Here is a 56073-nt window from a genome sequence, read left to right on the forward strand (position 1 = left end):
ATTACCAATTTTCCTTTAGGCAGACTGGATATACAGTCTCTCTCACACACACACACACACATACAAACACACAATGCCACCCACATGCACATAGACATCCAACACTCACAGCACACCACCAGAAAGGTTGGCAGACTAAAGAAGAAAGAATTGCTAAAGTGTGTTAGGCACATTATTTTAAGTACACTCCACTTACAGGCACATACACACACACACACACACACACAATGCTATACACACACACAGCTGTCCATCACATGCAACACTCTCATAGAAAATCAAAGACTGGCAGCTCCTGAGGCAGTGTGCTTCTGAAGGAATCCCAACCTGGAAGACAGCAACCCCAAGAAACACATGGGAACTGTACCTAGAAATCAGGGTGGTGCAAGTTTCAAGGAGATTCAACCCTACAAACTTCTGGGTAGGCCTGAGAAATCCTGTATATCCTTCTGCATCCTAAGGGATTCTGCAGGTTATTCCTGGAGGTGTACTGGACTTTTTTTCAGGCTGGCTCATGCCTGCCCTTTTCTAGGATCATGGGACAATCCCATGAACACCGCAGAGAAGTCAGGTGAGAGTACACTGCTGATGCATCCCCAAGGAGATCTCCTCCAACAAGCCACAGGGACTTATCAGAAGGCAGCAGTGACATTCATTGTGATGCTGTCCAGCACTCACAGTCAGGCCTGGTGTTCTGAGACTAGCACATGTGCATTCCTGAGGCAGGCTAAGGCACCCTTCAGAGCTGTCAGTCTGCCTAAGCAGAGGAAAATGGTACAGGCAGAGCCTTCCTGGTATAGGGAAAAAAGCTGCCTGTAATAACCCACCACTGGACATAAAAATATAGATGATAGGGCCCTTTTGGGCAGTGACTAAGGTTGGGTTCCACAGAAGAAGTCATTTTGAGACTGTGAAGGGGTCACTGTAATCTGCACCTCTGCCTCTATTCCCAATAGAGGACGTGTGCAAGAGTTAATTCCCATGGGGATTGAAATACCGTTTGCTGAGTTTTTGAAGCGTCTCTGGGTGATGGAATCATCACTGAGACCCAAGAGAGTGGTGTCAGTGAAAGATGGCTGGGCCCTTGTCCTCACTGCCTCCCTTCATCCTGGGCCTCACAGGGGAAATACAGGGAAGCACAACAAAAGCAAGTATTTGTTCCTCTCTGGGAAATACGGGAACCACAACAAAAGCAAGTCCCAGATAAAGCATTGTTTTCACACCTCAAACTGGCCTTTCTCGGACACAGATGTGGTTGAGAGAGTATCTCTGAGGTGGTCCATGGCAATTCCAAGACAGAAAAGGGTGTCCAGTAGTGCTGATGAGGGGCAATGTGGACTCCCCATGAAAGCAAAGAAAAATGAAGGCTCGCCTGAACGAACAAGCTGAATTGTGCGGGAGTACAAGCAAAGTTCAAAGATTCCTGTCAGAGGACCCAAAAGCCTCCTGCAAAGTGCAAACAACATCAGCCCCCACAAGGACACCATGATCCACAACCTGGTGCATAGCCACCGTATGCAAAGTCCTTTTGGCTTCCTGAAATTCCTGGCACTGAAAAGATCTATAGCAAGAGGCAGTCCCATCTAGCAAGAACCAATGAAAGACCCACTCCACAGCAAGGAAGGACATGCAGATGAAGTGAAACAGAGCCAAGATTAGCAGGAAACTGCAGAACATGGCTGCCTGCTTCTCATCCTACAGGAATCATGCAACCCTTCAATAAATGAGGGAGAACAAAAGTTTCCATATTGGTGGTTGTAACGGGAATTTATGCCTTTAAAAGTCTCATATTGCCTAGTCATTAAAACGTGACAGAATTAAGAAAGAAACAATGATGCAATGGATTCACATAAGAGTGGTCCTCTGTGAACTGGGAAACTTCTAGTGCGGAAGATATGGAACCAGACCCAGAAAACCCTAGGCCAAAGAGGAACATGGAAGTCAGGAAAAGAAGACACAAGTGTGATGGCTACACTCACCCAGCATCAATCCATCACACTCTCATTTGTTTCTGGTTATGAAAGCCCTCACATTGAGAGTTCTCCAGGATGGCCCCAGTTTGTTCTCAAAATATTCTCTGCATGTCTACCTGAAAACCAGGCTATTTACTTGGAAGCAGCTTCTGTGTCATCTATCTTCATTTTTTTTTTGCAAGTGATGTTGCAAAACCTTATACACCCCTCACCAGATTTTGTCCTTAAAGCTATCTGACTCTATTCCTGCTCATACTCTATGTCCCAGGATGAAATCAAAAGATGATGGAGAGTGCCCCCCCACCACAAGATGTGAATCACCTGCTCAGCTAGGAACCAAATTCAAGGTTAATTCAAAGTGCCCAGTGGACAGGACTGCTAGTGTCTATGCCTGGGTTGGCCTCACGACAATGAAACACTAGGAGATGTCTCTTTTGGGCATGGTGTGCTCCTCTTCTTTTTAGAAGAGCGGCTTTTTTTGAACACACAATGCCACACACACATTCAGACATCCTACACTCACTATACTCCCATAGAAATACACAGCCCAGCAGCTACTGAGGCTGCATTGTTGTGCACGAAGCACTACCTGGAGAGAGTCCCACAGCCCAAGCAGAGAAACACAGGCCACCAAAATGTTGGAAGACTCAAAAACAGAAAGCACTGGAGTGCGTAAGTAATATTCCTATAAGCAGACTCCACTTACAGTCACACACACACACACACACACACACACACAATACCACACAAACATGCAGACATCCAACACTTGAAATGCTCCACCAGAAATGTTGGGAGACTAAAAAAAAAGAAGGAAAAAGGACTGAAGTGGGTTAGCCACGTAATTTCCAGCTCACTCTACTGTCAGGCGCACACGTGCACACCCAATGCCACACACACACACAGACATCCAACACTCACAACACTCCCACAGGAAAACAGAGCTCAGCACTCCTGAGGCTATGTGATGCTGCAAGAATCCCAACCTGGGAGACAGCAACCACAAGAAACGCCAGTTGGCTATACCTAGAAATCACAGTTGGACAAGTTTCAAAAGACTCATGCCTACAATGTCTAGGCTGGCCTGAGAAGTCCTGCAGATGTTTTTGCCTGTGTTTAGGCAAGCTGACATCCTAAGCAGAGAAAAATAATACAGGCAGAGTAGGCCTGTTGTTGATATAAAAGGCTGTTTGAAAACCCTCTGTGTGACCCTAAATGTCTCAACCTCAGGGCCCCTTCAGGGAGGAGGTATTTTTAGATAGTAACCTGTTCACTGGAAACTGCCCTTCTGACTCCATTTTTGAAACAGGCTGTGTGCAATAATCTGGTCCCATAAGAATTGGAATATGATCTGTTGTGTTGTTGAGGGTTCTTTGGGTGATAGAATCAGGCCTGAGTCCTTAGAGGTGGGTGTCAGTGAAAGAAGGTTGGGCTCTTGACCTCACTGCATCCCTTCATCCTGGGTCTCTCAGAAGCTCTCTGGGAAAGGTAGAAACCACGACAATGGCAAGTGTGAGGTGGAGGAGTGTTCTCATACCTCAGACTGGTCTTTCACTATGCAGTTGTGGTTATTCTCATACCTCAGACTGACCTCGGACTGTGCAGATAAGGTTGAGACAGTGAAACACTGCAAGATGTCTGTTTCTGGTGTGGTGTGCTCCTCTTCTTTCTAGAAGAGTGGCTCTTTTTTGTTTTATTTTTTTCAGGAGGAGTTGATTTTGACACCTGCATGTCTTGGCCCACCTCCTGATTCACTGCAGATTCATGATCCACAGAAAAATAAAGAACACGGAGCCCCACAGCACAAGCAAAGCAACAGAGAGGCCAACAAAGATTGAAACATTCAAAAAAAAAAAAAGAAGCACTGAAGTGCATTAGACACATTATTTAAGCAGACTCCACTTACAGCCACAAACACATTCTTAAACACACAATGACAAACACACACACACACACACACACACACACATCCAACAGTTGCAACACTCCCACAGAAAAACATAGCCCAGGAGTGCATGAGGATGCATGGCTCTGCAGGAATTCCCACCTGGGAGAGAGCAACCCCAAGGAACATAGGCAGGCTGTACCTAGAAACCACAGTAGGGCAAGTTTCAAAAAGATTCACCCGTACAATATCTAGGCAGGCCTACCAAATCTTGCAGATCTTTCTGGATGCTTAAGGATTTTGTGGTTTATTCCTGTAGCTATGCTTGTTTCTTCATGCTGGCCAACGTCTACCCTCTCCTAGGATCATGAGACTATCCGTGGATTTCACAGAGAAGACAGACGAGAAGACACCGCTGACGCTCCTCCACGGAGGTCCCCTTTTCCACCAAGATGCAGATACTTCTTGCTAGGCAACGGTGACGTTTATAGCGATGCTAGACAGAGCTCATAATCAGACCAGGTGCCCTGAGACTAGCGCATGCGCATTTGTGAGGCAGACTCAAGTCAGGTTGTCAGAGCTGTCAGCCTGCCTCAGCAGGGGATAATGGAACAGGCAGAGCCCGCCTGGTATCAGGAAAAGGCTGACTATAAAAACCCACTGCAGGACCCTGAAAATCTCGACCTCAGGGACCCTGCTGGCCATTTCCTTGTTCAGGTCCCGCTGGAGGAAGAGGTGTTTCGCGACTGCGATGTGGTCGCTGGAAACTGCTCTTCTAACTCCATTAGCAAAAGAGGGTGTGTGCAATAATTGGGTCCCAAGGGGATTGGAATATAATCTGGTGTGTTGTTGAGTGTTCTTTGGGCGACATAAACATACCTGAGACACCAGAGGTGGATGTCAGCAAAAGATGATTGGGCTTTTGAATTTAATGCCTCCCTTCATTCTGAGCCTTGCAGGGGATATCTACGAAAGGCAAGAACCACGACAAAGGCAAGTCTAACGTGGAGCAGTGTTCTCACATCTCGGACTGGCCTCTCACTTGTGCATATTTGGTTGAGACAGTGTCTCAGAGGCCATCTCTGGTGATGGCAACCTTGAAAATGGTGTGCAGTGCTGCTGTTGGGGGGCACTATGGATTCCCCAAGAAAACAAAGAAAAATCAAGGTTCACCTAAGAATGAGCTGCCTTTGCTAGAGTCCAGGCAATGTTCAAGATTCCTGTCAGAAACCAAAAGCCTCCAGCAAGGTGCAAAAAACTGCAGCTTCTTAGATGAGACAATGATCCGCAACATGGAGTGCAGCCAGTTTATCAAAGTCTCTTTTATTCTCTGAAATCCCTGGCAGCAAAATAATCTGTGGCAAATGGCAGTCCTAGCCAGCAACGGCCCAGTGAAAGGGCCCCACCACAATGAGAAGTCCATGCAGATAAAATGAAACAGAGGCTAGATTACCAGGCAAAAGCCAGACATGGCTGCCTCCTTCTCATCCTGCAGGAATCATGCAACCCTCTGATAGAAGTGGGAAAACAAGAGATTCCTTGTTGGTGGGTGTAACAAGAATTTACCGTTTTAAAACTATCAAAGCTTCCCAGTCTTTAAAAGGTGACAATGTTTAGAAGGAAACACTCATGCAATGGATTCCCAGGAGGGTCGTTCTCTGTGAACTAGGAAACATTTAGTGTGGAAGTCATTGAGCCAAAAACAGGAAACCCTAGGTTGATGAGAAACGTAGAAGTCAGGGGAAAAGAGGCAAGTACAGAGGCCACATCCAACCCAGAATCAATCAATTCTGCTCCCATTTGGCTCATGTATGAAGGCTCTTAAATGGAGAGTTTGCAAAAATTGCCCCAATTTGCCCTCCAAATATTCCTTGCAGGTTAAAGTACTCCCACCAGAACACTGGGCCATGGTGTGGACTGCTTGTGCAATTAAGGGGATGCAGAGATAAAGTTGGAAGCACCTTCTGTGTTATCTGTCTTTATGTTTTGCAGGTGAAGTTGGGGGATTACTTCCACCCCTCACCAGATGGTATCTTCACCCCATCTGACCTCATTTCTGCTCACAATCTATGTCCCAGAATGAAATCCAAGATGATGAAGGAGATCTTCCTCATGACATGAAACATCTGCTCAGCTGGAGACTGAATTCAAGGTAAATTCAAGGAGCCATGCACACAGGTCTGTGAGTGTCACTTTCTGGTTTGGACTCTGGTCAATGAAACACTGGGAGATGTCTTTTTTTTTTTTTTTTGGAATGGTGTGCTCATCTTTATAGAAGAATGGCTTTTGTTGCAGGGGAGGTGATTTCGATGCCTGCGTGTCTCAGCCCACCTCCCAATTCACTGCAGATTCATGATCCACAGACAAATAACAGGAAGCCCCACAACCCAAGCTGAGCCACACAGACAGGCCACCATAAGTATAAGAGACTCAAAAATAAAAGAAGTGCTGCAGTGCATTAGCCACATTCCTTTAAGCAGACTCCACCTACAGGCACACAAACACGCACACAAACACACAATGCCACACGTACCCACAAAGACATCCAACACTTGCAACATTCCCATGGAAACACACTGCCTGGCAGCTACTGAGGCTGCATGGTTCATCAGAAATCCCCACCTGGGAGAGAGCAACCCTGAGGAACACAGGCAGGTTTTACCTATAAATCACATTGGGACAGGGTTCTAAAAGACTCACACCTGCAACTTCTAGGCAGGCCTGAGGAATCCTGCAAATCCTTTTGGATCCTTAGGCAGTTCACCATTTATTCCTCTTCTTGATATTTCCTCAGTCTGGCTCATGTCTGCCCTTTTCTAAGACTATCCTGTGAATCCCACAGAGAAGACAGGTGTGGTTCCACTGCCCATGGACCTCCACGGAATTCTCCTTCTCTACCAAGCCCCAGGCCTTCTCCCAGGATCATGAGACTATTTGTGGATTTCACAGAGAAGATAGGTGAGAGTATACCACTGACACACCTCCCCAGTGGTCTCCTTGTCTGGCAAGAGGCAGGGACTTGTCACTAGGCAATGGTGACCCTTTCTGTAACTTTTGCCAAAGCTCACAATCAGGCCTGATACCTTGAGACTAGCACATGTGCATTCATGAGGGTGGCTCAGGCACCTGACTGTCACAGCTGTCAGCCTGCCTCAGCAGAGGAAAATAGTACAAGCAGAGATGGCCTGGTATCAGGACAAAGTCTGCCTGTGAAAACCAACTGCGGGACTTTAAAATTCACAAACTCAGGGCCCCTTCCATTCATCTCCGTGATAGGTTCCCACTGGAGGAGAAGGTGTTTCAAGATGGTGACTTGGTTTCTGGAAACTGCTCTTCAGACTCCATTTATGAAAAAGTCTATGTGCAAGTATCAAGTCCCATGAGGATTGGAGTATTGTCTGGTGAGTTGTTGAGGACTTTTTGGGTGATAGAATCATACCTGAGACCCCAAAGGTGGGTGTCAGAGAAAGATGGCTGGTCTCTTGTCCTCACTGCCTCCCTTTATTTTGGACCTCGCAGGGGCTGTCTGGGAAAGGCAGCAACCTCAAAAAGGCAAGTCCAAGATGGAGCAGTGTTCTCACACCGCGGACTCTCTTCTCACAGGTGCAGATGAGGTTGAGACAGTGTCTCCAAGGCTGTCTGTGGCCATGCAAACCTGAAAAGTGTGTCAAGTACTGCTGTTGATGGGCATTATGCATACCTTATGAAAGCAAAGAAAAATCAATGCTCACCTGAAAGAATGATCTGACTTGGGCTGCAGTCCAAGCAATGTTCAAAGATTCCTGTCAGAGGACCCAAAAGCCTCCTGTAAAGTGCAAACAACCTCAGCCCCCACGATGACACCATGGCTTACAACCTGGATTTCAGCCAGCATAACCAAAGTTTCTTTTGCTCCCTGAAATCCCTGGCAGCCAAAAGATCTGTGATGAGAGGTAGTACCATCCAACAACAGTCCAGTGAAAGATCCTTTCCACAATGAGAAAGGACGTGCAGATGAAATGGAATAGTGCCTAGAATGCCAGGCAAAAGCGAGATATGGCTGCCTGCTTCTCACCCTACAGAAATCTTGCATCCCCCGATAGAAGTGGTAGAACAAGAGTTTCCTTGATGGCAGCTGTAACAGGAAATCATGGTTTTAAAAGTATCACAGCTGCCAAGTAATTAAAATGTGACATTGTTAATATGAAATACGCACACAATGGATTCTCATAAGGGTCATAATCACTGTATGGGGAAATGTTTAATGTCGAAGACATTGAGCCAGACCCAGGAAACCCTAGGCTGGTGAGGATCATGGAAGTCAGGAAAAAAAGAGGCAAGTGTGGATGCCACATCCTACCCCGGATAAATTCATCATACTCCCGTTTGGCTCTAGTGTGAAAGCCCTCAAATTGACAGTTTGCAAGATGGCTTCAGTTTGCACTCCAAATGTTCCCTGCACCTTGTAGTACTCCCACCTCAACACCAGGCCATGGTGTGGACTACTGTGCAATTAAGGGAATGCAGGGATGCAGTGTGAAGCACCTTCTGTCTTCTGTCTTCATCTTTTTTACATGTGAAGGTGCAGGTTCTCATCCACCCCTCACCACATTGTATCTTAATCTCTCTGTGACCTTATTGCTGCTGACATTCTCTGTTCCAGAATGAAATCCCACGATGATGGAGGAATTCTCCTTCACGATGTGAAGCAGGTGCTTGGCTGGGAACTGAATTTGAGGTATATTTAAAAAGCCCTGCAGACAGGACTGCTGCTGTCTCTCCCTGGGTTGGCTGAAGGACAATAAAACACTGGGAGAAGTCTGTTCTTGGGAGTGGTGTGGTCTTCTTCTTTCTAGAAAAGTGGCTTTTTTTTTTGGCGGAAGGAGGTGGTTTGTTACTGGCAGGTCTCATCCTGCCTTAGACTTCATTGCAGATTCATAATCCACAGGAAAAGAAAGAATACAAAGCCCCGCAGCCTGAGACAATCCACTAAAAAGTTGCAAGACTTGAAAAAGGGGGGGCTGCAGTTCTTTAGCAAAATTGTTGTAAGCAGACTCCCCTTACACACACACACACACACACACAGCTACACATACATGCAAACGTCCAACACTCACAACACTCTCAACAGAAAAACAAAGCTCGGCAGCTTCTCAGGCTTTGTGATTCTTCAGGAAGCCCCACCTGGGAGACAGCCACCCCAGGAACAGAGGTAGGCTTTACCTACAAATCACAGTGGGGCAAGTTTCAAAATGACTCACCCCTGCAACATCTAGGCAGGCATTAGAAATACTGCATGTCTTTTAAATCATTAGGAATGATGCAGTTTATTCCTGAGGCTGCCCCTGAAGTTTCTTGAGGCTGGATTCTGTCTGCCCTCTTCTAGCCTCATAGGACTGTCCCATGCAATTTACATGGAAGACAGGTGAGAGTCCACTACCTATGCCCCTACATAGAGGTTTCCTCCCTCAATCCACCTTGACTTGTCACTAGGCAATGCCAACATTTATTGTGACACTAGCCAGAACTCCCAAACAGGTCTTTTGCACTGAGACTAGAGCATGAACATTTGCCAGGTAGATTCAGGTGCCTGGCTGTCAGAGCTGTCAGCCTGCCTAAGCAGAGGAAAATGATATAGACACAGATGACCTGCTATCATGAAAAAGTCTGTCTGTGATAATCAACTGTCGGACCCTAAAATTATTGACCTTAGAGCCCCTTCGGGATGACTCTGTGGCTGAGACCAACTGAAGGAGGAGGCTTTTCCAAACTGAGGTGGTCACTGAAAACTGCTCTTCTGGCTCCATTCATGAAAGAGGCTGTGCAAGAATCAGGTCCCACGGAGATTGGAATATAGTCTGGTGAGTTGTTGAGGGGATTTTATGTGATGGAATCATACCTGAGATCCCAGAGGCAGCTTTCAGTGAATGGGGCTGGGCCCTTGACTTCATTGCCTCCTATCATCCTTGTCCTGGCAGGAGATCTATGAGAAAAGCAGGAACCATGACAAAGGCAAGTCCAAAGTCAAGCAGTATTCTTACACATCAAACTGGCCTCTCACTGCTGCAGATGATGTTGAAAAATGTTCACAGAAGGTGTCTGTGGAAATTGCTAGTCTGACAAGGGTGTCCAGTAATGCTGTTGAGGGGCAATGTGGACCCAGCCTGGAAGGAAATAAAAATCAAGGCTTGCCAGAGAGAAGGAGCTGACCTGACCTGGAATATAAGAAACTTTCAAAGATTCCTCTCAGAGGAACCAGAAGCCTCCCAAGAACTGCAAACAACCTCAGCTCTCACAAACAGACCACGGACCTTTCTGAAATCAGTGGCAGGAAAATCTGTATATAGAGGCAGTCCTATCCAGCAACAGTCAATTCTATACACCCTCCACAATGAGAAAGGACTTGCAGATGAAATAAAACAGAGTGTAAATTACCAGAAAAAAAGTCAGACATGGCTGTCTGCTTCTCATCATACTGGAATTATGCAGCCTTTTGACAGAAGTGAGAGAACAAGTGTTTCCCAAGGGCCGGACACGGTGGCTTATGCCAGTCATCCTAGAATTTTGGGAGGCTAAGGTGGGAGGATCATGAGGTCAGGAGATTGAGACCATCCTGGCTAAAATGGTGAAACCCCATTTCTACTAAATGTACAAAAAATTAGCTAGGCATTGTGGCAGGTACCTGTAGTCCCAGCTACTCAGGAGGCTGAGGCAGGAGAATGGCATGAACCCAGGAGGTAGAGCTTGCAGTGACTGATCATGCCACTGCACTCCAGCCTAGGCAACAGAGTGCAACTCTGTCTAGAAAAAAAAAAGAAGGAATTTCTCTGTTGGTGCCTGTAATGGGAATTTATGGTTTTAAAAGTATCACAGCAGCTCTGTCATTAAAATGTGACAGTGTTTAGAAGGTAACACTGATGAAATACATTCCCATGAGGGTCATCGTCTGTGAACTGGGAAATGTTTATTGTGAAAGACGTTTAGCAAGACCCAGGAAATTCTAGGCCAATGAAGAATATGAAAGTGAGGAAAAGAAAAGGCAAGTGTGGAGGCCACATCCCACACAGCATCATTCCATTCCACTCCCCCTTGGCTCCATGTACTGAAGCCCTCCAATAGGGAACTTGCCAGCATTGCCAAAGTTCACAGTAACACTGTTTCCTGCAACTTGGAATACTCACACCAGAAAACTGGGCCATGGTGTGGAATCCTTTTGCAATTAAGGGAATGCTTAAATGCAGTTGGAAGCACCTTCTGTGTCATCTGTTTTTACCATTTCTACAGGGGAAGGCGTGGGACCACATCCACCCTTCACCAGATTGTATCCTCACCCATATCTGACCTTATTGCTGCTCACACTCTGTGTCCCAGAATGAAACTCTAGGATGATGGAGGAGGGCCCCTTCACAACATGAAGCACCTGCTCATCTGGAAACCTAATTCGAGGTTAATTCAAGGGGCCCTGAAACATGACTGGTAGTGCCATTTTTGGGTTGGCTGTAGGACAATAAAACATCCTCCAGCAATCATGCAGCTTTTCTGTAGAAGTGGGAGAACAAGAGTTTCCTTGTTTGTGGCTGTTGCAGGAATTTACAGTTTTAAAAGTATCGCTGCTGCCCAGTCATTAAAATACAACAGTGTTTAGGAGGAAATACTCACGCAAGGGAATCCCTTGAGGGTCATTTTCCATGAACTGGGAAAGGCTGAGTTTGGAAGACATTGAGCCAGACCAAGGAAACTCTAGGCTGACGAGGAACATAGAAGTCAGGAAAAGAATAGGCAAGTGTGGAAGCTACATCCCACCCAGTATCAATCCATCCCACTCGCATTTGGCTCCGTGTTTGAAAGCCCTCAAATTGAGAGTTTGCCAGGATGGCCCCAGTTTGCACTCCAAATACTCCTTGTGTGTTAGAGTACTCCCATCTGAAAATGGGGCCATGGTCTGGACTGCTTGTGATATTAAGGGAATAGAAGGCTGCAGTTGGAAAAAACTTCTTTGTCATTTGTGTTCACCTTTTTTCAGGTGAAGGCGTGGGACCCCATCAACTCCTCAACAGATTGTATCCTCAACCCTATCTGACCTCATTGCTGCTCACACTCTCTGACCCAAAGTGAAACCCCAAGATGATGGATTAGTGCCTCTGTACAAGGTGAAGCACCTGCTCAGAACCGAATTCGAAGTAAATTCAAGGGGCCCTGTGAACAGTACTAGTGTCTATCACTGTGTTGGCCGCAGGATTAAAAAGCACTGGGAGATGTCTGTTCTTGAATGTGGTGTGCTCCTCTTCTTTCTAGAAGAGAGACTGTTTTTCCAGGGAAAGGTGATTTGGACCTCTGCCAGCCTCCCAATTCACAATGGATTCATTATCCACAGAAAAACAGAGAACATAGAGCCCTGCAACCAAAGCATAACGACACCGACAGGCCACCAAAATGTTAGGAGACTTGAAAAATGAAGCGCTACAGTGCGTTAGCCTTATTTTTTTAAGCAGACTCCACTTACAGGCACACACACACACAAATACACAGACACAGGAAGCCACACACACACACACATGAACACACACAAACACACACAGATATCCAGCACTCCCAGTGCTCCCACAGCTACACCCAGCCCAGCAGTTTCTGGGTTGTGTGGGTCTGCAGGGAGCCCCACCTGGGAGAGAGCAACTATATGGAAAACAGGCTGTACCTAGGAATCGCAGTAGGACAATTTTCCAAAAGACTCACCCCTACAATATCTAGGCAGACCTAAGGCATTCTGCAGATCTTTTTAGATACTTATGGATTTCAGGGCTTATTCCTGGCTCTGCTTGTTGTTTTTTCAGCCTGGCTCACATCTTCCCTCTCCTGGGATCACGCGACTATCCCATGAATCCTACAGAGATGATAGGTGAGAGTCCAATGCCAACGCCCCTCCCTGAAATTCTCCTTTTCCGCCAAGCCATAGGGACTTGTCGCTAGTCAATGTCAGCATTGATTGTGATGCTAGCCATAGTTCACATCTCATGCCTGTTGCCCTGATACTAGCACATGTCCATTTGTGAGGCAGGTGGTTGTGCCCAGCTCTAGGAGATGTCAGCCTGCCTAAACAGGAAAATGGTACAGACAGAGCCGACCTGGTGTCGGAAATAATGTTGCCTGTGATAATTCACTGTAGAACTCTAAAATTTTGAGCTTAGGGCACCTTTGGGCCATCTCCGGGTAATTCCCTCTGGAGGAGGAGGCATTTTGATACTGTGAGGTGGTTGCTGGAAAGTGCTCTTCTGACTCCACTCCTAAAAGAGGCTGTGTGCAGGAATCAGGTCCCATGGGTATTGGAAAATAGTCTGGTGATGGTTGAGAGGTCTTTGCATGGTGGAATCATACCTGAGACCCCACAAGTGGATATCAGTGACAGATTACCAGGGCCTTGGCCCTGAAGATGAAAGTGTGGAGGCCACATGCCACCAGCATCAATCCCTCCCAATCCCAAGCTGGCCCTGTCTTTGAAAGAGCAACCCCGGGGAATACAGGCAGCCTGTACCTACAAATCACAGTAGGGTAAGTTTTAAAAAGACTCACCCTGACAAAGTCCGGGAGGCCTTAGGCATCCTCCAGGTCCTTTTGGATCTGTAGGGGTTTTGCGGCTTATTCCTGGGACTGTGCTTGACTTTTCTTCAGGCTGGCTCACCTCCTCCCTCTCCTAGCCTCATGGGACTATCACGGGAATCCCACAGAGAAATGAAGCGAGAGTCCACCACTGACTAACCTCCACAGAGTTCTTCTCCGCAAAGCCGCAGAGACTTATGCCTACGCAATGGTGGCCTTCATTGTGATGCTAACCCGAGCCCACAGCTCAGTCCTTGTGCCTAAGAGTATGCAGACTTGGGCGACGGGCTGTCAGAACTGTTGGCCAGCCTAAGCAAAAAAAAAAGAAAAAAAGATACATGAAGAGACGGCATGGTATTGAGAAAAATGCTGCCTGCAATAACCCAGAGCGGGACCATAAAAGTCTCGACCATAGTGTCCCTTCGGGTCATCCCTCTGGTCAGGTCCTGCTGGAGAAGGAGGTGATTTGAGACTACGAGGTGGTCTTTGGAAATGCTACTCTGACTCCATTCCCAAAAGAGGCTGTGTGCAAGAGTCGGGTCAGATGGAGATTAGAATATAGTCTGGTGAGCTGTTGACGGCTCTTTGGGTGGTGGAATCATACATGAGAGACCAGAGATGGGTGTCAGCAAAAGATGGCTGGGCTGTTGACCTCACTGCCTCCCTTCATGCTGGGCCTTGCAGGGGATCTCCAGGAAAGGAAGGGACCATGAAAAAAGCAAGTCCAACGCAGAGCAGTGTTCTCTCACCTCCAGCTGACCCCTAAAGGATTCAGATGAGGTTGAGACAGTGTTTCAGAGCCTGTCTGTGATGATTGCAAGCCTAAAAGGGGTTTCCAGTAGTGCCGTTGAGGAGCAATGTGGACCCATGATGAAAGCAAAGAAAAATCAAGGACCTCTTGAGAGAACCACATGACTTGTGCTGGAGTCCAAGCAACATTCAAAGATTTCTGTCACAGGACGGTAAAGCCTCCTGCAAATTGCAAACAGCATCAGCTGGAACAATGAGACCATGACCCACAAGCTGGAGCACAGCCAGCCTACCAAAATTCCCTTTTGCTTTCAGAAATCCCTGGCAGCCAAAAGATTTGTGGTGAGAGGCACTCCCATCCAGAAACAGCCCAATGAAAGATCCCCTCCACAATGAGAAAGGACATATAGATGAAATGAAATAGAGTCTAGATTTCCAGGCAAAAGACAGAAATGGCTGCCTGCTTCTCATCCTAGAGGAACTGTGCAGCCCTCTGATAGAAGTGGGAGAACAACAGTTTCCTTGCTGGTGTGGGCAATGGGAGTTTACAGTTCTAAAAGTATTACAACTCTCCAGTCATTAAAACTTGATATTTTTTAGAAGGAAATACTCACTCAATGGATTCCCGTGAGAGTCGTCCTCCATGAACTCGGAAATCTTTAGTTTGGAAGACATTGACCCAGACCAAGGAATCCCTATGCTGACCAGGAACATGGAAGTCAAGAAAACAAGAGGCAAGTGTGGAGGCCACATCCCACCCAGCATCTATCCATCGCCCTCCCATTATGCTTCAGATATAAAAGCCCTCAAATCAGGACTTTGTGAGAATGGCCCCAGTTTGCACTCCAAATATTCCCTGAACATTGGAGTACTCCCACCTGAACAACAGGGATGGTGTAGACTGCTTGTGCAATTAAGGGAATTTGGGGATGTAGTTGGAAGCACCTTCTGTGTCATCTGTCTTCAACTGTTTTGTAGGCTAAGGTGTGGGACCCCATCCACCCCTCAGCAGATTGTGTCCTCACCTGTATCTGTCCTTATTGCTGCTCACACTCTCTGTTCCAGAAAAAAAATCCTGAAATGATGGAGGAGTTGCCCTTCATGACATGTAGAACCTGCTCTCCTGGGAACCAAATTCGAGGTAAATCCAAAGGGCCTTGTGAACAGCACTGCAACTGTCTCTCCCTGAGATGGCCGCATAACAATGAAAAACTTTGTGATGTCTGTTCTTAGGTGTGGTTTCCTCCTATTCTGTCTTGAAAAGTGACATTTTTTCAGCGGGAGGGGACTTGGACCCTGGTGTGTCACAGCCAGCATCTCAATTAACTGCAGATTCATGACCCACAGAAAAATAAAGAACATGCATCCCAAGTAAAGCAGCAGAGACAGACCACCAAAAGTTCTGGAGACTCAAAAAAAATGCTACAGTGTGATAGCCACATTCCTTTAAGAAGACTCCACTTACAGACACACACACACACACACAAACACACAATGCTACACACATGCAGACTTCCAACATTTGCAACACTGCCACAGAAACATACATCCGGGCAACTCCTGAAGCTGCATGGTTCTGTAGGAAGCCCCACATGGTATAGAGCAACCATGGACAACACAGCTGGGCTCTAACTAGAAATCATAGTGGGGCAAGTTTCAAAAAGACACCCCTACAATTCTTAGGTAGGCCTGAGGAATCCAATTCTGCCCTATCCTAAGATCGTGGGACTATGTCCTGGATCCCACAAAGAAAAATAGCAGGAGTCCACTTTGGATGCATCCCCATGAAGGTCTCCTTTTTCTGCCAAGCCACAGGGCCTTGTCACTAGGCAATGATAACATTCATTGTGATGCTCAAAAAAGCTCACAATCAGGCCTGGTGCCCTGAAACTAGTGCATGCACATTCTGGAGGTAAGCTCAGGCACCTGGCTGTCAGATCAGTCAGCCTGCCTAACCAAGGAAAATGGTACAGGCAGAATCTGCCTGGTATCAGGAAAAAAGCAGCCTGTGAAAAACCATTGCTGGACCCCAAAAGCCTCCATCTCAGGGCCCCTTCGTCTGTCTCTGTGGTTGGGTCTCACTGGAGGAGAAGGCTTTTTGGGACTGTGAGGTGGTCTCTGGAAACTACTCTTCTTACTCCATTCCCAAGAGGATGTGTGCCAGAATTGGGTCCCATGGAAATTCTTTTATAGTCTGGTGTGCTGTTGAGGGGTTTTTGGGTAATAGAATCTGACTTTGTTGAGGGATTTTGGGGTAAAAGAATCATACTTGAGACCCCAGAGGGAGATGTCAGCAAAAGATGGCCAGGCACTTGACCTGTTCTTACACATCAGACAGGCCTCTCACTGCTGCAGATGACATTGAGACAGTGTCTCAAATGCCATCTGTAGTGATGACAAGGCCGAATAGTATGTGCAGTAGTGCTGTTGAGGGGCACTGTGGATTCCCCATGAAAGCAAAGAAAAATCTAGGCTCAAATGAGAGAACAAGCTGCCTTGTGCTGGAGTACAAGCAATGTTCAGTGATTCCTGTCTGAGGACCCAAATTCCTCCTGCAAATTGCAAACAACCTCAGCCTTGCCAATGAGACAACAACCACAATGTGGAACCCGTCCAGCCTACATGAATTCCCTTTCACTCTCTAAAATCCCTGCCAGCTAATAAACTGTAGCGAGAGGGATTCCCATCCAGGAAGAGCCCGCTGAAAGAGCCCCTCCACAGTGAGAAGGCCATGCAGATGAAATAAAGCACGCTACATTATCAGGCAAAAGCTAGACATGTTTGCCTGCTTCTCATCCTTCAGAAATCATGCAGCTTTCTGATACAAGTGGGAGAACAGGAGTTTCTGTTTTGGTGGCTATAACACAAATTTACAGTTTAAAAAATATTAAAGCTGTGCAATCATTAAAATGTGACAGTGTTTAGAAAGAACCACTCATGCAATGGATTCCAATGAGGGTCGTTCTTCATGATCTGGGAAATGTTTAGTGTGGAATTTGTTAAGCCAGACCCAGGAAACCCTAGGCTGACAAGGGACATGGAAGTCAGGAAAAGAAGAGGCAAATGTGGAGACCACATCCCACCCAACATCAGAACATTCCACTCCCTTTTGGCTCCGTGTAGAAAAGGCCTCAAATCAAGAGCTTGCCAGCATGGTCCCAAGTGGCACTCCCAATACTCCTTGCACATTGCAGAACTTCCACCTGAACATTGGGCCATGGTGTGGATTGCTTGTGCAGTTAATGAAACGTGAGCATGGGGTTAGAAGCACCTCCTGTGTCATTTGTCTTCATTTTTATTGCAGGTGAAGTTGTGGGATCCCTTCCACTTCTCATCATATCATATCCTCACTCCAATCTCACCTTATTCCTTCTTATACTCAGTGTCCCAGGGTGAAAACCCAAGACGATGGAGAAGTGCCCCTTCATAACACAAAACACCTGCATAGCTGGAAACTGAATTCATGGTCAACTCAAGGGGACCTGCAGACAGGACTGCTAGTGCCTCTCCCTGGGTTGGATGCAGGACAATGAAACGGTAGCAGGTGTCCATTTTTTTGGTGTGGTGTGCTCTTCTTCTTTCTAGCAGAGTGGATTTTTATTTTTATTTTATGTTTATTAATTAATTTATTTATTTATTTTTGCAGGGGGAGGGATTTGGACACCAGCAGGTCTCAGCCTGCCTCCCAATTCACTGTGGATTCATGATAACCAGAAAATTCAAAAACATGGAGCCCCACAGGCCAAGCAGAGCACACATAAAGGTCAAACACAAGGTTTGGAGGCACAAAAAAAGAAGCGTTGTATTGCAGGATCTGGCCAGAAGCTCACAATGCAATGGAATTCTCTCTTTGTTCCTAGGTGGATCAGCAGGTTGAGAAATAATAGACACACACAAGATAGTGAAAGCTGGGTCCAGGGGGGTCATCGTTTTCTGGTCCTGTGGTGCCAACAATGCACTGTATATACCAGCATTTATTGTTAAGTTTAGTGAGGGCAGGTGTAGGTTAGTGAGGGATTTAGGGTCATTTCATTATAAGGTGAGATGGTCACATGGGGATGAAGTAATTCTTTAACATAACATTTGTATGTAGAAGTACAGTACATTTTTATGTAGAAGTACAGTATACAGAGAGATAAGAATTTACAATATAGTGTGTGCATCAGTAATTTCTAACAGAGCCTTAGGACAGAAACACAGTCTTTCCATAACCTATGATTAGCAAGATATTAATCAGCAGTAACAATTGCAACAAAAGCTGGTTACAAACAATCCATGGAAACAAGACGTGAAGCTAGACAACCAGGTAGACCAGAAATTCTCAGAAAGGAGTACGCCTTAACCCTAAAGAGGCCTAGAAGAGCCATGGCAAGATGAGGGCATTTATAGCCTTATCTTATCCATATGGACAGGCACCCTCCATGCGTCCATTTATAGGCTCTCCACAAGGGTCGTATTCCATTCCCAGAGCTATGAACATCTGCTTTTCTGGGAAAGGAGTCTTGGTGATGTGAAACCTGACTGCATGTCCATTCATAGGCTCTCTGCAGGGGGAAGCACATCACGCGCTGTTGGCTCATTCTGGCAGTCCAATCTGGCATTGTCTGCACAATCCTGCATGCAACTTTGTATTTACAATAATCAGGTGCATTTTATCTTTTATTCTGTAGCAATAGTTTCATGGGGTCTCCCTATAGTGGTGAAGTGTGGTAGCCACATTTCTTTAAGCAGCCTGCACTTACAAGAGCACACACACACACAATCACATGATGCCACACACACATAGACTTCCAACACTCCCAACATTCCCACAGAAACATACAGTCTAGCAGCTCCTGAGCCTGTGTGGTTCTGCAGGAAGCCACATCTGGCATAGAGCAAGCCTGGGGAACACAGGCGGGCTGTAACTAGAAATCACAGTGGGGCAAGTTTCAAGAAGACTCACACCTACAAGGTCTAGGCAGGCCTAAGGTATCCTGCAGATCCCTTTGGATTCCTAAACATTTTGTGGTTTATTCCTGGGGCTGTGCTTATGTTTCCTCACTCTGGCTCTCATCTCCTAGGATCATGGGACTATCCTGCGGATTCCACAGAGAAGACAGGCAACAGTCCGCCATTGACGAACCTCTACAGAGGTCTCCTTCTCTGCCAAGAGGAAGGTACTTGTCTCTAGGCAATTGTGACATTCTTTGTGATGCTAGCTAGAGCTCACAATCTGGCCTGGAGACTAGTGTATGTGCATTTGTGAAGTAGGCTCGGGCACCCAGCTCTCAGAACTGTCAGCCTTCCTAAGCAGAGAAAAATGGTAGAGGCAGAGCTGGCCTACCATCAGGAAAAATGTTGCTTGTGAAAACCCACTTCAGGACTCCAAAACTCTCAGCCTCAGGGCCCCTTCAGGCATCTTCTGTGGTCAGGTCCTGCTGGAGGAGGAGGTGTTTCAAGACTGTGAGGTTGTCACTGGAAACTGCTCTTCCAGCTTCATTCCCATAGGAGGCTGTGTGCCAGAATCGAATACTATGGGGAATGCAATCTAGTCCAGTGTGTTGTTGAGGGTTGTTTGGGTGATAGACTCATACCTTAAACCCCAGAGGCAGCTATCAGTGAAAGATGGCCGGATTCTTGACCTCACTGTCTCCCTTCATCCTGGGTCTTGCAATAGTTCTTTGGGAAATGAAGGAACCATAACAAAGCCAAGTCCAATGTGGAGCAGTACTTTGGGCTGGCCTCTCATAGATGCAGATAAAATTGAGACCGTGTCTCAGAGGTTGCCTGTGGTGATGGCAAGCCTGACAAGACTGTCCAGTGGTGCTATTGAGGGAAACTATGGATTCAAAATGAAAGCAAATGAAAATCAATACTGGCCTGAGAGAATGGGCTGCCTTGTGCTGGAGCCCAGGAAATGTTCAATATTTCCTGTCAGAGGACCCAAAACCCTGCTGCAAAGCGCAAACAGCCTCAGTTACCACAGTGAGATAACGACCCAAACCTGCAGCGGAGCCAGCCTGCCCAAAGACCTTTTTGCTTTACGAAATCCCTGGCAGCTAAATAATTTTTGATGAGAGGCAGCCCAATCCAGCAGCGGCCCAATAAAAAAACACTTCCACAATGAGAAGGTGGTGCAGATGAGATGAAACAAAGGCTAGACTACCAGACAAAAGCCAGACATGGCTGCCTGATTTTCATTCTTCAGGAATCATGCAGCCCTCCAATAGAAGAGGGAGAACTAGAGTTTTCTTGTTGGTGGCTGTAATGAGAATTTATGGTTTTAAAAGTGTCTAAGATACCCAGTCACTAAAATGTGACTGTGAGAAGGAAACACTCCTGCAATGGATTCCCATGAGGGTCGCTCTCTTTGAACTGGGTAATGTTTAGTGTGGAAATTCTTGAGCCAGTCATAGAAAATGCTAGGCCGACAATGAACATGGAAGTGAGGAAAAGAAGAGGCAAATCTAGGGGCCACATCGCACAGAGCATCAATGCATTCCACTCCCATTTGGCTCTGGATATGAAAGCCCTCATATAAGGAGTTTGCCAGAATGGCCCTAATTTACATACCAAAAGTTCCTTGCAGGTTGGAGTACTTGCACCAGAAACCAGGTCATGGTGTGGACAGCTGGTGCAATTAAGGGAATGCGGGGATGGTGTTGGAAGCACCTTCTGTGTCATCTGTCTTCCTTTTTATTTTTGCAGGTTAAGTTGTGGGACTCCATCCACCCCTCAGCAGATTGTATACTCACCGCATCTGACCTTATTTCTGCTCACATTCTATGTCACAGGATAAAGTCCCAAGACAATGGAGGTGCACCCCTTCATGACATGAAGCACCTGATCGAATTCAAGGTAAATTCAAGGTGCCCTGCAGACAGGACTGCTAGTGTCTCTCCCTTGGTTGGCCACAGGATGATAAAACACTGGGATATGTTCTTTTTGTGTGTGTGTGGTGTGCTCCTCATCTTTCTAGAGAGGGCCTTTTTTTTTTCAAGGGGAGGTAATTTGGATGCTGGGGGTCTCAGGCCACCTCCCAATTCACTAAGGATTCATGATCAACAGAAAAATAGAGAATGTGGAGCCCTGCAGCTCCATCAGAGCCACACAGACAGGCTAAGAAAAGATAGGAATCTAAAAAAAAAAGAAAAAAGAAGCACTGAAGTGTGTTCGCCCCATTCCTTTAAGGCGGCTCCACTTATGGGCACACACACACACAAACACACACAGACACACACACCCACACATCCAACATTTGCAACACTCCCACAGAAACACACAGCCTGGCAGCTCTAGAGGCTGCATGGTTCTTCATGAAGCCCTACCTGGGAGACTGCAATCCTGGGGAAAAATTGGGGCTGTACTAGTTATCACAGTGGGGCAGTTTCTAGGAGACTCATTTCTACAACAATTTCATGGACCTGATAAATCCTGCAAATGCTTTTGGATCTTTGGGGATTTCACAGTTTATTCCTCAGGCAGTGCTTGAAGTTTTTCAGACTGGCTCATGCCTGTCCTCTCTTAGGATCATGGGACTATCCCATGGATCCCACAGCGAAGACAGGCAAGAGTACACCACTGATGCACCTTCACAGAGACCTCTTTCTCAGCCAAGCAGCAGGGACTTGTCACTAGGCAACGATGACATTTAATGTCATCGCTCACAATCAGGCCTGGTGCCCTGAGACAAGTGCATGCATGTTTGTGAGGTCAGTTTGGGAACTCGTCTGTCAGAGCTGTCAGCCTGCCTTAGCAGAAAAAGGGTACAGGCAGAGCCGATTTGGTATCATGAAAAAGGCTGCTTGAGAAAATCCACTCTGGGACATTAAGAGTCTCAACCTCAGGGCCCCTTTTGGCCATCCCCATGTTCAGGTTTCTCTGGAGGGGTAGGTGTTTCAAGACTGTGAGTTAGTTCTGTAAACTGCCCTTCTGAATCCATTTTCAAAAGAGGTTGTGTGCAAGAATCAGCTCACATGGGGATTGGAATATTGTCTGGCGTGTTGTTGAGAACTCAGATGCAGGTGTCAGTGAAAGATGGCTGTTTTCTTGACCTCACTACCTCCCTTCATCCTGGTCTTTGCAGGGGCTCTCTGTGAAAGGCAGGAACCACGACAAAGGCAAGTCCAAAGTAAAGCAGTGTTCTGACACCTGGGACTGGCCTCTCACGGGTGCAGATGACGTTGAGCCAGAGTCTCAGAGGCTGTTTCTGGTTATGGCAAACCTGAAAAGGGTGTCCAGTACTATTGTTGAGGAGCACTGTGGATTCCGCATGAAAGCAAAGAAAAATCTACTCTCACCTGAAAGAATGAGCTGCCTTGTGCTGGAGTCCAAGCAGTGTTCAATGACTCATTTCAGAGGACCCAAAAGCCTCCGACAAAGTGCAAACAACCTCAACCCCCACAGCAAGACAACGACACATAACCTGGATCTCAGCCAGCCCACCTGAAGTCCCTTTGGCTCTCAGAAATCTCTGACAGCTAAATAATCTGTGTTAAGAAGGCATTCCATCCAGCAACAGCCCAATGAATTAGCCCCTCCATAATGGGACAGCCATGCAGAAGAAATAAAACAGAAGCTAGATTACCAGGCAAAAGACAGAAATGGCTGCCTGCTTCTCATCCTACAGGAATCCTGCAGCCCTCAATAGAAGTGGGAGAACAAGAGTTTCCTTATTGTTGGCAGTAATGGGAATTTATGTTTTTAAAAGTATCAAATCTCCCCAGTATTTAAAACATGATAGTGTATAGAAGGAAACATTCATGCAATGGATTCTTATGGGGCTTGTTCTTAGTTAACTGGGAAATGTTTAGTATGGAAGTCATTGAGCCAGACCCAGGAAACCATATGCCAATGAGAAACATGAAAGTCATGAAAAGAAGAGGCAAGTCTGGAGGCCACATCCCACCCAGCATCAATCCATTCCATTCCCATTTCACTCCAGGTAAGAAAGCCCTCAAATCAGGAGTTTTCCAGGATGGCCCAAATTTGCACTCCAAATAGTTCTTTTGCTTTGGAATACTCCAACCTGAATACTGGGCCATGGTGAGGACTGCTTGTGCAATTAAAGTGACATGGAAATGGAATTGAAAGCTCCTTTTGTGTCACCTGTATTCATAGTTTTTTGCAGATGGAGTTGCAGAACCCCATCCAAACCTTACCAGATTGTGTCCTCACCCGTATCTGACTTTATTGCTGTCACACTCTCTGTCCCAGCATGAAATCTCAAGTTGATGGAGGAGTGCACCCACAGGACATGAAGCACCTTCTTGGCTGGAAACTGAATTCTGGGTAAATTCAAGAGGCTATGGGGGCCAGAGTGCTACTGTCTCTGGGTTGGCTGCATTATAATGAAACATTGGGAGCTGTCTGTTCTTGGGTGTGATGCTCTCCTCTTCTTTCTAGAGGAGTGCCTTTTTTTTTTCAGGGGCAGATAATGGGGAACCCAGCTTGTCACAGACTGTTTAACTAGTCATTGCTGATTGATGATCCACAGAAAAATAAAGAACGGGGAGCACCACAGTCCAAGCAGAGACACACAGACAGGCCACCAAAAGGTTGGGAGAATAAAAAATATAAAAGCACTGCAGTGTGTTAGTTACATTCCTTTAGGCCAAATTCACTTACATACACACACACAGACACACACACATAAACACATAAAGCCACACACACATGAAGACATCCAACACTTGCAACACTCCCACAGTAACACACAGCCCAGTAGCTTCTGAGGCTGCTTCATTCTGCAGGAAGCCCCTCCTGGGAGAGAGAAAGCTTGGAGAACAAAGGAAGGCTAAACTTAGAAATCACAGTGGGACACATTTCAATAAGACAAACTGCTACAATGTCTAGGCAGGCCTGAAGAATTCTGCAGATCCTTTTGGATCTGTACAGATTTTGTGCTTTATTCCTGGGGCTCTGCTTGACATTTCTTCAGGCTGGCTCACATCTGCCCTCTCCTAGGATCATGGGACTATCCCATGGATCCCACGGAGAAGACAGGTGAGAGTCCACTGCCAATGCACTTCCACAGAGATCTCCTTCTCCATCAAGACAAAGAGAATTGTCACTAGGCAAAGGTGGCATTCATTGTAATGCTAGCCAGAGCTCACAGCTCAGGCCCATTGCCCTAAGACTAGCACATCCACATTAGTGACTCAAATTAGAGCACCAGGGTGTCAGGGCTGTCAGCCTGCCTAAGCAGAGGAAAATGGTACACACAGAGTTGGCCTGGTATCAGGAAAAAGGCTGCCTGTGATAACCCATTGCAGGATCCTAAAAGTCTCAACCTTAGGGCCCTTATACGCTGTCTCCATGGTCAGGTCACACTGGAGGCAGAGCTGTTTCAAGACTGTGAGGTTGTCACTGGAAACTACTCTTCTGACTCCATTCCTGAAGGAGGCTTTGTGCAAGAATCCTGTCCCATGGGGATTGGAATATATTACGGTGAGATGTTGAGGGGTCCTTGGGTGATGGGCTCTTACTTGAAATACCAGAAAAAAAAGGTGTCAGTGAAAGATGGCCTGGCCCTTGACCTCACTGCATTCCTTCATTCTGGGTTGCTCAGATGCTATCTGGAAAAAGCAGGAACCATGACAAAGGCACGTCCAAATTGAAGCAATGTTCTCAGACCTCGAACTGGTCTCTCACAGGTGCAGATGAGTTTCAGACAGTGTCTCAGAGGCCGCCTGTGGAGATTGCAGTCCTGAAAAGTGTATCCAGTAGTGTGGTTGAGGGGCATTGTGAATCCCTCATGAAAGCCAAGAAACATCAAGCATCACCTGAAAGAAAGAGCTGACTTGTGCTGGGGTCCAAGCAATGTTCCCATATTCCTGTCACAGAAAGAAAAAGCCTCTTTCAAAATGCAAACAACCTCAGCTCCCACAAGATAATGGTTGAAAACCCAACGTGCAGCCAGTCTACTCTACAACGATTTTGCTTCCTGAAATCCCTGGCAACGAAAATATCTGTGGCAAGAGGCAGTCCCATCCAGCAACAGACCAATGAAAGAGCCCATCCACAATGAGAAGGGTGAGCAGATGAAATGAAGCAGAGGCTATATTACCAGGCTAAATCTAGACACGGCTGCCTGCTTCTCATCATACAGGAATCATTCAGCCATCTGATAACAGAGGGAAAAGAAGAGTTTCCTTGTTGGTGGCTGTAATGGGAATTTACCTTTTAAATGTATCAAAGCTGCCCAGTCATTAAAACGTGAAAGTGTTTAGAAGAAAACACTCACTCAATGGATTTCCATGAAGGTTGTTCTCCATGAACTAGGAAACATTTAGTGTAACAGTTGTTGAGCCAAACCCAGGAAACCACAGGTCAATGAGGAACATGCAAGTCAGGAAAAGAAGAGGCAAGTTTGGAAGCCACATCCCACCCAACATCAATTCATTCCAGTCTCATTTGGCTCTCGGATTGAAATCCTTCAAATCAGTTTACCAGGATGTCCCCAATTTGCACTCAAAATGATCCTTGCACACTGCAGTGCTCCAATCTGAAGCTGAGTTATGGTGTGGACTACTTCTGCAATTAATGGAATGAGGGGATGGAGTTGGAATCACCTTCTGTGTCATCTGTCTTCATTTTTTTTTTCAGATGAAGTTCTGGGGCTCCCTCCACCCATCAACAGACTGTATCCTGACTCCTATCTGACCTTATTCCTGCTCATACTGTATGTCCTGGGATGAATGCCCACATGATGGAGGAGTGCCCTCTCATGACCTGAAGAACCTGCTCAGCAGTGAACTGAATTCGTGGTATGCCCGTTTTTTGGTGTGGTGTGCTCCTCTTCATTCTAGAAGGGTGGTTTTTTTTTTTGTTTTTTTTGTTTTTTTTTGTTTTTTTTTTTGCAGTGGCAGGTGACTTGGACACTGGCAGGTCTCAGCCCACCTCTCAATTCACTGCGGATTCATGATCCACAGAAAAATAAATAACATGGAGCCCCACAGCCCAAGCAGAGGCACATAGACAGGCCACCAAAAGTTTGCAAGACTCCAAAAAAACCAAGCGCTGAAGTGTAGTAGCCACATTCTTTAAGCAAACTCCACTTACAAGCACACACACACACACACACAAAACAATGTCACACACCCATGCCAACATCCAACTCTCACAACACTCTTTCAGAAACACAGTTTGTCAGCTCCTGTGGCTTCGTGGTTCTGCAAAAAGCTAACCTGGGATAGGCAACCCCAGGGAATACAGGTGGGCTGTTCCTAGAAATCACAGTGCTGCAAGTTTCAAAAAGACTCACACCTACAAAGTCTAGGCAGGCCTAAGGTATCCTTCAGATTTTTTTGGATCCTTAGGGATTTTGAGGTTTATTCCTAGTGCTGTGGTTGACATTTCTTCAGGACAGCTCTCATTTGCCCTCTCATAGGCTCATGGGACTATCCTGTGGATTCCACAGAGAAGACAGGTGAGAGTTCACCAACCATGCAGCTCCATGTACGTCTTTTTCTCTGCCAAGATGAAGGGACTTGTCACTAGCCAGCAATGACAATCATTGGGATGCTCACTAAAGCTCAGTATCAGTCTTGGTGCCCTGAGACTTGTGCATGCACATTCACGAGGCAGGCAGGCTTGGGCACCTGGCTGTGAGACCTGTCAGCCTACCAAAGCAGAGGAAAATAATACAGGCAGAGCTGGCCTGGTACTGGGGAAAATGCTGCCTGTGAAAACCCACTGCAGGACCCTAAAACTCTCAACCTAAAGCTCCTTTCTGGCCATCTCTCTGGTCAGGTCCTACTGGAGGAGGAGGTGTTTCCAGACTGTGAGCTGGTCACTGGAAACCTTCTGAATCCATTCCCAAAAGAGGCTGTGTGCCAGAAATGGGTCCCATGGTGATTGGAATATTGTCTGGTGTGTTGTTGAGGGTTCTTTAAGTGATAGATTCATACCTGAGACCCCGGTGGTGGATGTGAGCAAAAGATAGCCTGGCTCTTGACCTCATTGCCTCCCTTTATTTTGGGCCTTTCAGGGGCCCTCTTTGAAAAGCAGGAACCACGGCAAGGCAAGTCCAAGGTAAAGCAGTGTTCTCACACCTCATCCTGGCCTCTCAGGGGTGCTGATGTGATTCAGACGGTGTCTCAGAGGATATATGTGGTGATGGCAACTCTGAAAAAGGGTGTCCAGTAGTGCTGTTGAGGGGCACTGTTGAATCCCCATGAAAGCAAAAAAAAAAAAAAAAAATTCACTGCTCACCTGAGAGAACAAGCTTCCCTGTGCTGGCGTCCAAGTAGTGTTCAATAATTCCTGTCAGAGGACCCAAAATCCTCCTGGAAAATGTAAACAACCTCAGCTCCCACAATGAGACAAGCACCACAACCTAGAGTGCAGCCAGCCTACCCAAAGTCCCTTTTGCTCTCTGAAATCCCTGGCAGCCAAAAGATCTGTGGCGAGGGGCAGTCCCATTCAGCAACAGCCCAGTGAAAGAGACCCTCCCCAATTAGAAGGCCATGCAGATGAGATGAAACAGAGGCTAGATTACAAGGTCAAAGCAGACATGGCTGTCTGCTTCTCACTTTTCAGGAATCATCCAGCCCTCTGATAGAAATGGGTGAACAAGAGTTTCCTTATGGTGGCTGTAATGAGAATTTATGGTTTTAAAAAATTCAAAGCTGCACAGCCATTAACACATGGCAGTGTTTAGAGAGAGGCAGTAACACAATGAATTTTCATAAGGCCCATTCTTTGTGAATTCTGAAACGTTTAGTGTGGAAGTCGTTGAGTCAGACCCTAGGCTCAGCCTAGGAAACCCTAGGCTGATGAGGAACATGGAAGTCAGAAAATAAGAGGCCAGTGTGGAGGCCACATCCCACACAGCATCAACCCATTCCACTCCCATTTGCCTCTGGGTGTAAAAGGCCTCAAATCCAGAGTTTGCCAAGATGGCTCCAATTTGCAGTCCAAATATTTTTTGCACATTAGAGTACTCCCACCTGAACACTGGGCCAAGGTATGGACAGCTTGTGTAATTAAGGAAATGCACTGATGGAGTTTAAAGAAGGATCTTTGTCATTTGTATTTATTTTTTTGGCAGATGAATTTGCAGAACCCCATCCACTCCTCACCAGATTGTATCCTCACCCATATCTGAATTTCTCCCTGCTCATATTCTATGTCCCAGGATGATATCCCAAGACAAAGGAGGAGTGCCCCATCATGACATGAAGAACCTGCTCAGCTGGGAGCCAAATTCGATGTAAATTCAGGGGTTTCTGCAGAGGACTGCTAGTGTTTCTTTCTGGGTGGGCCACAGGACAATGAAACACTGGGAGATGTCTGTTTTTTGGTGTGGTGTGCTTCTCTTCTTTACAGAAGTGTGTTTTTTTTTTTGCAGGGGCAGGTGATTTGGACATTGGCAGGTCTCTGCCCACCTCTCAATTTGCTGTGGATTCATGATCCACACAAAAATAAATAACACAAAGCCCCACAACTGAAGCAGAGCCACACAGACAGGCCAACAAATGATTGGGAGACTCAAAAAAAATGAAGCCCTGTAGTGTGTTTGCCACATTCCTTTAAGCAGAAGTGACTTACAGGCACACACACACACACACACACAATACCACACACACAGGCAGACATCCAACACTTGCAAGACTCCTGAAGAAACACACTGCTTGTTAGCTTCTGAGGCTGCATGGTTTTGCTAGATCCCCTTTTGGGAGAGAGCAACCCAGGGGAACATGCAGGCTGTAACTAGAAATCACAATGGAACAAGTCTGAAAAAGACTCACCCCTACAACATCTAGGCAGGCCTGAGGAATCCTGCAGACTTTTGGATCCTTAGGGATTTTGCAATTTATTCCTGGGCCTCTGTTTGATGTTTCTTTTTGCTGGTTCACATCTACTGTCTCGTAGGATCATGGGACTATCTCTTGGATCCCACAGAGAAGACAGGCAAGAGTCCACAGCCGACATACCTACAGGGAGGTCTCCTTCTTCCTCAAGAGGCAGGAACTTGTCTCTAGGCAATGATGACATTCATTATGATGCTAGCCAGAGCTCAGAATGAGGACTGGTGTCCTGAGACTAGTGCATATGCATTCCTGAGGTAGGTACAGGCACCTAGCTGTCAGAGCTATCAGTCTGCCTAAGAAGAGGAAAATGGTGCAGGTAAAGTCAGTCTGGTCTTGGGAAAAAGGTTTCGCATGAGAAACCACTGTCAGACCCCAAGGTCTCGACCTCAGGGCCCATTCAGGCCATCTCTATGGTCGAGTCTTGCTGGAGGAGGAGGCATTTTGAGACTCTGAGGTGGTGACTAGAAACTGCTCTTCCTACTCCATTCCCAAAGGATGCTTTTTGCAAGAATCCCATCCCATGAGAATCAGAATTTGGTCTGGTGTGTTGTTGAGGGTTCTTTGGGTGACAGAGTTATACCTGAGATCCCAGAGATGGGTGTCAGTGAAAGATGGCTGGGCTCTTTACCTCACTGTCTCTGTCCACCCTGGGCCTTGCTGGGGCCCTCCACAAAAGGCAGGAACCATGACAAAGGGAAGTCCAAAGAGGGCCAGTGTTCTCACCTCGATCTGGTCTCTCATGGGTGCAGATGAGGTTCAGACAATATCTCAGATGCCCGCTGTGGTGATGGCAAGTCTGAAACTGGTGAACAGTAGTGCAGTTGAGGGGCACTGTGGATTCCCTATGAAAGCAAAGAAACATCAAAGCTCACCTCAGAAAATGACTTGCCTTGAGCTTGCATCCAAGCAATGTTCAATGATTCCAGTCAGAGTACCCAAAAACCTTCTGCAGACTGCAAACAACTTTAGCACTCACAATGACACCACAAACCACAACCTGGATGAAGTCAGCCTACCCAAAGTCCCTTTTCATCCTTGAAATCCCTGACAGCCAGTTGGTCTGTGGTGAGAGGCAGCCCCATGCAGCAACAGCCCAATGAAAGACCTCATTCATATTGAGAAAGGACTGGCAGATGCAATGAAACAGGGGCTAGATTACCAGGCAAAAGCCCAACACAGCTGCCTGCTTTTCCTGCTAGAGGAATCATGCAGCCCTCTGATAAAAGTGGGAGAACAAGAGTTTCTTTATTGGTGGCTGTAATGAAAACTTACAGTGTTAAAATTATCACATCTTTCCAGTCTTTAAAACGTGACAGTGTTTAGAAGAAAACACTCATGCATTGGATTCCCATGAAGGTCGTCCCCCGTGAACTGTGAATTGCTTAGTGTGGAAGATGTGGAGCCAGACCCAGGAAGCCCTAGGCTGATGAGGAACATGGAAGTCAGGAAATGAAGAGACAAGTGTGCAGGGCATATCCCACCCAGCATCAACACATCCCACTCTCATTTGGCTCAGGGTATGAGAGCTCTCAAATTGGGAGCTTGTTAGAATGGCCCCAGCTTGCACTCCAAATGTTCCCTCAACATTGTATTATTCCCACCTCAACACCAGGACATAATATGAACTGCCTGTGTAATTAAGGGAATGTGGGGATGCAGTTGGAAGCACATTCTGTGTCATCTGTCTTCACCGTTTTTGCAGGAGAATGTGCTGAACTCTATTTACCCCTCACCAGATTGTATCCTCACCCTTATTTTACCTTGTTACTTCTCACACTCTCTGTCCCAGAATGAAATCACAAGATGATGGAGGAATGCCATATGAGGACATGAAGCACCTACTCAGCTGAGAACAGAATTCAAAGTAAATTCAAAGGTCCCTTCACATAGGACTGCTAGTTTCTCACACTGAGTTGGCTGCAGAACAATGAAACACATTGTTTTGGGGTATGACGTGCTCCTCTTCTTTCTAGAAGAGTGGCTTTTTTTGCAGGGGGAGGTAACTTGAACCTATACCTCTCTCAGACAGTCTCCTAATTCACAGCAAATTCATAGTCGGCAGAAAAATAAGGGACACAGAGCCCTGCAACTCAAGCAGAGCCACACCAACAGGCCACCAAAAGGTGTGGAGATTCAAAAAAAGGAAGCAATGCAGTGTGTTATCCACATTCCATTAAGCAGACTCCACTTAGCCACACACTAACACATAAACACACACACACAAAGCCACACAAACACGGAGACATCTAACACTTGCAACACTTCCACAGAAGAACACAGCATGGCAGCTTCTGAGTTTGCGTGGTCCTGCAGGAAGCCTTAATTGAAAGACAGGAACTTTGGGGAACACAGGTGGGCTGTAGTTAGAAATCAAAGTGGGGTAGGTTTCAAAAGACTCACTGCTACAACATCTAGGCATGCCTGAGACATCCCACAGATATTTTAGATCCTTATGAATTTTGTGGTTTATTCCTGAAGCTCTGCTTGATGTTTCTTCAGGCTTCTTCATATCTGCCTTCTTCTAGGATCATGGAACTATCTTGAGGATCCACACCTCCACAGAGGTCCCCTTCTCTGCCAAGATGTATAGACTTAGGCCACTGTGGCATTCATTGTGATGCTAGCCAGAGCTCAAAACTAAGGCCTTGTGCCCTGAGACTAGCAAACGTGCATTTTTGTGGATGGCTCATGTACTGGCTGTCTGCCTTCCTAGGCAGAGGAAAATGGTACAAGTAGAGCCGCCTTCATACTGAGAAAAACGTTGCCTGGGGTAATATCCTGTGGTACTCTAAATGTCTCGACCTTAGGGCTACTTCTTATCATCTCCGTGGTAGGGTTCCGCTGGAGTATGAGGCATTTCGAGACTGTGAAGTTGTGGTTGGAAACTGTTCTTCTGACTTCATTTCCGGAATAGGCTGTGTGCAAGAATCTGGTCCCAAGGGGATAGGAATGTAGTACTGTGACTTTCCTTGTTGGCAGCGGTAGTGGTAATTTATGATTTTAAAATTATCAAAGCTGCCCAGTCATTTAAACATAACAGTGCTTAGAAAGAAACACTCACGCAATGGATTCCCATGAGGGTCGTTCTCCGTGCAGGGGGAAACCTTTAGCGTGCAAGTGATTAAGCCAGACTCAGGAAACCATAGGCTGACAAGGAACATGGAAGTCAGGAAAAGAAGAGGCAAACATGAAGGTCACATCCCCATTCAGCATCAATCCTTTCCAGTCCCATTTGGCTCCAGGTATGAAAAACCCCAAATCCGGAGTTTGCCAGAATGGCCGCAATTTGCATTCCAACTTTTCCTGGCATGTTGCAGGACTCCACTTGAACACCAGGCCATTGCATGGACTGCTTGTGCAATTAAAAGAATGTGGGGATGGAGTGGGAAACCACTTCTGTGTCATCTGCCTTCTTTTTTTTTTTTTTTTTGGCAGTTGAAGTTGCAGGACACCATTTACTCTTCACCAAATTGTATCTTCACTCCTATCTGACTTGTTCACAATCTATTTCACAGAAGGAAATCCCAAAATGATGGATGAGTGTTTCCTCATGACGTGAAGCACCTGCTGGGCTGGGAACCGAATTCAAGGTACATTCAAGGGGACCTGCAGACAGGACTGCTATTGTCTCTCTGTGGGTTGGCCACAGGAAAATAAAACACTGAGAGATGCCTCTTTTTTGGTGTGGTGTGCTCCTTTTCTTTCTAAAGGAGTCAATTCTCTTGCAGGGTGAGGTGACTTGGATGCCCACATGTATCAGCCCACCTTCAAATTCACTGCGGATTAATAATCCACAGAAATACAAAGAATATGGACCTCTGGAGCCCAAGCAGAGCCACACAGAGAGGCCACCAAAAGGTTCTGAGACTCAAAAAAAAAAGTGCTGAAATTCGTTAGCCACATTCCTTTAAGCAGATTCCACTTACAGGCACACACATACAAACGCACACACACACACACACACACTCTAAGCCACAAACACATGAAGACATCCAACACTTGCAAAACCCTTCCACAGAAACACAGCCTGGCTGCTTCTGAGGCTGCCTGGTTCTGCAGGAAGCTCCACCTGGAGGAACAAACCTAGGGAAAACAGCTGGGCCGTACCTAGAAATCACAGTGGGGTAAGTTTCAAAAAGACTCATCCTACAACCTCTAGGCAAGCCTGCGGCATTGTGCAGATCTTTTTGTATGTGTAGGGATTTCTCAGTTTATTTCTAGGACTCTTCTTGACATCTCTTCAGGCTGGCTCACTGTACCCTCTCTTAGGATCATGGGACTGTTCCTTGGATCCCACAGAGAAAACAAGGGAAAGTCCAACACCAAAGCACCTCCAAGGAGGTCTCCTTTTCTGTGAAGCTGCAGGAGTTGTCACTAGGCAAAGGTGGCATTCATTGTGACTCTAGCCAGAGACCACAGCTCAGGCCTTGTGCCCTGAGACAAGCACATGGATATTCATGAAGCCGACTCTGGCATCTGGATGTCAGAGCTGTCAGACTGCCTAAGCAGAGGAAAATGGTACAGGCAGAGAACGTTTGGGAGCAGGAAAAAGGCAGCCTGCAATAAGCTAAGGCGGGACCCTAAAAGTCTCCACCTGAGAACATCTTCAGGACACCTCTGTGGCTGGGTCACACAGTAAGGTGAGGTGTTTCGAGACTCTGAGGTGGTTACTGAAAAATTCTCTTCTGACTCCATTTATGAAAGAGGTTGTGTGCAGAATCAAGTCCCCTGGGGATTGGAATATAGGTTAGTGTGTTGTTGAGGGGTCTTTAGTTAATGGAATCATAGCTGAGACACCAGAGGTGGTTGTCAGTGAAAGATGACTGGGTCCTTAACCTCACTGTCTCCCTCCACCCTGGGCCTCACTGCCACTCTCTGGGAAAGCCAGGAACACCAACAAAGGAAAGTCCAAAGTGGAGCAGCATTCTCACACCTCCAAAAGGCCTATCATGCGTGCAGATGATGTTGAGACAATGTCTCACATGCCCTCTGTGGTGATTGCCAGCCTGGAAAAAGTATCCAGTAGTGCTGTTGAGGGACACAGTGCACCACACACAAAAGGAGTGAAAAATCAAGGCTCTCCTGAGAGAATGAGCTGATTTGTGCTGAAGGCCTAGCAACGTTCCAAGATTTCCATCAGAGGACCCAAAATCCTCCTGCAAAATTCAAACAACCTCAGCCCCCAGATGGAGACCATGACCCACCACCTGGAGCACAGCAATCCTATTCAAAGTTTCTTTTGGTCCCTGAAATCCCTGGCAGCCAAAAGATCTGTGGCAAGAGGCAGTCCTGTCCAGCAACACCCTCCATGATGAGAAAGGACGTGCAACTGAAATGAAACAGAGTCTAGTTTACCAGTTAAAAGCCAGGCACGATGGCCTGCTTCTCATCCTACAGGAATCATGCAGCCCTCTGATATAAGTGGGAGAAAAACAGTTTCCTTGTCGGTGGCTGTAATGGGAATTTATGATGTTAAAAGTATCACAGCTGCCCACTCATTAAAATGTGACAGTGTTTAGAAGGAAACACTCAAGCAATGGATTCCCATGAGGGTCGTCCTCCGCAAAATGGGAAACATTTAGTGTGAAAGACTTAGAGCCAGACCCAGGAAACCCTAGGCCCACAAGAAATAAGGAGTCAGAAAAAGAATAGGCAAGCGTGAAGGCCACATCCTACCCATCATCAATCCATCTCACTCCCATTTGGCTGCGGGTATGAAAGCCCTCAAATCCGGAGTTTGCCAGGATATCCCCAGTTTGCAATTTAAATGTTCCCTGCCCATTGGAGTACTTCCAACTGAACACTACGCTATGAGGCTGAAAGCACCTTCTGTGTCATCTGTCTTCATTTTTCTTGCAGGTAAAGTTTTGTCACCCCATGCACCCCTCACCAGATTGTATCCTTACCTCTGTCTGAACTTAATGCTATCCACAGTCTATGTCCTAGGGTGAAATCCCAAAATGATTTTTAAAATGTGCCCCCCACCCCTGCAAGACGTGAATCACCTGTTCAGCTGGGAAGGGAATTCGAGATTAATTCAAGAGACCCTGTGGACAGGACTGCTAATGTCTCTCCTGGGTTGGCCAAAGGACAATAAAACACTGAAAGATATCTCTTTTTTGGTGTTGTGTGCTCCTCTTCTTTCTAGAATGGTGGTTTTTATGGCACACACAATGCCACACACACACAGACATCCAACATTTGCAACAATCCTACAGAAATACCCAACCCAGAAACTACTCAGGATGCATTGTTGTGCAGGAAACACCACCTGCGAGAGAGCCCCACAGCCCAAGCAGAGCCACACAGACAAGCCAACAGAAGTTGGGTAGATACAAAAAAAGGAAGCACTGAAGTGTGTTAGCAACATTCCTTTAAGCAGACTGCACATACAATCACACACACGCATATACACAAACACTCAATGGCACACACGCATTCAGACATCCAACACTTGCAACACTCCACCAGAAAAGTTTGGAGACAAAAAAAAATGAAGCACTGAAGTGCATTAGCCACATTATTTTAAGCAGTCTCCACTTACAGGCACACAAACACACACAAACAAATACACAATGCCACACACACAGGCAGACATCCAAGATTCACAACACTCCCACACACAAAAAAAAGTTGGACAGCTCCTGTGGCTGTGTGATTCTTCAGGAATCCCAACTTGGGAGAGAGCAACACCAAGAAACACAGGAGAACTGTACCTAGAAATTTCAGTGGGGCAAGTTTCAAAAAGACTCACTCCTACAATGCCTTGGCAGGCCTGAGGATTCCAGCATATCCTTTTGCATCCTTAGGGATTTTGCAGTGTATTCCTGGAGCTGTGGTTGATGTTTCTCCAGGCTAGGATCATGGGACAATCCCGTGGATAACACAGAGACAGGTGCCTGTGCATTCTTGAGGAAGGATCAGGCACCTGGCTCTCAGAGCTGTCAGCCTGCTTAAGCAGAGGAAATTGGTACAGGCAGAGCTGGCCTGGCATGGCCAAAAATACTGCCTGTGATAACCCACTGCCAGATCCAAAAAGTCTAGACCATAGGGCCATTTTGGCAGTCTCTGAGGTCAGGTTCCACTGAAGGAGGAGTCGTTTTGAGACTGAACTGGGCTTTGTAATCTGCATCTCTGCCTTCATTCCCCAGAGAGGCTGTGTGCAAGATTCCATTCCCATGGGGACTGGAATGCCCTTTGGTGAGTTTTTGATGGGTCCTTTGGTGATGGAATCATTGCTGAGACCCAAGAGGCAGGTGTGAGCGAAAGATGGCTGGCCCCTTGACCTCACTGTCTCCCATCATCCTGGACCTATCAGGGACTCTCCGGGAGAGGCAGGAACCATGACAAAAGCAAGTCCAAGATAAAGTATTGTTCCCACACCTCAAACTGGCCTCTCATGGGTGCAGATGAGGTTGTGACAGTGTATCAGAGGCATCCGTGGTGATGGCAAGCCAGAAAAGGCTATCCAGTAGTGCTGATCAGGTGCAAAGTGGACCCCCCCATAAAAGCAAAGAAAAATCTAGGTTCATCTGGGAGAACAAGCTGACTTGTGTAGGAGTTCAAACAATGTTCAAAGATTTTTGTCAGAGGACCCAAAAGCCTCCTGCAAAGTGTGAACAACATCAGCCTCCACAAGGAGACCATGACACAAAACCTGGGGCATAGCCAGTCTACACGAAGTTCTTTTTGCTTCCTGAAATTCCTGGTAGCCAAAAGATCTGTAGTGAGAGGCAGTCCAATCCAGCAAGATCCAATGAAAGATCCACTCCACAGCGAAGAAGGACGTGCAGATGAAGTGAAACAAAGCCAAGATTACCAGGCAAATGCAGAACGACTGCCTGCATATCCTCCTACAGGAATCATGCAGCCCTATGATAAAAGTGGGAGAACAAGAGTTTCCATGTTGGTGGCTGTAAGAGGAATTTAAGTTTTTACAAGTATCACAGCTGCCCAGTCATTAAAACTTGACAGTTTAGAAAGAAACACTCACGCAGTGGATTTCCATGAGGGTCTTCCTCTGTGAACTCAGAAAGTTTTAGTGTGGAAGACGTGGATTCAGACCCAGAAAACCCTAGGCTGAAGAGCAACATGAAAGGCAGAAAAAGAAGAGGTAAGTATATAGGCCACATCCTATCCAGCATCAATCCAATACACTCTCCTTTGGCTCCGGATATAAAAGCCCACATATCAGGAGTTTACAAGGATGGCCCCAGTTTGCTCTTGAAATGTTTGCTGTTCGTTGGAGTACTTCCAAATGACCAACTGGCTATGGAGTTGGAAGCACCTTCTGGGTCATCTGTCTTCATTTACTTATTTATTTATTTTTTTGCAGGAGATATTGTGGGACCCCATGAACCACTCACCGGATTGTGTCCTCAACCCTACCTGAACTTATTGCTGCTCACCCTCTATGTTCCAGGATGAAATCTCAAGGCGATGTTGGAGTGCCCACTCACGACATGAAACACATGCTCAGCTGTGACCCATGTACGAGGTAAAGTCAAGCGGCTTTGCAGACAGTACTGCTATTTTTTCTCTCTGGGTTCACCACAGGACAACAAAACACTGGAAGATGTCTTATTTTTGCTGTGGTGTGTTCCTCTTCTTTCTAGAAGAGTGACTTTTTTTTGCAGGGGGAGGTGACTTGAATGCCCATGTGTTTCAACTTGCCTCCCAATTCACTGCAGATTCATGATCCACAGAAAAATAAAGAACATGGAGCCCCACAGCCCAAGCAGAGCCACACTGACCACCCAACAGAATGTTGGGATACTCAAAAAAAGAAGTGCTGAAGTGCATTAGCCACATTATTTTAAGCATACTCCACTTATAGGCACATACATACACACACACAATGCCACACACACACACAAACAACACTCACAACACTCCCACAGATAAATACACACTGGCAGCTCCTGAGGCGCATGGTTCTGTGGGAATCCCCATCTTGGAGACAGCAACCCAAAAAAAACATTTGGGCTGTACCTAGAAATCACTATGAGGCAAGTTTCAAAAAGACTCACCCCTACAACATCTAGGCTGTCCTGAGGAATCCTGAAGATCTTTTGCATCCTTAGGGATATTATGGTTTATTCCTGGGGCTGTGCTTGATGTCTCTTCAAGCTGGCTCACGTCTGCCCCCTCCTAGGAACGTGGGTTATCTCATGGATTCCACAGAGAAGACAGGTGAGAGTTCAAAACCAACACACTTTCATGGAAATCTTCTTCTCCACCAAGTCGCAGGGACTTGTTGCTAGGCAACGGTGACATGCATTGTGATGTTAGCCAGAACTCAAAAATCAGGCCTGGTGCCCTAAGACTAGCACATGCACATTCGTGAGGGAGGCTCGGGTGCAGTGCTGTCAGAGCTGTCACCCTACCTAAGCAGAGGAAAATGGTAAAGGCAGAGCTGTCCTGGTATAAAAAAAAAAAAACGCTGCCTGCAAACACTCACTTCAGGACCCTAAAACTGTCAAACTGGTGAACTCTCCAGGCTGTCTCGGTGGTCGGGTCCTGCTGGAGGCAGAAGCATTTTGTTACTGTGAGGTGGTCACAGGAAACTGCTCTTCTGACTCCATTCAAGAAAGATCTATATGCAAGAATCCATTCCATCAGGGACTGGAATATAGTCTGGTGTGTTGTTGACAGCTCTTTCAGTGATAGAATAATACCTGAGACCCCAGAGGTGGGTGTCAGTGAAAGATGGCCAGGCTCTTGATCTCACTTCCTCCCTTCATCCTGAGCCTCGCAGGGCTCTCTGGGAAAAGCCAGAACGAAGACAAAGGCAAATCAAAGTTGGAGTAATGTTCTCACACTTTGGCCTGGCCTCTCACAAGTGCAAATGAGTTGAGACAGTGTCTCAGAGTCCAGCTGTGGTGATGGCAAGCCTTGAAAGGGTGTCCAGTATTGCTGTTGATGGGCACTGTGGATTCCCCATGAAAGCAAACAAAAATCAAGGCTCACTACAGAACAAACTGTCTTGTGCTGGAGCCCAAGCAATGTTCAATGATTCCTGTCACAGGACCCAAAACCATCCTGCAAAGTGCATACATCCTCAGCCCCCGCAAAGAGACAACAACCCAAAACCTGGAGAGCAGCCAGAATACCTGTCATTTTTTATGATCTCTGAAATCCCTGGCAACTAAATAATCTGTGGTGAAAGGCAGTCCAATCCAGCAACATCCCAATGAAAGAGCCCCTCCACAATGAGAAGGCCATGCAGATGACATAAAACAGAGGCTAGATTACCAGGAAAAGCAAGACACTGTCGCCTGTATCTCATCCTGCAGGAATCATGCAGGCCTCTGATACAAGTGAGAGGACAAGAGTTTTCTTGTTGGTGGCTGTGACAGGAATTTATGGTTTTAAACCTATCAAAATTTCCCACTCATTAAATTGTGACAGTGTTTAGAAGAAAACAGTTAAACAATGGATTCCCATGGTGATCATTCTCCACAAACTGGGAAACCTTTAGTATTTGTGCTCCTTTTCTGTCTAGAAGAGTGGCATTTTTTTTTTTTGCAGGCAGATGTTATTTGGATGCCAGCACATGTTGGCATGCGTCCCAGTCCACTGCGGGCTCATGATTCACAGAAAAATAAAGAACACAGAGCGATGCAGCCCAAGGTAAGCCACATAGACAGGCCATCAACAGGTTGGGAGACAAGAAAGAAAGTAGAGAGAAAGAAAGAAAGAAAGAAAGAAGAAAGAAAGAAAGAAAGAAAGAAAGAAAGAAAGAAAGAAAGAAAGAAAGAAAGAAAGAAAGAAAGGAAGGAAGGAAGGAAGGAAGGAAGGAAGGAAGGAAGGGAGAGAGAGAGATGCTGTAGTGTGTTAGCCACATTGTTATAAGCAGACTGCACTTACAGTCTCACACACACAGAAACACACACACATACCCAATGCCACACAGACACACAGACATCAAACACACAGATATTCAACACTCACAACACCCCACAGAAACACACAGTCCAGGAGCTCCTGAGGCTGTGTGGTTCTACAAGAAGCCCCACCTGGAGAGAGCCACCCTGGTGAACACAGGGGGCCTGTACTTAAAAATCACAGTGGGGCAAGTTTCAAGAAGACTCACCCCTACAATGTCTAGGCAGGCTGGAGGAATCCTGTAGATCATTTTGGATCCTTAGGGATTTTGTGGTTTATTCCTGGAGCTGTATTTGATGTTTCTTCAGGCTGGCTCACATATGCCCTCTCCTAAGATCATGGGACTATCCTGTGGATCCCACAGAGAAGAGAGTTGAGAGTTCACCACTGACACACCTCCACAGAATTCTCCTTCGCCGAGCCGAAGGGACTTATTGCTAGATAATGGTGACATTTATACTGAGGGAAGCCAGAGTTCACAATGAGGCCTAGTGCCCTGAGGCTAGTGCATACACATTCGTGAGGCAAGCTGGGGAGCATGGCTGTCAGAGTTATCAGCCTGCCTAAGTAGACAATAATGCTACAGGCAGAGTTGGCCTGGTATCAGGAAAAAGGCTGCCTGTGAAAAAGGCTGCAAGGCCCTAGAACTCCCAACCTCAGGGACCTTCCAGGCCATCGTGGTGGTCGATTTCCACTGGAGGAGGGGGCATTTTGTGACTGTGAGGTAGTTTCTAGAAACTGCTCTTCAGATTTCATTCTGGAAACAGGCTGTGTGCAAGAATTGAGTACCATGGGTATTAAAATATAGACTGGTGTGTTGTTGAGGGTTCTTTGTGTGATAGAATCATACCTGAGACCCCAGAAGTGGATATCATGAAAAGATGGCCAGACTCTTGACCTCACTGCCTTCCTTCAACTTTGACCTCACAGGGCCTCTCTAGGAAAGGCAGAAACTACAACAAAGGCAAGTCAAATTTGGAACACTGTTCTCACACCTTGTACTGCCCTCTCTTGGGTGCAGATGAGGTTGAAACACTGTCTCAGAGGCCGTTTGTTGGGATAGCCAGCCTGAAAATGGTGTCCAGTAGTGCTGTTAAGAGGCAATGTGGATTGCCCATGAAAACGAAGAAAACCCAAGGTTTGCCTGAGAGAACGAGCTACCTTGTGCTGGAGTCCATGCAATGTTCAGTGATTCCTGTCAAAGAACCCAAAAGCATCCTGCATAGTGCAAACATTCTGAGCCCCCACAACCAATGACATGGAATGCAGCCAGACTACTTGATGACCCTTTTGCTCTCTGAAATCCCTGGCAGCTAAATAATCTGTAGCTAGAGGCAGTCCCATCCAGCAACAGCCCAATGAAAAAGACCCTTCACAGTGAGAATGCCATGCAGATGAAATGAAATAGAGGCTAGATTACCAGGAAAAATTGACACAGCTGTGTGCTTTTCATCCTGCAGGAATCATGCAGCTCCCTGGTAGAAATGGGAGAACAAGAGTTTTCTTGTTGGTGGCAGTAACGGGAATTTACAGTTTTAACAATGTCAAACCTTCCCAGTCATTAAAACGTGACAGTGGTTAGAAGAAAACACCCATGCAATGGATTCTCATGAGGATCTTTCTCCGTGAAATGGAAAACATTTGTTGTGGAAGTCACTGAGCCAGACCCAGAAAACCCTAATCCAATGAAGAACACGGATGTCAATATAGGAAGAGGCAAGTGTAAAGGCCACATCACAGCCAGCATCAATCCATTCCACTCCCATTTGTCTCTGAATATGAAAACCCTCAAATCCTGAGTTTGCCTGGATCGCTCCAATTTCTACTCCAAATGTTCCTTGCATGTTGGAGTACTCCCACCTGAACACCGGGTCATGGTGTGGACTGCTTTTGTAATTAAAGGAATGCAGGGATGGAGTTGGAAGCACCTTCTGTGTCATCTGTCTTCATTTTTTTTTTCAGGTGAAGTTGTGGGATCCCACCCATCCCTCACCAGATTGTATCCTCACCCCTATCTGACCATATTGCTCCTCACACTCTATTTCACAGGATGAAATCCCAAGTCGATGGAAGAGTGCCCCTCATGACAGGAAGCATCTGCTCAGCTGGGAACTGAATTCGAGGTAAATTTAAGGGGCCTTGTTTACAGGACTGCTAGTGTCTCTCCCTGCGGTTGTTGCAGGACTATAAAATACTGGGATATGTCTGTTTTTTTGTGTGTGTATGGTGTGCTCCTCTTCTGTCTAGAAGAGTGGCTTTTTTGCAGGGGGTGGTGACTTGGAGGTTGGTGCATTTTGGCATGCCTCCCAGTTCACTGATGGGTCATGATCCACATAAAAATAAACAACATGGAGCTCTGTAGCCCAAGTAAAGCCACACAGACCAAAAATAGGTCATGAGACTCAAAAAAAAAAAAAAAAAAAAGAAGAGAGAGAGAAGCGCTGAAGTGCATTAGCACATTCCTTTAAGCAGACTCCACTTACAGGCACACACAGACAATGTCACACTCACATGCAGACATCCAACACTCACAACATTTCCAAGAAATGCACAGTTTGGCAGCTCCTGAGGCTGCATGGTTCTGCAGGAAGCTTCACCTGAGACACAGCAACCCCGGCGAAAACAGGCAGATTTTACCTAGAAATCACAGTGCAGCAAGTTTCAAAATGACTCACCCCTACAACGTCTAGGCAGGGCTGAGGAGTCCTGCAGATCTTTTTGGATCATTAGAAATTTCACAGTTTATTCCCAGAACTGTACTTGATGTATCTTCAAAATGCCTTATGTCTGCCCTATCCTAAGATCATGGGACTATTGCATTGATTCCGCAGAGAAGAAAGGCAAGAGTCCACCACCAATGCACGTCCATGGAGGTCTCCTTTTCTGCCAAGATACAGGGTCATGTCGCTTTGCAATGGTGATGTTCATTGTGAAGCTAGCCAGAACTCACAGTCAGGACTGGTGCCTTGAGACTAGCCAATGTGCATTCACTGGGCAGGTTCGAGTATGCAGCTGTTAGAGCTGTTACCCTGCCTAAGCTCAGGACAATGGTACAAAAAGCACTGGCCCGGTATCTCAAAAAATGCTGCCTGAGAAAACCCACAGTGGGACCCTGAAAGTCTCAAACTCAGTGCCTGTCCAGACACTCTCCTCTTGCTGGAGGAAGAGGCCATTCAAGACTGTGAGGTGGCTCTGAAAACTCGTCTTCTGACTCAATTTCTGAAAGATGGTGTGTGCAAGAATCAGGTCCCATAGGGATTGTAATATAGTCTGGAGTGTTTTTGAGGGTACTTTAGATGATAGAATCATACCTGAGACCCTAGAGGTAAGTGTCAGTGAAAGATGGCTGGTCTCTTGATCTCACTGCCTCCCTCATCCTGGGTTTTGAAGGACCGCTCTAGGAAAGGCAGGAACCAATAAAAAGGCAATTCCAAGGTGAAGCAGTGTTCTCACACCTCGTACTGGCCTCTCTTGGTGCAGATGAGGTTAAGACTGTGTCTCAGAGACCCTCTGTGGAGACGCAAGTGTGAAATGGGTGTTTCAGTGCTGTTGACAAGGCAGAGTGGATGCCCCATGAAAGCCTTGAAAAATCAAGGCTCACCTGAGAGAATGAGCTGCCTCATGCTGGAACCCAAGCAATGTTCACTGAATCCTGTCAGAGGACCCACAGGCCTCCTGCAAAGTGCAAACATCCTTAACCCCCACAAAGAGACAATGACCAAGTATCTATAATGCAGCCAGCCTACCCAAAGTCCATTTGGCCCTCTGAAATCCCTGGCATCTAAATAACCTGTGGTGAGAGTCAGTCCCATCCAGCAGCAGCCCAATGATAGAGCCCTTCCAGAATGAGAAGGCCATGAAGATGAAAGAAATAAGAGGCTAGATTAATAGGCAAAAGCCAGGCATGGCTGCCAACTTCTCATCCTACAGGAATCATGCAGCTGTGCAATGGAAGTGAGAGAACTAAAATTTCTTTTTGGAGGCTGTAATAGGAATTTATGCTTTTAACAGTATCAATGAGATCCATTCATTAAAATGTGACAGAGTTTAGAAGGAAACACTCACACAATGGATTCCCATGAGGGCAGTTTTTCATGAACTGGGAAATGTTTAGTGTGGAATTCATTGAGCCAGAGTCAGGAAACCCTAGACCGATGAGAAAAATGGAAGTCAGAAACAAAGAGGGAAGTGTGGAGGCCACATCCCACACAGCGTCATTCTGTTGCACTCCCGTTTGACTCTGGGTATGAAAACCATCAAATCAGGAGTTAGCCAGGATGGACCCAATTTGCACACCAAATGTTTCTGGCATGTTGGAGTACTCCCACCTCAACATCTGGCCATTGTATGGACTGCTTGTGCAATTAAAGGAATGTGCGAATGGTGTTGGAAGCACCTTCTGTGTCATCTGTCTTTCTCAGTGTTGCAGGTGAAGTTGCAGGACCCAATCCACCTCTCACCAGATTGTATCCTCACCCCATCTGACTGTATTGCTTCTCACACTGTATGTCCCAGGATGAAATCCTAAGATGATGGAGGAGGGTCCCCTCACGATGTAAAGTACCTGCTCAGATAGGAATCTAATTTGAGGTAAATTCCAGGGGTCCAGTGGACAGGACTGCTAGTGTCTCTCTCTGAGATGGCTGCAGGACAATAAAATACAGGAAGATGTCTGTTTTTTGGTGTGGTGTGTTCCTCTTCTTTCTAGAAGAGTGGCTTTTTTTTTGCATGGGGAGTTGATTTGGATGCCAGCAGGTCTTGGCATGCCTTCCAATTCACAGTGGATTCATGATCCACAGAAAAATCAAGAACATGAGGTCCCACAGCCCAAGCAACGCCATATAGTGTGCCCACAAAAGGGTTGCAGTCTAAAAAAAAAAAAAAAAAAAAAAAAAAAAAAAAAAAAAAAAGGAAGCACTAACGTGTGTTAGCCACATTCTTTTAAGTGGACTCCACTAACAGGCACACACAAATACAAAACACACACAGTGCCACACGCGAACGCAGACATCCAACAGTCGCAACAATCCCACAGAAAGAAATATCCTGGCAGCAGCTGAAGCTGTGTGATTCTGCAGGATGTCCCACCTGGGAGAGAGCAACCCCAGCGAACACAGGCAGGATGTACCTAGATATCATAGTGGGGCAAGTTTCAAGAAGATTCACCCCTACAATTTGTAGCAGGCCTGACGAATTCTGCAGATCCTTTTGGATCTTAGGGATTTTGTGGTTTATTCCTGGGGCTGAGCTTGACATTTCTTCAGGCTGGCTGAAGTCTGCCCTCTCCTAGGATCATGGGACTATCCCATGTATCTCACAGAGAAGAGAGGTGAGAGTTCAACACTGATGCACCTCCACAAATGTCTCTTTCTCTGCCAAGCCACAGGGACTTCTCACTATGCAGCAGCCACAGTCATTGTGATGCTAGCAAGGTCTCACAATCAGTCCTGGTGCCCTGAGGCTGGTGTATGTGCATTCGTGAAGCAGGCTCAGGTGCCTATTTGTCACAGCAGTCAGTCTGCCTAAGGAGAGAAAAATAATACAGGCAGAGCCAGCCTGGTATCGGAAAAAATATGACTGCAAAAACCCACTGAGGGACCCTAAAAGTCTCTACATCAGAGCCCCTTCAGGCTGTCTGTGTGGTCAGTTTTTCACTGGAGGAGGAGGCATTTTCAGACTGTGAGATAGTCGCTGCAAACTGCTTCTCTGACTGCATTCCCAAATAAGAATGTGTGTGTGCAAGAATCAGGTCACATGGGGATTGCAGTATAGTCTGGTGTGTTGTCAAGGATTATTTTGCTGACACAACCCCAGAGGCTTGTGTCAGCAAAAGATGGCAGAGATCTTGATCTCACTGCCTCCCTTCATCTTGGGCCTAACAGGGGCTCTCTGGGAAAGGCAGTTACAATGACAAAGGCAACTACAAGGTGAAGCAGTGTTCTCACACCTCAGACTGGCCTCCAACGGGCACAGATGAGGTTGAGACAGTGTCTCTGAGGCCATCTGTCGTGATGGCAAACCTAAAAAAGGTGAATATTAGTGCCGTTGAGATTCACTGTGAATTACCCATGAAAGCAAAGAAAAATCAAGACATGTCTGACAGAATGCGATGCCTTGTCCTGGAGTCCAAGCAATGTTCAGTGATTCTTGTCAGAGGACCTAAAAGCCTCCTGCAAAGTGCAAACAACCTTAGCCCCCCAATAAGGCAACGACCCATAACCTGGATGGCAGGAGCCTGCCCGAAGTCCCTTTTGACCTCTAAAATCTCTGGCAGCTAAATAATCTGTGGCAAAAGGCAGTCACATCCAGCAACAGCCCAGTGAAAGTGCCCCTCCACAATGAAAAGGCCATCCAGATGAAATGAAACAGAGGCTAGATTACCAGGCAAAGGCCAGACAAGGCTGCTCATCCTACAGGTATTATGCAGCCATTTGAAAGAAGTGGGAGAAAAAGAGTTTATTTTGGCAGCAGTAATGGGAATTTTCAGTTTTAAAATATCAAAGCTGCCCAGTCATTAAAAGGTGACAGTGTTTAGAAGGAAACACTCATGCAATGGATTCCCATGAAGGTCATTCTCTGTGAACTGGGAAAGCTTTAGTGTGGAAGTTGTTGAGCCAGACACAGGAAACTCTAGGCAGGTGAGGAATATAGAAGTCAGAAGAAGAAGAGGAAAATGTGGAGGCCACATCCCACCCAGCATCAATCCATTCCACTCTTATTGGTCTCTGCATATGAAAGCCCACAAATCGGGAGTTTGCCAGGATGGCCCCAATTTGCCCTCCAAATGTCCATTGTATGTTGGAGTATTCCCACCTTAACACCATGCCATTGTGTGGACTGCTTCTGCAATTAAGGGAATGTGGGGATGGAGTTGGAAACACTTTCTGTGTTATCTGACTTTATTTTTATTGCAGGTGAAGTTACAGGACCCCAACCACCTTTCACTAGATTGTATCCTCACCTGTATCTGACCTTATTGCTGCTCACACTCTATGTCCCAGGATAAAATCCTAGCATGGTGGAGGAGTGTCCCCTCATGATGTGAAGCACCTGCTAGGCTTGGAACTGAATTCAAGGTGAAGTCAAGTGGCCCTTTGCACAGGACTGCTAGTATCTCCCCCTGTTTAGCTGCAGGATGATGAAACACAAAAAATCTCTGTTTTGGGGGGAGTTTTTTGTTTGTTTGTTTTTTTGATGTGGTGTGCTCATCTTCTTTCTAGAAGTGTGGGTTTTTCTGCAGGGGGAGGTGATTTGGACACCAGTGGGACTCAGCCCACCTCCCAATTCATGTCGGATTCATAATTCACAGAAAAATAAAGAACATGAAGCTTTGCAGCCCAGGAAGAGCCACACAGACAGGCCACCAAAAGGTTGGAAGACTCAAAATAACAATAATAATAATAACACTGAAGTATGTTAGCCACATTGCTTTAAGAAGACTCCCTTTACAGGCACACATACACACACAAACACACACAGAGAAACACACAATGCTACACACACACAGACATCCAACACTCACAACACTGTCACAAAAACACACAGCCCAGTGGCTCCTGAGGCTGCTTGGTTCTGAAGGTAACCCCACCTGGGAGAGAGCAACCCTGGGGGAACACAGGCAGGCTGTACCTAGAAATCACAATAGGGCAAGTTTCAAAAAGACTCACCTCTACAACGTCTAGACACATCTGAAAAATGTTGCAGATGTTTTTGGATCCTGAGGAATATTGTGGTTTATTCCTGGGCCTCTTCTTGATGTTACTACAGGCTGGCTTACATCTGCCCTCTCCTAGGCTCATGGGACAATCCTGTGGATCACACATAGAAGGCAGGTGAGAATTCACGACTGATACACCTCCATGGAAGTCTCCTTCTTTGCCAAGGTGCAGAAATTGTCACTAGGCAATGGTGAAATTCATTGTGGCACTAGTTAGAGCTCACAGTCAGGCCTGGTGCCTCAAGACTAAAGCATGCACATTTTCAGGCCCTGTTGTTAGAGCTGTCAGCCTGCCTAAGCAGAGGAAAATGATACATGCAGAGCCAGAAAGTTATCCAAGAAAATGCCACCTGTGATATCCCACTGTGGGACCCTAAAAGTCTCATCCTTAGTGCCCCTTTGGCCATCTTTGATGCCAGGTCCCGCAGGATGAGAATGCATTTCTATTTCTAGACTGTGAGTTTGTCGTGAAAAACCGCTCTTGTGACTCCATTCCCGAAAAAGGCTGTGTGCAAGAATTGGGTACCATGGGGATTGGAATGTAGTCTGGTGGGTTGTTTAGGGGTCTTTGGGTGATAGAATCCTACCTGATACCCCAGAGATGGGTGTCAATTAAAAATGACCAGGGCCTTAACCTCAGTGCCTCCCTTCATTCTTGGCCTCATAGGATCTCTCTCGGGTAAGCGGGAACCACACCTCAAACTGGCCTCTTACAGGGGCAGATGAGGTTGAGACAGTGTCTCAGAGGCTGTCTTTGGTGATTGTAACCCTGAAAAGGGTGTCCAGTAGTGCTAGTGACTGGCATGAAAGCAAAAAAATCAAAGCTCATATGACAGAAAGAGCTGCCTTGGGCTGGAGTCCAAGCAATGTTCAAAGATTCCTGTCAGAGGGCCCTGAAACCTCCTGCAAAGTGCAAACAACCTCATACCACAAAATGAGACCAAGACCCAGAACCTGGGATGCGGCCAGCCTGCCTGAAGTCCCTTGTGCTCCTTGATATCCCTGTCAGCCAATAAATTTGTGGTGAGAGGTAGCCCCATCCACCAACAGCCCTATAAAAGACCCCCTACACAATCAGAAAGGATGTGCAGATAAAATGAAACAGAGCCGGAATTACCAGGTGAAATACGGACACAGCTGCCTGCTTAGCCTTTCGATAAAACCTAGAGAACAAGAGTTTCCTTGTTGGCAGCAGTAACAGGAAGTTACTATTTTAAAATTATCACAGCTGCCCAGTCATTGAAATGTGACAGTGTTTAGAAGGAAACACTCACTCAATGTATTCTCCTGAGGGTCACCTTCCATGAACTGGGAAACATTTAGCGTGGAAGACATTGAGCCATACCCAAGAATCCATAGGATGATGAGGCACATGTATGTCAGGATATGAAAAGGCAAGTGTGGAGGCCACATCCCACCTTGTATCAAGCAATCTCACTGCCATTTTGTTCTGCCTATGAAAGCCCTCAAATCGATAGTTGGCCAGGGTGGCCCCAGTTTGTACTCCAAATATTCCCTGCACATTGGAGTACTCCCAACTAAACACTGGGCCAAGTTGTGGACTGCTTGTGCAATTAAGGAAATGTGGGAATGCTGTTTAAAGCACGTTTTCTGTCATCTGTCTTTACATTTTTGCAGGTGAAGGTGTGGGACCCCATCCACCCCTCATCAGATTGTATTCTCACGCTATCTGACCTTATTGCTACTCACACTGTATGTCCCAGGATGAAATCTCAAGGTGATGGAGGAGTGACTCCTGATGATGGGAAGTATCTGCTCGGCTATGAACCAAAATTGAGGTAAATTCATGGGGCCCTGTGGGCAGGACTGCTAGTATTTCTCCCTGGGATGGCCACAGAAAAATGACACACTGAAGGATTTCTGTTCTTGGCTGTGGTGTGCTGCTCTTCTTTCTAGAGGGTGGCTTTGTTTTTTTCCAGCGGTTGGTTATGAGGACCCCGTGTGTCACAGCCAGCCTTGCAATTCACTGCAGATTCATAATTCACAGAAAAATAAAGAACAGGGAGGCCTCCAGACCAAGCAGAGCCACACAGATGGGCCAACAAAATGTTGGAAGTCTCAAATAAAAGAAGCTCTGCCGTGTGTTATCCACATCCCTTTAAGCAGATTCCACTAACAGGTGCATGCGTGTGTGCACGCGCACACACACACACAAAAACACACAAAGCCAAAAAGCCACACCACACCCAGACATCCAACCCTTGCAACACTCCCTCAGAAACAGCCTGGCAGCTTCTGAGGCTGTGTGTTTCTGCAGAAAGCCCCACCTGGGAGAGAGAAACCCCGGCAAACACAGTGGGATCTACCTAGAAATCACAGTTGGGTGAGTTTCAAAAAGACTCAACCCTACATCTAGGCAGGCCTGAGAAATCCTGCAGATGCTTTTGTAACCTTAGGGACTTTGCAGTTTATTCCTTGGGCTCTGCTTGAAGTTTCTTCATGCTGGCTCATGTCTGCCCTCTCCTAGGAACATGGATCTATCCTGTGGATCCCCCGGAGAAGACAAGCAAGAGTCCACCACAAGGCACCTCTATGGAGGTCTCCTTCTTGGCCAAGCAGCTGGGACTTGTAGCTGTGTAAGGGTGACATTCATTGTGATGCTAGGTAGAGCTCACAATCAGGCCCGGTGCCCGGAGACTAGCGCATGAGCATTTGAGGGCATGCTCAGTGGCCTTACTTTCACAGCTGTCAGCCTGTGGAAGCAGAAGAAAATGGTACAGGTAGAGCCAGCTGGTAATGGGAAATAGGCTGCCGGTGATAACACACTGTGGGACCCTACAAGGCTTGAAATTAGGGTCACTTCGGGCTGTCTCTGTGTTCAGTTCCCACGGGAGTAGGAGGTATTTAGAGACTGTGAGGTGGTCGCTAAAAACTGCTCTTCTGACTCCCTTTCCGAAAGAGGCTGTGCGCAAGAATCAGGTCTTATGGGGATTGGAATGTAGTCTGGTGAGTTGAGGAGGGGTGTTTGGGTGATGGAATTATACCTGAGACCCTAGAATTGGGTGTCTATGAATGATGGTTGGGCCCTTAACCTCACTGTCTCCCATCATTCTGGACCTCGCAGGGCCTCTCTGTGAAGCACAGGAACCAAGACAAAGGCAAGTCCAAAATGGAGCAGTGTTCTCAAACCTCAAACTGGCCTCTCATGGGTACAGATGAGGTTGAGACAGTATCTCAGAGGCCATCTGTGGCCAGGGCAAGCCAGAAAAGGGTGTCCAGTAGTGCTGTTGAGGGGCACTGTGGACTTTCTAGGAAAGCAAAGAAAAATCAAGGTGTGTGTGTGAGAAAAAGATGGCCTGTGCTGGAATCTAAGCAATATTCAAAAATTCCTGTCAGACAACTCAAAAGCCTCCTGCAAAGTGCAAACAACCCACAACGAGACAGCGACCCACAACCTGGAGAGGCACTAAACCTACCCAGAGTCCATTTTGCTCCCTGAAATCCCTGGCAGCCCATAGATCTGTTGTAAGAGGCAGCCCCATCCAGCAACAGCCCAATGAAAGACCACCTCCACAATGAGAAAGGATGTGCAGATGCAATGAAACACAGTGTAGATTACCGGAAAAAAGCCAAACATTGCTGCCTGCTTCTCATCCTACAGGACTCATGCAGCACTCCGATAAAAGTTGAAGAGCAAGAGTTTCCTTGTTGGCAGCTGTAAAAGGAGTTTATGGTTTTAAAATTATCACAGCTGCCCAGTCATTAAAACGTGACAGTGTTTAGAAGGAAACACTGGGAAACCTTTACGGTGGAAGATGTTGAGCCAGATCCAGGAAACCCTAGGCTGACAAAGAATATGGAAGACATGAAAAGAAGAGGCAAGTGTGGAGGCCACGTCCCACATTGTATCTATCAGTCTCACTTTCAACTGGAGCAGAGTACGAAAGCCCTCAAATTGGGAGTTTGTCAGGATGGCCCGGTTTGCACTTCAAATGTTCTCCACACCAATTGGAGTACTCCCACCTGAACATCAGGCCATAGTGTGGACTACTTGTGTAATTAACGAAATGTGAGAATGCAGTTGGAATCACTTTCTGTGTCATCTGTCTTCACATTTTTTGCAGTTGAAGGTGTGGGACACCATCCACTTCTCACCAGATCACATTCTCACCCCTTCTGACTTTAATGCTGTTCACACTCTCTTTCCCCAAATGAAATCCCAAGATGATGTAGGAGTGCCTTCTCAGGATCTGAAGAAACTGCTCAGTTATGAACCAAATTCAAGGTAAATTCAAGGGGCCCTGAGGACATGAATGCTAGTGTTTCTTCCTGGGATGACCACTGGACAATGGAATACTGAAGGATGTCTGTTATTGCGTGTGGTGTGCTCCTTTTCTTTCTAGAAGAGCAGCTTTTTTTGGCAGGCAGAGGTGATGTGGACCTCGGTGTGTCACAACCAGCCTCCCAGTACACTTTGGATTCATGATCCAGAGAAAACTAAAAAACACAGAGCCCTGCAGCTTAAACAGAGCCACACAGGCATGTGACCCAAAGGTTGGCAGACTTAAAAAAAAAAAAAAAAAAGAGTTCTGCAGTGCATTAGCCACATTCCTTTAAGCAGACTCCACTTACAGGCGTGCGCGCACACACACACAAACACACAGTGCTAAAAAAAGCCACACCCATACACAGACATCAAAGACTCACAATAATTTTACAGAAACACACCGCCCAGCAGTTTCTGAGGCTGTGTGGTTCTGCAGGAAGCCTTACGTGGGAGACGGCAACTCTGGGGAACACAAGCGGGGTGCACCTAGAAATCATAGCGGTGTCAGTTTCATAAAGACTCACCTCTACATGTGTAGGCAGGCCTGAGGCATCCTTCAGATCCTTTTGGAACCTTACAGATTTTGCGGTTTATTCCTGGGGCTTGGCTTGACGTATCTTCTGGCTAGCTCACGTCTGTTCTCTCCTAGGATCATGGCACTATCCTGTGTATCCCACAAAGAAGACAGGCAAGATTCCATGGCTGATGCACCTCCACAGAGGTCTCCTTCTCCGCCAAGCCTCAGGGAATTGTGGCATTCATGGTGAGGCTAGCCAGAGCTCACAGCTCAAGCCTGGTGCCCTGAGACTAGCACATGTGCATTCGTGGGTGGGCTTGGCACTCGGCAGTCAGAGCTGTCAGCCAGCCTAAGCAGAGGAAAATGGTATAGGCAGGGTGGGCCTGGTACTGGGAAAAAAAATGCTGTATGCAATAACCCACTGTGGAACCCTAAAAGTCTCATACTTGGGGCCCCTTTCGGCTGTACCGTGATCTGGTCCCACTGGAGGAGGAGATGTCTGGACTGTGAGGGGGTCGCTGAGAACTGCTCTTCTGACTTTATTCCTGAAAGAGGCTGTGTGCAAGAATTGAGTCCCAGGGGGTTTGGAATGTTGTCTGGTGAGTTGTGGAGGGTTCTTTGGGTGACAAAATCATACCTGTGACTCCAGAGGTGGGTGACAGTGAAATATGGCCAGGTTCTTAACCTCACTGCTTCCATTCATCCTGAGTCTTGCAGGGGCTCTTGGTGAAATGGAGGAACCATGACAAAGGCAAGTCCAAGGTGGAGCAGTATTCTCACAGCTCTAAGTGGACTCCCACAGGTGCAGGTGAGGATGAGACAGTGTCTCAGAGGACATCTGTGACCATTGCAATCCTGAAATGTTTGTCAGGTAGTGCTATTGAAGGGCACTGTGGACCCCCCATGAAAGCAAAGGAAAATCAAGGCTCACATGAGAGAATGAGCTGCCATGTGCTGTAGTCCAAGCCACGTTTAGAGATTTCTGTCACAGGACCCAAAAGCCTCTTGCAAAGTGCAAACAATCTCAGCCCCCACAAGTAAACCATGACCCCAAACCTAAAGCGCAGTCAGCCTACCCAAAGTCCCTCTTGCTCTCTGAAATCCCTGGCAGCCAATAATTCTGTGGTGAGAGGTAGCCTCATCCAACAACAGCCTGATGAAAGAGCCCTCCACAATGAAACAAGACAAGCAGATGAAATGAAACAGAGCCTAAATTCCCAGGCAAAAGCCAGGTACAGCTGCCTGCTTCTCCTACAGGTATCAAGCAGCCCTCTGATAAAAGCTGGATAACAAGAGTTTCTTTGTTGGCTACTGTTACAGAAATTTAGTTTTAAAACTATCAAAACTGCCTAGTCATTAAAATCTGACAGTGTTTAAAAGAAAACACTCATGAAATGGATTACTTTGAGGGTATCTTCCGTGAAGTGGTAAATGGTTAACGTGGAAGATGTAGAGCCAGGCCCAGGAAAACCTAGGCCGATGAGGTACATGGAAGTCAGGAAAAAAGAGACAACTGTGGTGGCCACATCAAACCTCACATGAAATGATCTCACCCCCATTTGGCTCCTGGTATGACAGTCCTCAAATAGGGAGTTTGCCAGGATGGCTCCAGTTTGCACTCCAAACATTCCCTGCACATTGTGGTGCTCTCAATTGTACACCAGGCCATGGTGTGGACTTGCTTGTGTAATTAAGGAAATGTGGGGATGCAGTTGGAAGCACATTCTGTGACATCTATCTTCACATTTTTTGCAGGTGAATGTGTGGGACTGCATCCACCCCTCACCAGCTTGTATCCTCACCTTTATCCGATGTTATGGCTGCTCAAAGTATCTGTCCCAAAATGAAATCCCAAGACAATGGAGGAGTGATGTGAAGGTCCTGCTCAGCTAGGAACTGAATATGAAGGGGCCCTGAGGACCGGACTGCTAGTGTTTCTCCATGGGATGTACACTGGAGAATAGAGCAGTGAAATATTTCTGTTCCTGGGTTTGATGTGCTCCTCTTCTTTCTAGAAGAGTGGCTTTTTTTTTCCTCAGGGGGAGGTTATTTGGACCCTGGCAGGTCTCAGCCAGCCTTTCAATTTACAGCGGATTCATGATTTGCAGAAAAATAAAGAACACGGAACCCAGCAGCCCAAGAAAAGCCACAAAGACAGACCAGAAAAAGGCTGGGAGACTCAAAAACAAGAAAGCGCTGCAGTGTGTTAGCCACACTTTTTTAAGCAGATTCCACTTACAGGCATGCACACACACAGAGAAACAAACACACACACAAATGCAGACATCCAACACTCACAACACTCCCACAGAAACACACTCCTGGCAGCTTCTGAAGCTGTGTGTTTCTGCAGGAAGCCCCATGTGGGAGAGAGCAATCCCGGGGAACACAGGCACGCTGTATGTAGAAATCACAGTGGGATAAATTTCAAAATACTCATCCCTACAACATCTAGGCAGTCCTGAAGTATCCTGCAGATCCTTTAGGATTATTAGGGAATTCACGGATTATTCCTGGGGCTCTGCTTGAGGTTTCTTAATGCTGGCTTACATCTGCCCTCTCACCCTCTCCTAGGATCATGGGACTCTCCCGAGGATTCCGCAGAGAAGAGACCACAGTCCACCGTGATGCATCTTCATGGAGGTCTCCTTCTCTGCCAAGCCTCAGGGACTTTTCACTAGGCAAAGGGTTATTGATTGTGATGCAAGCCAGAGATCACAGCTCAGGGGTGGTGCCCTGAGGCTAGCAGATGCACATTCGCAAGGCAGGTCCAAGGGCTCAGCTGTCAGAGCAGCCATTCTGCCTAAGCAAAGGAAAATGGTATAGGCAGAGACAGCCTCATATCAGGAGAAAGGCTGCCTGTGATAACCAACTGTGGGACCCTAAATATGTCAACCTTAGGACCCCTTCCATCCATCTCCTTGGTCGGGTCCCACTGGAGGAAGAGGTATTTTGAGACTGTTAGGTTGTCATGCAAAACTGCTCTTTTGACTTCATTCCTGAAAAGAGGCTATTTGTAAGAATCAGGTCCCATAGGGATTGGAATAGAGTCTGGTGAGTTGTCGAGGGGTCCTTGTATCGTGGAATCATAAGTGAGACCCCAGAGGTGGTTGTCAGTGAAATATGGCCAAACCCTTGTCCTCACTGCCTCTCTTCATTCTGGGTCCCCCAGGGGCTCTCTGGGAAAGGCATAAACCACAACAAATGCAAGTCCACGATGGATCAGAGTTCTCACACCTTGAACTTCCCTCTCAGGGATGCAGATGAGGTTGACACATTGTCTTAGAGGCTGTCTGTGGCTATTGCAAGCCTGAAAACTGTGTCCAATAGTGCTGTTGTGGGGCAATGGCGACACCCCATGAAAGCACAAAAAACTCAAGGCTCACCCGAGAGAATGAGCTGACTTTTGCTGGAGTCCAAGCAACATTCAGATACTCCTGTCAGAGTACCTAAAAGCTTCCTCAGAAGTGCAAACAACCTCAGCCTCCACAATGAGACAACGACCCACAACCTGAAGTGCAGCCAGCCTACCTGAAGGCCATTTTGCTCCCTAAAATCGCTGGCAGCCAAAAGATCTGTGGTGAGTGGCAGTCGCATCCAGCAATGGCTGAATGACCCTCTCCACAATGAGAAGGGACCTACAGTGGAAATGAAACAGACCATAGATTACCAGGCAAAAGCCAGA

At 46.6% G+C, this 56073-nt stretch overlaps 1 long non-coding RNA gene across 1 annotated transcript; it reads right to left on the reverse strand.

Moving 5' to 3' along the window:
* Positions 1-9325: 9325 nt before the first annotated feature.
* Positions 9326-37590, reverse strand: LOC134757961 (uncharacterized). Its single transcript, XR_010132645.1, has 10 exons — positions 37368-37590; positions 36973-37058; positions 29703-29821; positions 28917-29272; positions 15207-15296; positions 13405-13740; positions 11497-11582; positions 11180-11376; positions 10520-10634; positions 9326-10001 (listed from the first exon to the last, which is right to left on the reverse strand). It is a non-coding gene; the product is annotated as an uncharacterized lncRNA (long non-coding RNA).
* Between the last annotated feature and the right edge of the window lie 18483 nt (positions 37591-56073).

Source organism: Gorilla gorilla, chromosome Y (assembly GCF_029281585.2).
Source record: "Gorilla gorilla gorilla isolate KB3781 chromosome Y, NHGRI_mGorGor1-v2.1_pri, whole genome shotgun sequence".
Lineage (NCBI taxonomy): Eukaryota > Metazoa > Chordata > Mammalia > Primates > Hominidae > Gorilla > Gorilla gorilla.